This window comes from Pocillopora verrucosa, chromosome 9 (assembly GCF_036669915.1).
Source record: "Pocillopora verrucosa isolate sample1 chromosome 9, ASM3666991v2, whole genome shotgun sequence".
Taxonomy (NCBI): domain Eukaryota; kingdom Metazoa; phylum Cnidaria; class Anthozoa; order Scleractinia; family Pocilloporidae; genus Pocillopora; species Pocillopora verrucosa.
Window position 1 is genome coordinate 6,571,514 of NC_089320.1, and position 72,089 is coordinate 6,643,602.

Sequence of the window (72,089 nt, forward strand, 5' to 3'; positions counted from 1 at the left end):
CCCTTACAGTTTTGATTGGTTCCTTTTCACAGTTTCCTTTCCACTGATTGACTTTCGTAAGTACTTTAGTTGTGGTTTCGAGAGACTCGATCAAAATGCTTCCTAATTTTGTTCGTGGTAGCTAGAAATGAAAGCAGATCACGGGTACTCAAGAGGAACGCACCGCTATTTAATCAATTTCCGATATTTTCTAATTTTGTTCGTGGTAGCTAGAAATGAAAGCAGATCACGGGTACTCAAGAGGAACGCACCGCTATTTAATCAATTTCCGATAAAAATAAAGTATAGTTATTACAGACATGCACCACAGTTTATTCTTCTTATGCAATCTATCTCGGCTATCAACGACCATGTGCTCACTTTACTTATTCAACCTACCCCAGAAGCTGTTCAGAAGGCAGTGAAAATTATCATCTTAATATGCATTCTAAGGTGTGCCCTGTATGCAGTATATCTTGACTGTTAACGAATATCTGCTCACTTTGTCTCTTCTATAGTGTCCGGAAGCTGTTTGGAGGGCGGTTTAAGTTAAATCCGTTATCCATTGGGATCGAAATCACATGCAAGCAATTGCAGAACGGATAGCTTAATTTCCCTCTATGTTCACACATGCGTGCATCGATTGAACATTAAGTTAAATACACACTATGAGCACTGACTACTGCACTACACAATTTCACAGGAATTTAAACTTTCAACAGTAACCACAACAGTTTCAAAGCGTTGCGTTTTTTCAGCTTTCCCCTTGAATTAAAAATAATCTTGCGACAATCTGTTGATTTGTCTTTACGATTTTAGACCTGTGGAGTAGGCTTTGGCAAACAGACCTCTCTTGTACGTATTAATCTGGAAAACAGTTAGGAGATTTAAAATTCTAGCCTTACCTGGTTAAACTGGATTGAGCTGATGTTCAGTTCAGGATAAGTTCTTGTTTGAGCAGGCCAAAAATGATGTCACATAATCGAAACAGAAACTACTGATCGAAGCATATGCTGTTCAAGGTCATTAGTCAGTTTTGTTCAAAGCTATCACTGAAGCGCAGCTTGATAGTTCACAAAATGCTCAGGCGGAAACAAAAATATAATTATTCCGTTTACACTGTCGCGAGCAAAGGGGCGTGCAAGACTCTCAGGTTCGCGAACCATCTATGTCATAGCTTATTTAAAATCCATCGCATAATGCATCCTGCCCTGGCGTGCTAGTCTTGTCTCCCAAGAAGGTTAGCAGTGCAGCTTCACTCTGTTATGAAATTGCAGCTGGAAGCTTCCAATGAGAAAACGCACCATCGAATATACAACGCTGAAACTAAATCCCTAAATCACTCTAGGAATTTGATCCAGTAAGATGTCGTGTTCGGAACTTAGGTAATCATTTTATTCTTAGCAAGTTTTACCTATTTTGGTGGAAGAAATAGGGGAAGGGAGGTTGAGGGGCTCTTAACAGCTATTTTTTTTTAATTATTCAACTAAGCGTAATGCAACATTTTGAACATATTTTTTGGCATAAGGCCATTTTGTCAGGTGTGACACTCGAAGTAAAATTGTTAGTGTCGAGTAAATAACACGCTCTGCGAACATTCGTAGCCTACGAGACAAAGACTGATTTCAAGTTACGCACCAATAAGTGTCTGTAAATTTATTGTTCTCAGGAAGAAATCAAATAAGTTCATTTTGAATAATGATATAATGGTTTGCTTTTCACAACGGGTGACATTATCATTTTTTAAATATCTCCATCAATAACTGACCAAGCCAATTCACTTTCTTGATTAAACTTCCCGCAGCTGTAAACACAACAGCAAGGTTATAGTTTTGTAATTTCCTGACTCGTGTTGAAGCATACTGCTAAGGCTTGTGAACCAGGACGAAGAGCGTAAAAATGTTTTCGTCGCTGTTCTCCAAAAGTTCAACTTAGCTTGAAATTGTTCTTGAATGATACGCCTTTCTGAGATTCGAAGATAGCAGGACTAACTTTATCCGTACCACCATTCAGTAATTAATTAATGACAATCTTTAATGAGGAAACTTTTTCACTAAAAAGTGGTTTACAAAAAGGACCTCGAAAATTAAAAATTAAAAATTTACAATGAATAAAAATGCTAAAAGATGCTACTAAAAACTAATGTATCTTATGTGTAATACAAAACTTAAATCAATGAATTAAAAATCTGACGCTTCAAAATATTTACATTATCAGAGGCTCGTATAGTTTTGTCCAGCGAGTTAAAATCACTTGCAGCATGATAGCCAGTTCTTTGTTTGCCCCAGTTTCTTTTAACGGATGGAATTTTGAGGTTTGCTTTATTTCTTGTGTTGTAACTATGCTGTTCTTGCTGAGTGACTAATGTTAGTTCGTGATGCGTGAGACCATTAAGACATTTATATACATGTACGCATCGGCGCTGGAAGCGCCTTTTTTCTAGTGTTAACCACTTCAGTGTAGTTAACGCATCAGACGCAGAGGAATACAGTGGTCGATCTAATATTATTTTAGCCGCCTTATTTTGAAGCACTTGCAAACTAGACATTAAAGTTACATTATGTTTGTCTCCCCAAACTAAATCAGCATACTCGAATAAGGGCATAACAAAGCTTTTATAAAAAAGGATGCGCGCCTTAAACGGTAACAAATGCTTAATGCGTCTAAGTAGGCCAAGCCTTTGATTAACTTTCCCTGCCATGTATTCGACATGATTTGTCCACGAAAAATCAGACGATATTAAGATTCCAAGATATTTAAAACAAGTAACATTGTTTATACAATGATCAAAGATTGAAACAGTTAGAGCTATTTTCCTCTGTAACTTCTTGTTACTGCCTATAAGCATGCATTTGGTTTTGTCCAGATTCAGTGTTAACTTATGTTCATTCAGCCATTTCGCCACAGCCAGGAGGTCTTGGTTGAGCTTTTCAGTCAGCTCCTGAGAGGAAGACCCATAGCAGTAGATCACCGTGTCATCTGCATAAAGTGATGCTTGACAGGCATCTAGAACGCTTGGCAAATCGTTAATGTAGATGACAAATAGCAGAGGACCCAGAATACTTCCCTGAGGGACCCCATGGGTAACTGGCAATTCATCAGACAACTCATTCCCACAACATGTACGCTGTTTCCTGTCAGTAATGTAAGAGCGGAACCACTGAAGCGAGTTCTCACATAAACCAATTTTGGAGAGCTTGCGTAACAAAATCCGATGGTCCACAGTGTCGAAAGCCTTGGTTAAATCCAAAAACACGGCCCCACACAGTTTACCTTGTTCCATGTTCAATAAGACTTCATCAGCAAATGATGTCAAAGCAGATTCAGTAGAGAGCCCCTTCCTGAATCCAAACTGTTTCCTTGTGAGAAGGTTGTTAATAACCAAGTGCTGGTACAGCTGGGAATGCACGGCTTTCTCGAGAATTTTACTGAGTGTCGGTAAATTAGAGATAGGTCGATAGTTCGATGCATTTGACCGGTCGCCTGATTTAAACAAGGCTGTAATTTTTGAGCATTTCCACAATTTAGGAAATTTACCAGTAAGAATCGATCGATTCAACAGCTTAGTGATGGAGGGAGTGATTGTATTAGCAGAGCTCTTGAGTAGTCTAGCACTAATTTTGTCCAAACCAATTGCTTTATTTGTCTTCAAAGAGGTAAGCTGCTGAAGCACAAACGATTCCTCTAGTTCAGTTAACTGGAACTGAGACAACGGTTGTTCTAAAACCAAGTTGCAATTCGACCAGGTTATTTTGTCAGCTAGGCGCTTGCCTATGGATGCAAAGAAGCTATTCAAAGCAACAGCAATGGATTTGGAAGTGGTGTGCTGAATGCCATCGGAAATGATGCACTGAACCTCTTCTGAGGATGAATTACGATTGCATGCTTCGTTTACAGCTTTCCACATTTTGCCGTGATCTCCTCTGGCTTCCTCGATCATTTCGCAGTAATATTTCGACTTAGCAGATTTTACTAAGCGGTTTACTTTGTTCCTCAGTTTCCTGTAAGTGTTCCAGTGCTTTTCTGAGTTCGATTTACGTGCTTTACGATGATACCAGTCTCGATCTCTCATTGATTCGCTAATTTTGCTATTCATCCAAGGAATAGGTGTTCCCTTCACACGTCGTCGTTTGACAGGTGCATGATCGTCTGCAACTTCTGAAAACAGTTTGTTCCAAGTTAATAAAGCGTCATCGATATTGTTTTCATTGTCAACGACGTGCCAAGGAACATTCCTAAGATCTTCGTTAAATGAATTCGCATCGAAATTCTTGTAAGAGCGATACTCAAACATTCTTGGATGTGCTTTTGTGTGCACACCAGTCTTTAGAATGCAAAACACCAGGTAATGGTCGCTCAATGGAAACGGAACAACACCAGATTTAACAATGCGATGTTCATTATTGACAAAAATCAGGTCAATCAAGGTCCGTGAGGTGTCAGATATTCGAGTAGGCTCTTTTATCAGCTGTGTGAAGTCAAAAGCGCGCGAGAAGTTGAGAAGTAGTTGTTTGTCTTTCTTGGGCAATTTTGAATTAGGCATCATGTTTGCGTTTAGATCTCCTAAAATGACCACATCCGATTTTTCAAGATCAACAGCAGGCATACTATCTCGCAGAGACGAAATAAAAGTGCGGAGATCGGCATCTGGTGCTCTATAAGCGCAACATAATAACGTTGGCTTACATTTATCTCGAATTAACTCAATCCATAAACATTCCTGTCCACCAGTATTGATATCATTCCGCAAACGAAACGCCAAATCTTCTCTTACATACATAGCAACTCCGCCATATCCCTCTTTATTGCCAGTGCGATCTAACCTTATGCACACAAATCCAGGGAGTTTTATTTCAGCATCACTTGTTGAGGAATCCAGCCAAGTCTCGGACAGAGTTAGCACGTCAAAAATTTTGTTGTTAATTCCCTCAAGACGCAGAGAGTCGGTTTTGTTTGCGAGACTTCGTATATTCAAGTGAGCAATCTTGAGACCTCTAGTGGACTTGATATCAGCAAATGTCTGGTAGCCGGGATTAATCTCAATGTCACCAGCAAGAGCAATAAGAGTCAAAGCAAAACAGGCACGATGAAAAAGCTTACAAAGCATAACACTCTTCAGTCGTCCATTAGACTCTTGCCTCCGGGTCGGTTCGTTTCGATGAAATGAAGCACCAGCAACTTCAGCCCTGCAATTCATCTGGGAAACAAAATACGTCTCTCTATCGTTAAGCAAAGTGTTCTCATATGCATCTGAGAACCTGAAGAACTCCAAAGTGATGTAAATACAGAGAAACACACATAAATTTGCGGAGAGCTTGAAGCCGCGTCCGAACGCCATGATAAAAGTATCACCTCTCCAACTCCAGTAAATTCAATGATTGTTTTCAAATAAGTCCACTGTAAAATACAGGCGTAGTACTTTGCTCGCCGCAAAAGGTGACACTATTATTTGTAAGAGATCTCCTACCAGCAACTGACTGCGACCGTTTGATATCTTTTTTATGGCATGGATGCGCTTTCCTTACAACTTAAACTAAACAAAACCCCTCCGGTCAAAAACAAAGTTAAGTTGTTAAAGTTAACTTTGCATATCCAAGGACTAACCAATTTAGGCTTATTAAAGAAGCTTCTTGTTATGAATGTTTTTTAACTTGATCGTCGTAAGGACAAGTGTATACAAACGTACGTGCCTTTTTTTCCGCTTCGGTTTCGCGTTACGCGCGCTCTGTAAGCTTTGTTTGCTTTATCAAGGTCGAGAGACGTTGAATCTTTTAAGAAATAAAACAAAAATGCAAAAATTGTTGGTGCCTGAGCCATATACCTACAAACTTGGAGTTATAGCAGCTAAGTCTATTGAAAAATTGTTGATCATGAAAGAGATGATTACATGGCTATGTGTACAGGTTAAATTTTTTAATAGGCTATAAACAGTCATTCGTTTTTGGTAAGACATTATTCAAATAGACGATTTCTTTTCACTCAAAAGTAAAAATAACTGATTTAAACAGAAAAGTTGAAACATGTTGTCAGCTGGACTTCAGAATTCCATATCGATATCGATTTGATACCAGAACCAAAATGTATTGCTATAAAGATGTTTTGAACACAGTAATGGTATGTGTATGTGACCCATGCAAGATATAGATCACTCACCTTTCATAACGAACACTTATAGCTACAGACCAAGGAGTACATAGGTGACTAAGTGCTTACTATCTGGCGATTGACGAATGGCCGTGAATCAAAAAGCTGAAAGACTTAACGACGAACTTTTTCTTCACGCAATTTACTCATAACTAAAATATAGAACCTGGCAACAGTTAAAAAAGGCTAGGTAAACATTTGATAAGGTGAAAATTGGCCAAAAAAGTAATCAGAAAGATACCGTCAGAAAGTTGGACGAGTTGACACTCAGAGAGTGGCATTTCTCCAGCCTTAAAATTATTATCTTTAATCATACAAAATAGGTGGGCCCCAAAAATTCACAAATGATTTATTTCAGTATTTATGTGTGAAAAGGTCGCCTCCAAAGTTTTCTTATTCGCATCAGTTTGTTTTATTTTGTGTGGCTGTGGAAAGGCAAACTACGTGGAAAACGATATTGTATTCTCATCCGACTAAGATGTCTACCGAGTCGTATTTCAACCTCATAAACAATATTTGCTCTGTTAATACAAATAGCAGGTTCTGATGGTAGTGGTCCATGTTGGATTGCAGCGAGCTAAAGACGATTTTGACGAAAAAAGGTCTAACAAAACCATAATGTTGTTTGGCAAAAATTTTTCCTCGGGAAAACATCAGGCCCCGGTTGTTCGAAGGGTGAACAGCGCCATCCATTGGATAAATCTCTATACGGTGGATAGCTCAGTACATTTTGTTAACTCTCATCCGCTGGATAGCAATTTATCCGTTGGATAGCGTTCAGTATCCACCCTTTAACCAACTGGGCCCAGAATGATGCTGAAAGAAGCTTGCTAACATTTGACCTCTTTATTATGCTTTCTTTATATCAGTTTTCTCCTCCCAGCAATAACCTACTTCTCCCTCCTCCTAAAGAAATGTTTTTTTGTCTGTTCACTGTTTATTCAGTCTGATCCACTGCCATGCACGTGTTCAGATCTCATACGGTTTATGCACTCAGCGACTTGGCGAAGAAAACTTTCTTGTCAGAGATAGTAAAACACTTTAACTGTCGGGTCTAGAATTCAGAAAAACTTGAAAAAATAAACTGTTGTACCCAATAGATAATAGATTTCAGTTATCAAATCGGAAGTCAGAGATCAGTAATTCAAGAGAACATCACTTGATGTTCTTTTACTTATATTTATTCGAAAACCAGCTTCAGTGACACATTTAAGTTGCTTCTCTGTCTTTGTTCATTTGGAGTTGAAAAGAAAATTCTTTCATTCGGTGTCGTGGAACTATACCCGTTCAAGACCACAACAGTCAAGTTCTACACTCGTTTTCAAGCCAAAAGGCTCAGAGAATATATTTATTTTCAGACGTTAAATACTTATAAGGTTTAGGTATTGGAGACCCTCCGCCTGAAGTACTTTACATGTGATCTCAGAAATACCGTTTCCTGTTATGATGATTAACCAGTTTGAAATCTATCCTTTTTGTTTTTGGTTTTTTGAGGAGCGCATCAAAAACAGAGTTGAGCATCGACTAAGGGACCAATATTGAGGGCCAATATTGCCACGTGCGGCTCCAGCAAGCGTTTCTAACATGATGATATGGCACTCGGATCCAATTTGTATATTTTGAACAAGCGGCTTTGGAAAACTTTTAAAATACGCGTGAAATTGATCCCTAATTGCCCTTGGGCCCATACGATTATAATACGAATACATATACAAATGACCCTATTCTAAACCTCTTGACTTGGTCGTTGAGACCAAGATAATGGATCAGATTTGATTCTATTAACTGTGGAAATGGTGTGGTGTTATCCGACTTCAATTGTCGCACTAAATCTATCCATTTCCTTCTCTTTACCAACTTGATATAAAGCAATTATACCCTTCAGGACAGCCATTACTCATACACTGAATGAAGAAACTGAAGGTCCTGAAAATAGCCAGCTGTCAACTCATTTAACGTGCGAGAAGCCTACACTTTCGTTATCGATACTAGAATAGATTGTGCAACTTCGTTACTGCGCTAGCAGGTAAGACACCAAAAAGCCTGAAAAATTTTTACGCCTAATAGCTAAATGTTTTTTCCCTTTTGCGACAGATGGTTAACCCCTTTGAGACCCTCTACTTAAGCTTTCAATCAGTTTCAAAACTTAAACCATAAAAGTGTGATAAACAATTGTGAATTCAGCACAAAATCCTGTCTGTCTGCTTGGTGCATTACGTCTGACCAAACAGTGGATGATGGCAAATGGGGCAGCTGCGACTGAAAGAAAAATGAGCAGAATAAGATTAATCCTAAATAAATTTTAAGGGAATAGTGAAGCAGGCGTGGAGAATTTTAAACCAAACTATGACTCATACGTTTTTTTTATCTTTAGAACCAAGTAAAGCATTATAGTTTCTGTTTCATTGTGGTAATCTTGGACACGAAATCTAACAAAGCGGCTGGGCATCAAAAAGTGCAATTAACAATCATCTTATTCCGGTAGCAACACTTATTACTATAGATGTGTGGACTTTTTGAGTGTACTTACACGCCGTTCTGAATCATCGTAATAGCACACTCTCTGTGAACCTTGTGTGAGCATGGCAGGATCTGATAACCACTGAGCCCGTTCTGCAGTTAAGGGGAAAAGCGATTTCATTTATCATTCAGTGAACTCACACGTAATCATTACGTTGATGGAGTCATAAAAAAAAAATAAACTGTTGTTCGTAACAGTGATTGTCGTACAGACAAACGGAACGGACATCACAATCAGAAGCGATGGAACTTTTATTTATTTATTTATATTTATTTATAATAACTTCATTTGCCTAAATAATAAGATAATAATAATAATAATATAAAAAAGCAGAGATAATAATTAAAACATATTTACAGACAGATAAAAAATGAAAATAACATCGAAATGCAAAATGGCAAAAAGGGTCAAGTCAGAGAGGAACTAAATCCTCATTAACGGCAGCCCCCAGAATAAAAGCAATATGCAATAAAAATAGAGCTAAAAAAGGTAAAGGTAAAAATTATTTGAAAAAAAACTTAATTGATAAATAGATATTGGTGCAATATTATTGAACGATTAGTTCGTTGATTGACTGATCGATTGGATGATCTCCAAAAGGGAAGAAAAGGAAAATTTGAGTTTATCAATGACTGTTGACATTTAAACCGTATCATTTCAAAAAAAAGGCCCTCTTTGAGAGAGGAAATATGATGATAGGATGGCCCGTTACCCAGACAAGGAACTGTTTAATCGATTCACCATTTCTTGAAGAACTTTAAGTGTGTTAGTTATAATTTTATGGCTCGGCCATTTGATTCGATCGCTACACTTATATCTAAACCATAACCACAACGTTTTACGAAGTTATTTTGCTTTACTCAGTGATCAGCCATCTAGCCTCCAAGACGCCAGTGAAGTGACTCTCAAATACGTTTATCAATCGTGCTTTGCAGCAGTTGCTAAAATCAGGGCCTCTTATCTCAGCCATTACCTCCAAACAGATGCAACATTCATCTTGTCCTGACTGTGGAATGCATTTGGGTTTTCCTTGAAGCCATTTTTTCAGACAAACATCACATTTGGAGATGTCGTGATGCAGAGGGTGATCCATCACAATTCTACATTGAAGAAGGAGATATAGTTAGCCTTCTCGCGTATAAAAAATTCCTTTATTTTCTAACAGGTTGATTAATGAACAAACTGATTACTTAACGTTTAGCATAAGCCAGACCGAGAAGACGTATACAGCCAAATCGAGCCAAAGGCGACAAAAGAGCACACATTTTAGGTTTTTGTCGAAGCCGTTTATTCAAACAAACATGCATCGATCCCCTTTGTAAATGTTGTGATTCAGAGTGTGACCATTAAAATTCTAAACGAAGAATGAGACGTAGTGAGCCTTATCAGGGAGAAAAAATCCTTCATTTCCTAACAGGTTGATTAATGAAGAAACTGATTAATTAACATTTAGCATGAGCCAGACCGAGAAGACTTATTCATCCAAAGGAGCGCGTATATTACAGAATTCAGTCTACTTGTACTTACCTCTGTCTTCCAGAATCCTCCAATCTTAGATTCTAAAAGGAAAAAAACATACGCAACTTTCCCAGAGCGAGAACGTGGAAAGACGACTTACGGGCCAATTTAGAAGGAAAGAAATGAAATAAAAACATGTTATATAGTCACCTCAGAGGGGCGGCATGAGCACCAATGTCCAGGAACTGCCTCTTGCCATTCTCTCCATCCACTAGATCTTCTTATTTCCCTTCTCTCTCTTTCTATCATTTCTCTATTTCTTCTCATTCTAATCTCTGTTTCCCTTCTGTCCTGGTTCGTTTGAAGTTGTTCCCGCTCCAATTCACGCTGTTCTCTTTCCCGCATTCTCCTGGTCATTTGGACCGTTGCTCTGGCTACTCCTTGCTCCAATGCAAGAGGACTGTTGTTCGTGGACTCTAACGACTCAGCATTCCAAGGTCTTACAATTATGTTCAGTGGAGACAATGCTAACAAATTTGAAGCTTGAGAGTTTGTTAAGAAAACTTCGGCCGAAGGGGATCCAGTTGCAGACGAGTCCACAGCAATGTTGTTTAACCCGGCAATCTGGAGAAATTTTAAAAAAAAATTATTATATGGCTAGCTCCTCAAACGGGCGATATAGACTCATTTTACTCGCTTGGAATACTTGTTTTGATGCTTCATAAATCTATGAGCTGTTTTTGTTTTAAGTGAATAAAAATTGGCAATTTTTTTCCGCTAAGATATCGCTAAACACTAATGTGGGGTAGTCGTGATAACGAAATCAACAATGATTTTCGTAAGTTTATTTTGCAATTTTCTAAAGTATCTTTTTGCCATGTAGGGAATCAATATTTTGATTAGGTTTGAGCGATCAAATTTTCTGGATCGTTCAGTCTCATAGTTCTTTTGCAGCTTTTATTTCTTAGTCAATAAAAGCTGCGATCTCAGCTTTAATTTTAGTGATTGAGAATGACTTTTACAACGCCCTTCGTGTCCCAGCAGACCCGTTACGTAGTCCCAGAAAAGCAAAATCAGTGTCCCTCTCTTCATCTAAAAGCTATGCTGCATTAATTTTTTTTACCTCTGGCCCCATCCCTGAGCCTTGGCCATGGCGTGAGCCATTCTGATTACGAGAAAGCAGTTCCACGCGTAAGGTGGGGTCTGCAGTGTGTCTGGCCACGAAGGAGTCTGTTAAACCGTTAGCTTCGTTTTCCATGATACATGTATTTGCAACTTAAGGAAACCAATGCTGTACAAACAGAAAGCAGAGTGAGAAATATTTAAAGTGACTGGATATAGTTTTCCGGCTACATTCAGTGCACTCATGAATCAAGCTCCACCATTTGCAGTCGAACTATTTTTATACGTCGATCAAAGGATTGAAGTTTGAAAGTATGGGCGTAGTGTGTCAAATCGTCGTAAATTTGCTCAGGAAAAAATTATGCTTTGTAAACATCTATTCAGATGTCTCTGGGGTTGAATCTGGGATTAAATAATTCCTTTTATGCACAACACATTACATTATAACGGCAAGTTATCTGATATCCTTGTCTGTTGCAGTCACTGCCGTTATTCACAATTTTTGAAAAACTAGATAAGCAGTCAATGAACAGAAATATATAAATATAGATCGTCTGCTTGAAAATGTTCTTGGATGATACAAACCTTTCTGAGACTCGACGTGTTGTTCTCCAAACGTTCAACTTAGCTTGGAATTGTTCTTGAATGATACACGCTTTTCTGAGGTTCGAGGTTAGCAAGACTAACTTAATCTGTACCATTATTCAGTAAATTCATTGATTGTTTTCAAATACGTTCACTATGAAATACTGGCGTAGCACATTTCTCTCCGCAAAAGGCGACACTGATATTTGTAAAATACCTCCTAACAGCAACTGACCGTGACTGTTTAATATCTTGTTGAAAATAAACTACTTACCTTTGTTAAGTTTGAGAACTAGCCTCAGATGTATCGAGGCAGTATTCTACAAAATTGTACAAACGCTATCAATACATTTCTTATTCGTTATTATTAATCAACTGCATCAACTACTTTCTCTACAATCCAGAAGCTGTCTTCGTTAAACTGCCCGGAGCGATTGAAACAACAGCAAGGTCATAAGGCCTTTCTGCGCCAACGGACAAAACCAGAATAGTCCTAAAAACATCAAAGGACAGTTTTTTTTATCATCTTCTTTTGTTTCGCGTGTTGCACCCACGTTACCAAAGAATTCCACCTCAAATTTCAAGGATTTATTTTTAGTTAAACGTTTTAAAAAGCCATCCACACTAGTGAAGGGTTGGTGATGACAGTAAATTTGTCTAAATAACAATTTTGTCGCTAGCGCGGAAAGGCCCCATAGTTTTGCTATTTTCTGACTCATGTTGAAGCATACCGCTAACGCTTGTGAAGCAAGACGAATTAAGAGCGTAAAAATGATTTCGTCGTTGTTCTCCAGACGTTCAACTTAGTTTGAAATTGTTCTTGAATGATACACGCTTTTCTGAGGTTCGAAGTTAGCAGGACTAACTTTATCTGTACCATTATTCGGTAAATTCATTGATTGTTTTCAAATACGTCCACTATAACTAGATAAGCAGGCAATGAATAGAAATTTTCAGCTCTCTTAACTGAGAAATCGCTACATTCATTTACCTGAAAGCTACGAATGGAAAGCAAGACAAATATGGCGAACGACTTCAAGTCTCAAATTCAATACTTTAAAAGCTTAACGTAATGTTAGAGGCTGGAACGTACGAGTTCAATTCCTTGTGCCGCGCTTGATCGTTAGTCCATCGAAATCCAGATGCCAGCTACTTTCAAATGCTGATATCCGATCTCAGCAACAAATCCCAGCGAGAAACCAAAATATTAAAAGAATAACAACAACTGAATCGTGATAATCGCTTAAAATACATTTTTTTGACCCAAGAATATAAAAAATCAAAAATGAGACGACTCGGGGTAGTTTTAAAGTCAAATCATTGCTTTTTATGGAAGCTGTCTTCAATAAACTAGCCGAAGCTATTGAAACAACCGCAAGGTCATTAGGCCTTTCCACATCACTAGCGATCAAACCTAAAAAGTCGTTTCAAAAACCATCCGCACTTGTAAAATGTTGGTGATGACAGTAAATTTGTCTAAATAACAATTTTGTCGCTAGCACGGAAAGGCTCCATCGTTTTGCTATTTTCTGACTCATGTTGAAGCATACCGCTAACGCATGTGAAGCAAGACGAAGAGCGTAAAAATGATTTCGTCGTTGTTCTCCAAACGTTCAACTTAGCTTGGAATTGTTCTTGAATGATACACGCTTTTCTGAGGTTCGAAGTTAGCATGACTAACTTTATCTGTACCATTCTTCAGTTTGAGAACTAGCCTCAGATGTATCGAAGGAGTATTCGAGGCGCCGTCTACAAAACTGTACAAACGCTATCAATACTTTTCTTATTCGTTCTTATTAATCAACTGCGTCAACCACTTTCGCTACAATCCAGAAGCTGTCTTCAGTAAACTGCCCGGAGCTATTAAACCAACAGCGAGGTCATTAGGCCTTAGCTAGCAATTTATTCAAGCAAATCGTTTAAAACATCATCTGCACTTGTAAAATGTTGGTGATGACAGAAAATTTGTCTAAATAAACAATTTTGTTGCTAGTGCGGAAAGGCACCGTAGTTTTGTCATTTTCTAACTCATGTTAAAGCATATCTGGAGCTAAGCCTATGAAGTCGTTTTCAAAAACCATCCGAAAGGCCCCATAGTTTTGCTATTTTTTGACTCATGTTGAAGCATTCCGCTAACGCTTGTGAAGCAAGACGATGAGCGTAAAAATGTTTTCGCCGTTCTTCTCCAAACGTTCAACTTAGCTTGAAATTGTTCTTGAATCATACACGCTTTTCTGAGGTTCGAGGCTAGCAAGACTAACTTAATCTGTACCATTATTCAGTAAATTCATTGATTGTTTTCAAATACGTCCACTATGACATACTGCCGTATCACATTTCTCTCGGCAAAAGGCGACTTCTTTATTTGTAAAATACCTCCTACCGGTGACTGTTTAATATCTTGCTGGCAATAAACTACTTACCTTTGTTCAGTTTGAGAACTAGCCTCAGATGTATCGAAGGAGTATTCGAGGCGCCGTCTACAAAAGTGTACAAACGCTATCAATACTTTTCTTATTCGTTATTAATAATCAACTGCATCAACTACTTTCGCTACAATCCAGAAGCTGTCTTCAGTAAACTGCCCGGAGCTATTAAAGCAACAGCGAGGTCATTAGGCTTTTCCGCACTGGCAATTTATCCTAGTAAGTCGTTTTTAAAAAATCATCCGCACTTGTAAAATGTTGGTGATGACAGAAAATTTGTCTAAATAAACAATTTTGACGCTAGTGCGGAAAGGCCCCGTATAGTTTTGCTATTTCCTAACTCGTGTTGAAGCATACCGCTAACGCTTGTGAAGCAAGACGAAGAGCGTAAAAATGTTTTCGTCGTTGTTCTCCAAACTTTCAACTTACCTTGGAATTGTTCTTGAATGATACATGCTTTTCTGAGGTTCGAAGTTAGCATGACTAACTTTATCTGTACCATTATTCTGTAAATTCATTGATTGTTTTCAAATACATCCACTATGAAATACTGGCGTAGCACTTTTCTCTCCGCAAAAGGCGACACTGATATTTGTAAAAATACCCACTAACAGCAACTGACCGTGCCTGTTTAATATCTTGTTGAAAATAAACTACTTACCTTTGTTCAGTTTGAGAACTAGCCTCAGATGTATCGAAGGAGTATTCGAGGCGCCGTCTACAAAACTGTACAAACGCTATCAATACTTTTCTTATTCGTTCTTATTGATCAACTGCGTCAACCACTTTCGCTACAATCCAGAAGCTGTCTTCAGTTAACTGCCCGGAGCTATTAAACCAACAGCGAGGTCATTAGGCCTTAGCTAGCAATTTATCCAAGCAAGTCGTTTTAAAACATTCATTTCTATTAATTAACTGCATCAACTACTTTCGCTACAATCCAGAAGCTGTCTTCAGTAAACTGCCCGGAGGCATTGAAACAACAGCAAGGTCATAAGGCCTTTCTGCGCCAACGGACAAAACCAGAGTAAAAACATCAAAGGACAGTTTTTTTTATCATCTACTTTTGTTTCGCGTGTTGGAGACAATGCACCCACGTTACCAAAGAATTCCACCTCAAATTTCAAGGATTTATTTTTAGTTAAACGTTTTAAAAAGCCATCCACACTAGTAAAATGTTAGTGATGACAGTAAATTTGTCTAAATAATAATTTTGTCTCTAGCGCGGAAAGGCCCCATAGTTTTGCTATTTTCTGACTCATGTTGAAGCATACCGCTAACGCTTGTAAAGCAAGACGAAGAGCGTAAAAATGTTTTCGTCGTTGTTATCCAAACGTTCAACTTAGCTTGGAATTGTTCTTGAATGATACACGCTTTTCTGAGGTTCGAAGTTAGCATGACTAACTTTATCTGTACCATTATTCGGTAAATTCATTGATTGTTTTCAAATACGTCCACTATGAAATATTGGCGTAGCACATTTCTCTCGGCAAAGAGCGACGCTTTTATTTGTAAAATACCTCCTACCAGCAACTGACGGTGACTGTTTAATATCTTGCTGGCAATAAACTACTTACCAGTCCGGGTCATAACCATTTCTGGATACTTGATGACGTCACCAATATGGATGTCGTAGGGGGACCTAGAGAAAACTCATTCGTTACTTTATTCGAGCCCTAGCGATTTTGTTCCCTAGCCATATCCCATGAAACCTTGCAAAATTACAGAAGACAAGCAATTACACACAACATGCAAGTAATTGATGGCGGTCGCGATGACGTGACAGAAAAATTCAGATGAAAAGTCGGGTGGAGGTGCTTGTGGCGAAGGGTTCGATCGAGGAATAATCTCTCTTTAGTTGAGGTTTTCAGGTATGCAACATTTGTTTTAATTCCTAGAGAAAATCTTTTTTAAAAAACTACAATAAATTTGCTTCCAATTTGTAAAAATTCCAATCGAGTGCACGAGGTTTTTGCTTGAGTGCACGGATGTTGAAAGTCTGTTAGTGTGCAAACTACTAAGCGTATTCCTTTGTTCTGATCCATCGGAGTATCGTGTAAACCATAAATTTTAACCAGACGTTGTGGCCGGGCAATTTAAAGTAAAAGGACAATTATTTATTGGACCTTTATAATATAAGTCTACATTGTGAATTTCAGATCAGACCAATAGCACGGATGAACACATTCAATATCTCGAGACACTTTGTCGTCTTTGTAGCACAAATCTGCCGCGGACCGGGGTCAGTGCTGCAAACAAAGAATCTTTTAAATCGGAGCTCTAGATGAAATTTCGAATCAATGTCGATCTTTACAGCAGAGAGATTCATCCATCCTTAATCTGCTCGGGGTGCAAGCGATTTCTATATAGAGTTCGCGGATGCACACTAAAAATTAATTCCAGGAAATCACGGATCTTACACATAAACGTGGTTATCCAGCGAGTAAGTTCTCCTTCGGGAAAACATAAAACAAAAAGGTATTTGTTCACTGGGCTCTCACATCTTCAGGTATCGTATCCGGGAAATGTGCGATAAGAGCGGTATGAAGATGAAAATAAAGAAACCACACTGGTGGAAAGCCTTGCCGAAGTGTCTCTATTGACAGCATTCCGGAAACAAAGGTTGTGGTTTAACTACACGAACTGATGAGAGTGAAATTTTCGTCTACAACCACGAGAGACTTGACTGTAATTGCGGAACTCGTTTAAAAACACCGCACGTGCTTTCAAATTTTGCAGTGATGGACCTATGCAAAATTTCTATACATAGTGTTCAAATCAAAGAGTAAGTGTAAAAGATTTATTGCTGACTAAAAGCTATAGGAACGAATTTGTAGTGTCCTGAGACCTAGATTCTCCCGCGAATCGATCAATAGCGCGCAAAATACCTTGTATGATTCTATTGCATTGAATTCGATCATGTGTATTCGTCTTAAAATATATTGTGACTACTTGCTTTTATTTTATCCCACTCATGTGTTTATTGGCGTTTATTTTCCAGGTAACATCATTTCAAGATCAAAGTTCCACGTGGAACACCGCATGTTCTTCAAAGTGAAGACGACAACACGCATGACTGCATGCACTGGCTTGTCTTCTTCCACCAGAAATGGAACGCATTCCAGAGGCTCTACGAGAAGTCCAGACTTTCAGCAAATCGTAGAGAAAGACATACACTTTAGAAGATTTCAAAGGGCAGCAGATCGGCAGGGTTCAGCACTTCCTAAACATACCGCTGCATGGTTTGCTCCGATGTGGCAAAATAACCAGGATTGAAGGGTAAGTTACTGTTTTCTTGCTTTACTGTTCCTTTTTTGTAAAGGCTTGATGGACTGAAATTGATACATGCCTATTTAAAAATCGGAGAGAAGCAAGATGTTGTCTTTCCTCATTTCATACTGGAGAGAAATGAAATTATCCCGATTCCGCGATCTCACACCTGTCTCGTCCCTGTTGTTATCAGTGCGCGCTATTTGGTTCAACCTTATTTAATTGGTTTTCTTGTAACCCGAAATAGGGAAATCAACGGAGAACCGACAGTAACATTGAGACCAAGCTCTACTCAGAAGTTCTCTAGATACAAACAGGCTGGCGGAGGAGCTTTTATTCCTGCGTCGCTCTTGGTGGAAGGACCACAGCGTTACAAAGAATTTGTACTGGAAAGAATCTGCTGTACTCTGAGGGTCTGAATGGGGGTACTTCGATAACACTAAACACTTATTTTTTTGACTGTATAACATTGAACAGTTAATTTTCAGCCATTTTAACACTAATATTAAAAAATTCGTTGTAACATTATTTTTTTCCCATAAGCAAACAAACCACACCCTAAAAGGGGAAATATCTATGTTGGGCCTATGTTTATTGTCTCAAAGAGGTTTTTTTGGCCATTTTCCAACAATTCGGGATTATTTCAAGACTTCCGAAGAGTGAGGAAGACATCCGAAAGCTGCCGAAGATTTCCGAAAGCTGTCGAAGATGTCTGAAGGCTGCCGAAGATGTCCGAACACTGCTGAAAATGTCCAAAGATGTCCACTGAGACTGCCAAAGATGTCCACAGACTTATGACCGACGATATTTGAAGACTACGGCAGATTTGGCTTGTATAACTCATAAAAATTCTATTCTTAAAGCGCTTTTACAGCGAGGATTCACCAACCGTGACCACTTAGAGAGAATATATTAGTAACAAATAAGATTACGATATTCAAATCAAACAGCCAATGGGATAGAACATCGAAATAAACAGTAAAATTAAGCAAATTTACGGACTGCCATCCGTTGTATGAATACCTCAGTATGATTGGTTGGCTTTGTGTGATGGTCCCAGTTGGTGTATCTGCACTGTAAACAAAAAGAGATAAATACGAAAATTACAAGGAAAGTGAGAGTTAACATATATGAGTGTTTAAATTTGACTAGTAATGAATGCAATAACAGAATATTCTTTTACCAATAAGATCGGCTACAGTGCTTACAATGTATAATGGTCAACAAAAATGACAGACATGTCACTCCATCCTGGCCAAAAACATTTGATTATATTCCATACCTGAATAGTCGCGATTGTCCCAACTATTTCTAGAGATCAAGGCGGAAATGAGCGCGGGTGGTGCGACCAAATCCGCTGAACGTTATGTCTGTATCATTATCCGCATCGATCTCCGAGTCGGTGTCGAATTCATCCTGTTTCTCGGAGAGGTCTGTCACGTCACTAACTGCGACAACTCCGAGCATGCTTTCGTCAACAAAGGTGATTCTCGGTACTTCGTTTGTAGCTCGTGGAATATTTGTATCCTGGTCGACTCGTTCTTCATTGTCTTTCCCTGGATCATCTTAAACATCCTCTTGGAATATTACTCTAGTACACGATGGCGTACTGGAATATACAGCTGGTGGCAGGGCTCCCGCTTTGTCTTTTGTTGATTCGCTTCTTACCGTCCTTGACAGGTCGATACCTGTCAACCAATTCCTTCATGGCTGCCTCAATGTTGGGGTCAACGTTGTCAGCTGGAGGAGGTTTCATCAAATCTACGTCCCGTAACTCCACACTGGATTTAGGCACTGGATAATAAGACTTCTCAAGTGTGAAGTACTTCGCACCCCACTTCGTTGTTCTCTTTCAAGATTCCTTTGAAATTGTTCCAAAGTCTTGAGCATACTGAAGAGCGGTGAAAGTCTCGTTTTTGAAGTTGGAGACTGCATGAAGGTTCTCTACCTGAGTTGGTAGCAGCGTACGCAGGTCAATGTAACCAAGATAGTCCTCGTTCACATTCTTAACGTTATCTCGTAGCTGTTCCACACCTCTTTCGGGAAGCACCAATGACTCCTGTGTTTTGCTTGAAACAGTTCCTTCAGGGCCATTTATTGTTGTCGTTTCTTTCATTTTATAATGCTGCCTTACTTCAGCGACTGTGTTTTTAATATAAGCATTTACAGATGAAACATTGCACACAGCATCTTGAAGAGATAATTGGACCGCGTCGATCGTATGTGCACCAATTCCAAAACTATCATAGAGACATTCGAGGTTGCAAAGAAAGGACACTTTGCCAGTAAGCACCGAAGCTAGTTTGATTGTTTCAGCAGCTATATCGGAAACAAAAAAAATTTTCTACAAGGAACAGATTGCATGAAATTGTGTAAATAAGCAGCTTTCTTCAGTTCCATCAACGGTTCCTTCATGGCCAGTACCCAACAAGGTCTCGACTGTTGCACTTAAGGGATTAAGTGCAGCCTCCTGATTTCCTTACAAGAATCTGAAGAATTCCGCAAGAGTCGCTCAACATTGACAGAATCGAGGTTACAACCATATAACCCTCCAGCTTAGCTAGTTGCAGCCAAGTATGCTGATTGCCGCAGAACATAAAGAGATTCAACACTTGTCACGTCATTGGAGTAGTTTATCTGTCTCAGCTTACTACCGATGATAGCCACTCCATTTTACTCTAACTCCAGCTGTATTATGCTTCTCTGCTCATCATCTGCACACAAGAGGATATCTTTACTTGCCGCACAGATGGAAGTTGATTTATTTAAAGGTGGGTTAATCTGGACAATTTGTTTATTCAGTTCTCGACTTGTGCAGCTAAAGATCTCAGATGTGTCGTCAACCGCTTCTGTAGAACTGGACCTGTACCCTCAAGTGACAATCTGAAACGACTAAGCTGCGAGAGCAAATCAGCTCGCGATTTTAGGCGTCCGGGTTTGAAAAGTACTTCGCCTTTCAATTCAATGAAACGGATTGCTGATGAGCCTCTCTCTGCAACGAAGACTACGCCATTGGTAAAGCATAGGTCCCGCGCATCCTTGAATACTTCCCTCCGAACATTTACATCGACTGGTCGGTGTAAAAGCAGTTCTACGAGACTATCGAGAGTCGAAATCGTAGTCTAACGCCAGTACTTTGCCTTGGGGCCCAATTTAAAGTGCAATTGGTCTTTTGAAAACACTACATTGGTTGGATTTCCAAAAGCGATACTTTTAAGGAACTATTGTGTGGATTACCTAACGTATCCCCTTAAGTACACCCAGTACTGAGGGTCTAGTAAGGCGCATTATCGGTTCTAAGGACAAGAGCATTTCAGCTTCGGCTCACTGTTCGTGAGTGATTTTCTTGATTTTCTTGCAGAATTAAAAAGAGCAGATAAAATTTGAAAATCCTTAAAAAAAACTTTGGGGTCTCCTTTCAAACAATAAACAGTATTTTTTTCAAGAACAGTAAACATTAAAAAAATGGCCAATTTAACAGTAAACACTAAAAAATATGGACAAATAATACTAAACACTAAACCCCATTCAGACCCTCTACTCTTCCAGAATGCGAGAATGTCGAGGACATGCACTTTGAATATGTGAAATAAATGAATACTTTTAATGGTATCTTGCGTCCAGTCTTTGTCAGCGAATTTTGTTTCTGCTTACTTCCGCATTACAACATGGCCGCCACAAAAAAAAAATCAGGTTCTTCTTGCTTCTAATACCTCTCAGCCAAATTTGCTTTGTTTTGGTTTTGATCTCACCCAATCACAAAGCTCGAAACCGATATCCAGAAATGGTTATGGCCCGAACTGCTCACCTTTGTTAAGTTTGAGAACGAGCCTCAGATGTATCGAGGGAGTATTCGAGGCGCCGTCTACAAAATTTATGTGTATTATTTATGTGTATTATTTATGTGTATTATTTATGTGTATTATTTATGTGTATTATTTATGTGTAAATTTTTGACTGCTAGGCATTTATTGGTTCATTCCAGAACGTGCCCTACTGTTCAGCCGCAACCTTAAATAGATAACACGCTCTGTCTTAATTGCACGCCTGCCTTGTTGTAATCAAATATAATTTGTGAACATTTGTAGCCTACGAAACAAAGATTTATTTCAAAAGGAATGGAAAAAATTTTATTTTCGTCCCCTAGACTGAAAATCAGAAAGTTATTAAGTGATAAAATTTATTCAAGAGCAGCAGTTTCTAATACTCGTCTCGAAAATTCCTCCCACGCACTTAGACGGCGCTTTTCTAAAAACGATGACAGAAACATGGAACTTTGAAAGTTGCAATGTTTACAAGCAAGTTGTACGTGAGAAACTCTCATCTATGTTTTATGAACTGAATAATCCCTTCGTCACGCGCCATTTTTGTTAGGCGCACAACAAAGATAGCCCGTGAATTGAAGACAGACAAAAGGAGTCTTCAGTTAAAAAAAAAAACCCATCACGAGAGAAAACATAAAGTACAGGGATCTGAAGGAAAATATTCGCACCACACATGAGAAAGTCAAGTTTCAAGCGGGTCTTTCCCTTATAACGATCATCCTTGATTGAAAATTACAGAGCAATTTCAATACTTCCTGCTTTCTCGAAATTTTTTTTAAAAATATTGTATATAATCATATCTCAAGGTACCTTACTGAAAATATGATCTTGTCTAACAATTGGTTTTTCATAAGAGATGCTGAATGTTTACTTTTAGCCGACGATACCAGCATTTTTTACTAAAAACCGAAATCTTAAAACTCTTATGAATTACCTCCACGATGAAACTCGTCATTTTGCGACTTAGCTAAAAGCTAACAAGTTTTTCATTAATGTGAAAAAAAACAAAGATCATGATTTTTAGAGCTAAACAAAAAAAATTGTTAGCGACGAGCCCTCTCAAAATTGATAACGCAATTATTGAGAAAGTTTAACACATCAAATTTTTAGGTGTTTACATAGACCAGCATCTTGCGTGGAAAATGCGTATTTACTACATTTGTACAAAAATTTCTTAATCAATAGGAATATTATATGAAATAAGGTTTCATGTACCTAGAAAATCTCTTCTCTTATTGCATTATTCTCCTGTCTCTTGCCATTCTCTCCTAGATCTTCTTATTTCCCTTCTCTCTCTTTCTATCATTTCTCTATTTCTTCTCATCCTAATCTCTCTTTCCCTTCTTTCTTGGTCCCTTTGAAGTTGTTCCCGCTCCAATTCAAGCAATTCTCTTTCCCGCATTCTCCTGTTCATTTGGACCGTTGCTCTGGCTACTCCTTGCTCCAACGCAAGAGGACTATTTTTCGTGGACTCTAAAGACTCAACATTCCAAGGTCTTATGTTCAGTGCAGACAATGCAAAAAAATTTGAAGCTTGAGGGTTCATTGAGATGACTTTGGCCGAAGGGGAACCAGCTGCAGACGAGTCGGTAGCAGTGTTGTTTGACCCGGTAATCTGGAGAAATGAAACAAAATAAGATAAATTGCAAAAATGTTTATCATATGGCTAACTGTCAGAACGGGCGGTATAGAATGGAATGCTCGTTTTGATGCTTCACAAATCTGAGCTGTTCTTGTTTTTAAGTAAATAAAAATTGATAATATTTTTGTCTGTAAAGATATCGCAAAACACCCATAAGGGACAGACGTGACAGCGAAAACAACAACGATTTTCGTAAGTTTACTTTGCAATTCTCTAAAGTATCTTTTTGTCACACAGGGAATCGATTTTTTCGCTAAGCTTGTGCGATGAGATTTGCTGGATCATTCGGTCTCATAGTTTTTTCCAGTTTCTATGTCGTAGTCAATAAAAGCTGTGATCTCAGCTTCAATTTTGGTGATTGAGAATGACTTTTACAACGCCCTTCCTGCCCCAGCAGACCCGCTACGTAGTCACAGAAAAGCGATAGCAGTGTCCCTCTCCTAATCTAAAAGCTATGCTGTATTCAGTCTTTCTTACCTCTTCCCCCATCCCTGTGCCTTGGTCATGGCGTGGGCCATTTTGATTACGAGAAAGCAGTTCCAAGCGTAAGGTAGGGTCTGTAGTGTGTCTGGCCACGAAGGAGTCTATCAGACCGTTAGCTTCGTTTCCCATGATACAGGTATTTCAACTTTAGGAAACCAATGCTGTACAAACAGAAAGCAGAATAGGAAAAATTAAAAGAGACTGGGTATAGTTTTCCGGCTACATTAAGTGCACTCATGAATCAAGCTCCACCATTTGCAGTCGAACGATTTTTACACGTTGATCAAAGGATTGAAGTTTGAAACATGACAGGACGGAAAAACGCGTGGACTGTAAGTACCTCCCGTTGTCCCATACAAAGCCTTAGAAAACTTTTCTAAGGCTTTGTATGGAACAACGGGAGGTACTTACAGTGCATGCATTATCCGTCCTGTCATGCGTACGCGTAATTTCGTCGTAAATTTGCTCTCAAGAAAAATCTTCTTTGTTAACATCTTCTCAGATGTCTGTGGGGTTGAATCGAGGGTTTAATTATTTCTATTACGCACAACACATTACGTTATAACTGCAAGATATCTTAATACGATAAGGGTTAAATGCTTGTATGTCGCAGTCACTGTCGTTATTCACAATTTTCGAAAAACTGTAATAGATAAGCAGGCAATGGACAGAAATAAACATAGATCGTCTGCATCCGGTACCAAGCTCTATTGGAGCTATAACATTTGATCAATCATTTCCAAAGAAAACGCAAGTTGCGTATAAGTAATAATGAGAAGACAAGATTGAAGAAAAAAATTTACTAGATTTTTCACCCGTATGTAGACAATCATGCTAGCTTATCAGGTTTGAAGGCCTTCATGCAAATTTTTCAGCTGTCTGTACTGGGAAAACAATGGTAACTAAACAATAATAACTACATTCCCAATCATGATCATTATTGGTTATTTTCTACCAACCCAGAGTACTTTTTCTTTTTTGGCTGCAGGATTTTGGCAAAGTACCTTACAGTGGTAAATATAAAGTTAGTCCTGCTAACTTCGAATCGCAGAAAGGCGTATCGTTCAAGAACCATTCCAATCTAAGTTCAACGTTTGGAGAACAACGATGACAATATTTTTTACGCTCCTCGTCTTGGAGCAGCCCCGCAGGTAGAAAAAGAAAACAACAGAAAAATTACATCTAGTCTGTACTGAAAATGTCAAGCTTTTTGGTTAATTCTTAGGTGAAAATTATGCGATTTTGGATTTTTTTTTATTTATGGTAACTGGCCTGTTATAAGGCCCGTAACTATTACGCTATCACTTGTGTAAGCAAATAAATGAGTAGGTAAGCAAGCAAATTAAATAAGCAAGTAAGTAAATAAAAAATAATAAAAGGTGAGTAAAAAGAAATTGTGCGGCTCTTCAGAAGCTTTTGAAGCAATCTAACGAATGAGACCGAAAAATCCTCGGGAATAACTATTACCGCATCCGTCTCGCTGGATTCGAATTCTGCGCCGGTCGAGAAAAGCGGAGGGATGTTAATGAAATCTCCTTGACTCACCTCTCTAGCTTTTCCAAATTGCGTTTCTTTATCTGGTTGATGTAGGTACCAGCAGAGGAGAGTGCACTACGAATAATTTGACGAAGGATTAAAAAACGAAACTGGTTTCTCCTGTAGGGGTTTTGGCTGGGTTCACGTTTGACTGACGATTAAGTAGACATTCCTATTAACGCGGGGAAGCCCCGCGGATGTTTTCGCGGATATTACAGACAATCGCAACTTCTTCGTTAAAAACAGTTTTCATTAAAAATTTTCCGCTTATGTTTGGTGATCTCTTTTACCAACAAATAAAGTTTGATAGAGGACACACTTTGAGAAGAACTAGGCTAATTCGAATGGTTTTAAATTGTTTTGAAGTTTTCATCTCTCTGAAAACTTACGATAAACCCCCTAACAGTCTTAGAGGTCTCGAAAGATTAGACAGATCGATTGTGCCAGCAGTCTTTTACGTAACCTCTTGTAGCTCTGCCCGGTTGTAAACGAATAGAAGGCATTCCGAAAGGATTAAGTTTGTGAAACAAATGCAATCCGCAGATCTTTCATGGAGATATAGTTTCGAGATCCCTTGCCTAGTAAAGCTGGAAACTGGGTCGAGCACCTGAAGTCGAGGCTTGCATACTGGCTATTTTTACAGGAGAAATATCGTCCACTCCTGATAACTTGAACCTTCAAGGGAAATTAAAAAAAGATTCTGGGGTTGAAAACAAGGGACCGCAAATAAAAGAAAAACGGTGTTTACTATTTTCTATCATTACTGTATACATTTTCTTCAAAGCATATATTAAATGGTTGCTTCAAAATATATTAAATGGTTTGGACCGCAGTACACTATTTGTTTCGATTTGTCACGTCGTATTGGCGCGCGTGGTTTTCCGTAATTCGAGTTATCGAGGGTAAAATATAGAGAGAAATCGCCTGAAGGGCTAGGAGGAGATTTGAGTTGTGGAGGGTAAAATTTCAGTAAATGTATAACGGACATCAAGGGAAAATCATGATCAATTTTGGTTCGAGTTGGCGCGATGTCGAGTTAGGGAGGGTTCGAGTCATCGGGAGTCGACTGCAATTATAACAGTAAATAGGTTACAGATTGGACATGAAAGCAAATACAATTTTGTAGATTTAACACCAAAAATGAAACATTTGTGGTGAGATAAAATTCTCTTGATTATGACTTGAAGGAAAACCTGAGAAAATCCGAAGGTGCTTTCTTTATCAGAGACAATTTACAAATGCACGCTCTTCAGGAGACGATTGGCCTTAAAGTAGGTGAAAGAGGTTTTTGTTGAATGAACTTGGGAGAGAAGCACCTACTTTCTCTTTATCTTTCTTTCCTCTATTTTCCTCTTTTTTTCTCTCTCAGTCTCCCGACTTAAGATCAAGTAGTACATAGGTGGTTAAGTGCTTACTATCTAGCAATTGACAAATGGCCGGGAATCAAAAAGCTTCACATGCAGTAGTGTGCCTTCGACTTCAACTTTCATGCAGTCCATCGCAGTAGTTATTAAAAGCGGGTTCTGGCACATTTTGAAATTTCCAAAACAAAATAATTATGTTATAAAATGCGGTTATTTTGAATTTCACAGGACTGTTTGTGAAATTCAAATACATTTCACGAAGCTGTCACTCTGTGAAGTTCAAAGTCGTTTACGCTGGTTTTCCACATGATTGCTTCAACACGCATCATAACGCCTAAATTTCAAAACATCACCAGTGAAACTCAAAGTCTTTGCACTTGAAGCATGCTTCATGGTTTCATACAACAGGATCGGCATCAATATTTTATCTTCTTATGAAAAACCAATAGCCGGTTCGGTTCTATTTTAGCTGCATTGATTTACATTTCGCAGAAACTCGCTCTCCTTATTTGTTAGATGGAGGTATTCTTTTCACATGTCATGACTGGGGTCTGTTAAGCGCTGATGGCATCTGCCAACTTGTTTTAAGATACCAGCGGAAAACTCAGCTTTTCAATTAAGTTGTCACGACACCGTGTCAAATTATATGACTCTGGGAAAGCTCAAATTGTGATGTTAGATCGAAGTAAATCACACCTACCAAAGGTCTATTCAAAGACATCAGTACCTACTTTAACGAGTGTGACTTCTTAAGGCTACAGATTACATACTATATTTAAATACGGTCTTGCTACAGCACCAACGCTGGATCAACGGGATCTCGTCAATATCGCAGTTCCTGAGTAGTAAAAATAATCATTCCATCATCTTCATGTGACTTTCACTCTCGGAGGCAGGAAGATAACCGTAACCCTAATCCTACGCTTGTTGTTCTAAGACTTAAAACTGACTTAAGAGGGCTATAATTGTATTTTATGGGCTAACTGCAACATATACAAAGATTCTCAAGATGTCTCGCAAAGGCTGTTTGCCAGATAATGGGCAACACAATATTACGAAAGAAAAAAAGGAGTTTCATATTGCATATTATCAACTTGTGTTTGCCTTCGGGTATTTTCTCATCTAAACTAAAAATTGACAAAGTAGTCCCTGTATTTAATGCTTCAAAAATTTTTGAAAAAATTGCATATAATCACATCTCAAGGTAACTAACTGAAAATAGAATCTTGTCTAACAACCAGTTTGGGTTTCGAGAGAAACACTCTACCTCACATGCATTGATAGGCCTCATCAACAAAATAGAAAATGCAGTTGATAACATAAATTTCTTTGCAGGTGTCTTGGACTTACTAAAGCCTTTGACACAATTGATCATTTTATTCTTTTAATAAAAAATTGGAATTCTATGATTTAAAAGATATGGCATTTTACTGGGTGAAATGTTACTGGATAAATAGATTGCAAGTAGTCCAAGTCCAAGTAACTAATATCCTATTTAATTAATTTTCCAAAATACTCAATGAATTTTATAGCAAAGTTGGTAATAATAAATAATTAAGTTTTCTTGTTACTTTACACTTGTTGAATTAAGTTCTACATTCTAGTTTAAATTAAACTCTAATCTAAAGAGGGGAGCCTCACCTTTTAATATGTAATAAAGGCAAATGACAAATAAATAAAATAAATGTTTCTGGGCCTAAATAAGGATAAGATATACAATGTGTTCATAAGTTTTAAACAAATCATATTTCTCAGTCCTTCTTATGCACGCAACATGCAAAGAAGGCGCGTGAATTGTAGACAGACAAAAAGAAAACGATCATGAGAGAAACATCAAAACTTGGTGCGGGTCTTTCCCTTATTACATTCATGTGACTAAACAATGAATGAGTTGCCAGTAATCCGGCGGATCCTTGTGTTTGCGGACAGATTTCTGGGATCGCCACGGGGCAAACCTTGCAACTCACCAGAAGGAAATATGTGGCGAAAGGTTGTTCCGACGTCCGAAAAAACGATTTTAGGGAGAGGTTATCGCTTTTTCACCGCTCTTTTACCAGAAACGAATTGAAGTAATGCTGATATAAGGGAAGCATAAGTTTTTGTTTGAAAAACCACGAAATATGTAGTAAAATGTAACGATTAACTTGTCTCCATGCGCAAGGTTTATTGTGAAATTGACATCGCCTAATGGTCTTGAAATTTTTAAAAAAATAGCTATAAATCGCTAGGTAATTACTCAACAAAGGCTTTTTCATTTTTTTGGGCGTGTCAAGTCCACTTCTAGCTTTTTTCATGGCTTGGTAATACAAAAGAGTGCTACAAAAGCAACCTTGAGACAGCAGGAGATTGAAATGGCGTGCTTGAGCATTAAATATCATTGAGGAACTTGAAAGTGATAAAACACCTACACTATTTCTTTGTTGTGATCAATGAGAACGAATCAGCGTTTATAAATCTAGTTAATAATTCTAGTATTCTAATATTCTAATGCCCTAACACCCCCTCCCCCTCCCCGTTGGTAGTCAATTTCCTAGAGTCCCACCTTTATCCTCTGTTGGCGACAACTGATCCTAAAAACAACGTGATCGCCCAGAATGTTTAAGAAGCAAAAATATCAATTTTGGCACCAACTTTGCTGAATAGCGAGCACTATTACTATCGAATGACCTAGGTAGGGATTTAGACTAACAACATACATACATGCATAAATAAATACATAAACTTTATTTAAAACGAAATTTGAGTGTAGCTACAAAAGCTAATGTCGTGTTAAATATAAAAAATACAATGAAAATACAAATTCTAAAAAGAATATGCAATTTACATGCCTATCAAATAATACACTAAAAAAATATTAAATACAGTAAAATATGATGTAATATACAATAGATATAAAAATATATGCTAGTTAAATGTTAAAATTGAAAAAACTAAGAATTTTTCTCTTAAATTCATATAAATCCTCGCAAGCTTTATGGCCATCAGGTAGGGAATTTCATAGTTCAGCAGCTTAGTAATTAAAAGAATGTAGACCATACACTGTTGTTCTCGGCTTAGAAAGTAACAAGACGTGGTGACCACTTTTGTTGTAATTTGCAGGGAATGGTTCTCATATAATTCGGGTAGTTTTCTACAAACAAGTTCTTATGCAACAAATATGCTGGAGACACCTACTACTCAACGAAGTGAGGTTGACCTTGTCAAGTAGCTGTTCATAGGAAGAATTGTAATCCTTAAGTATGTATTTAAAGCCTCTAACTTGACTTTTCTGCATTATGTGCACCACAATGATGCCAAAAAGGATTAGAAGTATCTCTGTCTGTCACATCTTCTGCAGATATTGTCTCCTACAAACTGAAAAAACACGAAAAAAAAATCTATAACTAAGCAATTTCAAAAGTGGCAAGAAGTGATGATGAGCGAACTGGAGTTTAGAAATGCATGGGATTAATAGGGATTTTATTCAGTTCAACTCACTCTCATTTACGGGTTCTTTCTTTCTCATTTTTCACTTCGTATTTTTTCTTTTTCTTAATGCCGTTGTTAATCGCTTGAGTCATTTTATTCAGATAGGAAAGAACCTGCCGCAACTTTTCTCACGCAGGTGCGAGGAAAGACGACTTATATTAGTGGTCAATTTAGAAGGAAAGAAACAAAATAAAAACATGTTATATTGTCACCTCATCAAGGCGGCATAAACACCAAGGTCCAAGAACTGCCGTTTGCCATCCTCTCCATCCACTAGATCTTCTTATTTCCCTTCTCTCCCTTTCTATCATTTCTCTATTTCTTCTCATTCTAATCTCTGTTTCCCTTTTGTCCTGTTCCGTTTGGAGTTGTTGTTCCTGCTTCAATTCACGCTGTTCTCTTTCCCGCATTCTCCTGTTCATTTGGACCTTTGCTCTGGCTACTCCTTGCTCCAATGCAAGACGACTGTTGTTTGTGGACTCTAAAGACTCAGCATTGCAAGGTCTAATGTTCAGGGCAGACAATGCAAACAGATTTGAAGTTTGAGAGTTCGTTGGGAAGAGTTCGACCGAAGGGGAACCAGCTGCAGAGGAGTCGGTAGCAATGTTGTTTGACCCGACAATCTGGAGAAATGAAACAAAACAAGATAAATTTGAAAAATGTGTATCATATGGCTAGCTCTTACAGCGGGCGACTTAGACTCATTTTACCCGCCTAGAATGCTCGTTTTGATGCCTCATAAATCTAAGCTGTTTTTGTTTCAAGTAAATAAAAATTGGCAATGTTTTTTTTCTGTAAAGATATCGCAAAACACCTAAATGGGACAGCCGTGACAACGAAAACAACAACGATTTTCCTGAGTTTTTTTGTGATTCTCTGAGGTATCTTTTTGTCATATAGGGAATCGGCTTTTTTACTAAGCTTGTGCGATAAAATTCAATAAAAGCTGCGATCTCAGCTTCAATTTTGGTGATTGAGAATGACTTTTACAACGCCCTTCCTGCCCCAGTAGACCCACAAAGCATTATCAGTGTCCCTTTCCACATCTAAGATCTGTATTCAATCTTTCTTACCTCTGCCCCCATCCCTATGCCTTGGTCATGGCGTGAGCCATTTTGATTTCGAGAAAGCAGTTCCAAGCGTAAGGTATGGTCTGTAGTATGTCTGGCCACGAAGGAGTTTGTCAAACCATCAGCTATGCTTTCCATAATATATATATTTGAAAATAAAGGAAGCCAATGCTGCACAAATAGAAAGCAGAGTAAGAAAAATTAAAAGTGAATGGATATAGTTTTCAGGCTACATTCAGTGCATTCATTAATCAAGCTCCACTATTTGCAGTCGAACGATTTTTACACGTTGAGTCAAAGGTTTGAAGTTTGAAATCGTGGGCGAAGTATATCAATCGTCGCCCAAAAATACACGGCTTATGACCATTTCCAAGGAACTGGTTCATATGGCGAAAAAATACTGACCGAGTATGAACAAATTAGAACGCTCAGTCTTGCCTTAGGACTACCTTGTCATAATTGATAATAGAAATGATTTTCCCGACTTTTACTTGGTAAAACGTACTTTTATTTGCGCATACAACTGATTTGTTTCCCTTTGTCCAGGGACATAAAACACTACCTGAGACACAATAAACCCACACAAGTCCTCCAATCGCTCTGACGAAGGAGTAACGCTCGAAATGGCGGCAAATTTACGTTATCAACTCAGCATCACGTGAGTCCCTTCTACTTAATCAAGTATGACATTTTTTTTTCAGGCCACATTAGTTTAGTCTGCTATGGCTATGTCGTAATGTGCGATTTTCATGCCTCTGTGGACAAGCTAGTTATCGCTTGTTAGGAGAATCTAAGGTGGGACTTTGAATTAGCGTACTTAAACGTCCTTTTACCCTTGTTAGTTTTTCTGACAATTGTCCCTTTATGTTGGAGTAAGGTAGTTATTTGCACATAGGTGAGTATCCGTACATTCGAAGCTAGCAGGAGTAAATTATTCTCTAAACGATTCATTCAATTCATTTATAGTTTCAAAGGTGACAGTTATCTTAAAAAGATATCTCCTTATTGACTATAACTATGTAATATCTTGTTGGCCATAAAGTACTTACTTTATCAGTTTCAGGGTTAGCCTCGGCCAAGTGTATTGTCTAACTTGACAAAAATGTATCAGTGCAGTTTTTTTCAGTCATGTGTGACTTCTCAGTTTTTCTATGCAAATGTGCGAGTGCGAAATTAAGAGAGCTGATTGTTTCTAAATTCAGTCTGATGATATCAGACTGAAAAGAAATAGTATTGGTAAACAAACGATCATGAGGTAGGCAAATTTTCAAAGCAGCCCTTTTGAACGACCCATGGCTCGGTCAACTTCAACAGTTAATTGCAATCAGACATCTCGCTCGATCATGCAGCCCATTGAGAAATCTTTAATATTTCTCTTAATTCAGACTGAAGCGAGGATAAGTATTCCGCTTTCAATTTCATCTGCGCATGTGTTTCTGCGTGGTAATTTCAAACAGGAAGTCATAGGCTATGACTATGAGCAGACCGCGGAACCTCATGTACCTTCAGAACCAACGTAACCTTCGGAACACATGAATATTCTTTCATTAAACCCCTGAAGAGTGAAGCGATTCACGAAACAGGCTTGTCGGGAAATGGAGTTGCGTCCTTTTTTCCCTCTCATAATATATATATATATATATATATATATATATATATATATATATAGGATTTTTCCATGACAGTTCGCGCTCTCAAACTTAAAAAGATCTGGACTACATTTTAAACAGGAACAAACTTATCCCGCTCATGTAGCGGTTCTTTTGCATCGTGTGAATTTTTGGGGCTGATTTAGGGCAATTTAGCTCGGTTTTAGTTCATCTGCCCTGCCCTCTAAGGATACTTCTGCGAGTAACGCCGACCAAACGAATCCACTGGAAGCAAAGCGCAGTAAATTCGCTCCAGATGCCCCGATAGCCCCGGTATTCAACAAGCATCACGTGCGATGATGTTCCTTATTCCGGGGTCGCGTACATTGAATTTTAACCTAAAGATTTGCTAAGCCTTCAGATGAGGCGTTTTTCGGATTTCGCGGTCACCAAACCGTTAGAGCTTTCAAGTTATTGTTCAGTCATTAACAGTCCGGGTAGGTGACTGATGACTGCTCCTTAATAACATACCCTTGTACTAGTACCGTTAATTTCGCCACAATTTAAGTTGGACTTTAAGGAGAAATAAAACATAATTCTCTTTTAAATTGGTCTTTTTTTCTCTAGTTTACTTAACTTTATCTCGTTTAATCTTCTTTTACAAAAAAAATATGGTTTTCCCGAGGTTCTGCTGGTTCCATAAGTTTCGAGGTCCGCTGATCCGTAGCTTAGTTTCACCTAGTGTGATTATTTTCCCTGTCTGGCTGATATCTGTCTTAAAAAAACAGTCTGGCAATGGGATTCTCCCATTTTCCGCTTGGATTGTTCAAATATAATGCTATTAAATTTGCATACCGCAATGTGTGTAGTATTGTTTGTATTCGTTTTCTTCGATAAATTTTCGGAGTAAACGCTGTACGTCCTACTACAACGCTTAGAGGGCAAATGCTTAGTCAGTGACATTTTTTAAGCTAACGTAGGTGAGTTTTTCCGGGGTTTGTCGAATTTTCTCTCGTTGTTTACCATTGGCTTCGATTAATCTTAAGGCGGACGGGCCTCAACGTGTTCTGATTTTTTTTATTCTGAGGGCAACTGGTAGAATTCTTATAAAGGTAAAAAGCTGAAAAGCTGTGATAAACAAATTACTAGGATGCCAGATCTTCCTACGCTTTAGGTTTTATACGAAAATAAAACGAGTTAAAGTTGGCACAGTCCTAACTAACAATATACCTCTCTCTGATCCTCCATGGTCCGTTAGGATGTATTCCTCCGCTGGGATGATAATACTACTTCGCATACAAGGTCGTACAGCATTTTACTTTTCACGTGACGTCAATGGTTTTTTCAAATTAATATAAAGTCACGAACTCGAAATTTATTTTCGTCAAGGTTAACAGAAGGTTAAAAATTTATTTCAATGATTTAGAAAAGTTAATATTCGATCTACATCGTTCTAAAACACATTTTGGACAGGTTGTTTACTTCTTACGGGATAAGAAAATATACATCAAAGAACGCATTAACGGTATTACAAGAATTGTAATGCACACTAAAAACATTCCACATCAGTAATAATATTACTATTTGTAAATATAATTGTTGAATAACATTTATTATGTAACGTTGTTCAATGTATTTTGAGAATTGAGGGGTAACTGAAGCCAAAATTTTCCACTTTTTTTTTGGTTCCAATACATTCCTTTTAAGTTAAAGAATCCTGAATGAGCAAATAAACGATATCTTGTGCAACCAAATTTTCTACAAATTTTTTTTGACGCTTAATCGACGGCCATTTTGAAAATGTTCCGATTCAGGTCACGTGATGTGATACGTCACACGTTTGTTTGGCAGTGAAAAGCGTCATGTCAAGACCTGAAAGTAACAACTTCGTCCTCGCTGTCCAGCCGATGCCGAAATTTACGAGCGGAAAAAAAAGTAAGATTTGTTCCATTCTGATATAGGCTACCATTTAGGGACTATGAAATACGAAGTGAGAAATAAAATAACGAAGGTTGAATAATCGAAACGCGACGAATCGCATGTCTGTATTCAGAGCCACAGGTAATTTGCACGCCTATTCCCAAAATTTTTTCTTCGTAGCCATTATCGAGTCCTGTACTTAAAGTAATATTTTTCAGTCCATGCCGAAAAGTATTTGACTTAATACTTTGTCCGATGTATATTACTGTGACCTCAGGCACATCGGTTCTGAAGTGAGCGTGACTAAGCGCAAAGTGTTGTCGCGTATTATGGGAGGTCGTCATCTGGTTTCGTGAACGAAACTCTTCTTCTACATTCTGCAAATGTACAAGAATTACCCTTTTTTATCTATTTTTTTAAAGAGATTAGTAAGCAGCATAAAGGAAGACTTCTTGCTGTTGTACCTTTTTGCTTATTTCTTTCGACACGTTTCGTCTCTAGCTGAGAAATTACTACAACTAACATTGAGCAGCACATTAGTGTACCTTAGTTAAATTAACTTCCAATGGAAGTGTATAATAACAGTAACATGTTCTAAACGGATGTTGCAAGAAACGCCTTGTTATGAGCGCCACACTCACGCATTGTTTCTCATTTGCGACCGGAATGAAACCCATCTTGTCTGAAACGTTATTCGTTTCAAAAATGTATCACCGTCAGCTGAGTGAACAGTAAATTACTCACACTCGTTTATCATAAATAAAGCAAGCCGACAGCCTGAGAGAGGAAACCATTAAAGCACATATCACGGGACTGCCTAGCTTCCACTGTTTAAAACGCAGTGCTTTGGTAAAAAAACGAACCGCGCGAGTCAGCGACAAACTCGTGCTACGGAAATAACAAGAAAGTAATGTTTCTCAAATTACGACCTGGACTTGTGTTCATGCTCGAGTTATCCAAAACTGTACCACTCTTAGCCGCGTTGAATTTACAATAAGTACGGAAAACAACTGGATGTAAAACAAAGTAAACGAAAACCAGAGAAGCGCTCTGTAGTTATATATTGTGACAAAAAAATGTAGACGGAGTCAGCCTTCATCAGTTTCCTCAAACCATGGATGCTGGACAATACATCTGGCTTCTGCTTGCTACTGTTCCAGTATAACATCCTCCAAATTTTTATTTTTGACCACCTCTACTTCCCTGCAAAATATGTTTTCTTTCTCCCTCCACATTGATTGGCAGTTTCCACACCGACACCTTGTAATAAAAAAATCAGTAAAGTAGCAATTTCTTTCACTGTGTAGAGTGGAAGAAATAGAGAGCTCAATTTGTATGATTGGTTTCACCAAAAGGAACAGTTACCAGCCCTGTAACTGTCATAAACGTGAGAGATAACAGAAACTTTAGGCTCTAAACAAGGTGCAAAGACCACAAGTAAACAATAAGTTAATATTAAGATGTTCAATACTATATGTGCGAATGCTATTTTTTGCTGCATCGTGTTTTAAAGTAAAAGCCGAGAAATCTTTAATCGTTCGCCAAATTCAACGCAGGAAAACTTAAAACCGATTCAGTCGCGTGGAAACGTGTATAATCCATCCAATTCAAGTCCACAAGTGTGTATGTTTATATTTTCAGTCAGTGAAACCTTAGCCTCAGAAGGTGCGTGCGTGTAACATAAAAACAATTCGCTTCCATGGCATTCAGGAGTCTGCATATTTGGTTTTCTTTACTTGATCGGTCCTGCAAGCGTAAATTCACTCACCATTCTCGCTTTCTTGATTGGGGTGGCCGCGGCGCACAGGCTCATGATCCTCTTCTGACTCTTGTGCTCTATTTTAGGTTCGTCCTGACGGTTCAAATAGCGAGGGCCTGATTTCACCAACGGCTTCATAAACCCTATCGTTATGTTCACCTTCCATCAAAATCCAAATTATAAGACTACGAAATGGAACTGCTTTCTCTCGAACTCGAACTACTATCCGCCATGAAGATTTTTAGATATATGAAAATTCACATATTTGCACTGCGGTGGAGAGATGAAATTATAAGATCATCGCAGCTAAGAACACTACTGAAACGAGTAGTTGTAAATAGGACCTGAAAAAAAAATTCAGGCCCGTACGGGATTTGAACCCATGACCTCTGCGATACCGGTGCAGCGCTCTACCAATTGAGCTAACAAGCCAACTGGGAGCTGGTCAATGAGTTGGGTACAAATCAACATCCAAGTGAATGAAGATTTTTAGATATATGAAAATTCACATATTTGCACTGCGGTGGAGAGATGAAATTATAAGATCCTCGCAGCTAAGAACACTACTGAAACGAGTAGTTGTAAATAGGACCTGAAAAAAATTCAGGCCCGTACGGGACTTGAACCCATGACCTCTGCGATACCGGTGCAGCGCTCTACCAATTGAGCTAACAAGCCAACTGGGAGCTGGTCAATGAGTTGAGTACAAATGAACATCCAAGTGAATGAATGTACCCACTTGCGACGTATAAGGTCACTTGATCAAAATCGAAGCCTTTACGGTGGATGACTCATGAAGCTTCATTTAGGACAGTTTTTCGGGCGAAAAAAGGCACAAAGAAGCATTCGAAGCACCTTGTATCTGTTTCAATGTGTTACCTGAAGAATTCAGACAGTATTCCGAAGAAGTGACCATTTAGCCGTCGTTTACCCTTTCATTGAATCTATAGGTCAGCTATGTTTGTTTTGACGTTTGCGGCGGCATAAATGGACTTCATCGCGCGGACATCATGTGCGAATGCAGTTCCCTCTAAAAAATTTTGCCCTTCGTGTGATAAACAAGTAAAGTGCCCTCGGGCAATTAAGGATTAATTTCATGTGTATTTTCAATTAATTTCACTTGTATTTTTGCCAAAATTTCGCGACTCGGGCAATTTTGGGAAAACTTTGAAAATACAAGTGACATCAATCCTTAATTTCCCGAGGGCCCATACGATTATGTATACAAATGACCCTATTCCGAACTTCTTGGCTTGGTCATTGAGACCAAGAAAATCGATAAGATTTCTTATAACTGTTGAGCGGTGTTGTCCGACTTTAACTGTCACCCTAAATCTTTCCATTTGCTTCTCTTTACTAACTTGATATAGAGCAATTATGCCCTTCAGCCATTACACATACACTGAGTGAAGAAACTGAAGGTCCTGAGAATAGTCAGCCGTCTGTCAGCTCATTCCACGTGCGAAAAGCAGACACTTCCGGTTCGCAGAACATAACTTAGACAGACTGGAGCCAAATGTCTTTGTTATCGATACCAGAATAGATTGTGTAACTTCGTTACTGCATTAGCAGAAAGGACACTAAACAGGCCAAGATTATGACAATTTCAAAATGTTTACACCTGATAGCTAAATGTTTTGGCCCTTTTTGCGACAAATGGTTAACCCCACTGAGACACTCTAATTAAGCTTTTAAACAGTTTCAAAACGTTCTGGTTTTGAAACCAAAAATGATGATCGATTGTCATTTCAAAAAAGTATCCATTCTGTCTGCTTAATGCATTACGTCAGACCAAAGTGTTGATGACGGGAAATGGGGCAGCTGCGGCTGAAATAAAGATGAGTAGAATAAGCTAAATCCTAAATAAATTTTAAGGAGATACCGAGGCAGGCGTGGAGAAATTTAGACCAACCTATGACTCACAAGTAGCTTCTGTGTAATTGAGGCGATTTTGGACACGAAATCTAATAAAGTGGTTAGACATCAAAAAGTGCAATTGACAATCATCTTATTCTGGATAGCAACACCTATATTACTATAAACGTGAGGACTTTTTGGGTGTACTTATATGCCCTTCGCCATTCTGTATCATTGCACTAGCACACTCTTTGTGAACACTGTGTGAGCATGGCAAGATCTGATAACCACTCAGCGCGTCCTGAAGTTAAGAAGGAGAGCGATTTAGTTATCATTCAAAGTACTCAAACGTGATCATTACGTTGATGGAGTTCTGAAAAAAAGACGGTTGCTCGTAACAGCAATTGGCTCACAGACAAACAAAGTGGATGTCATCATCAGAGGCGACAGAACGATTAGTTCTTTGATTGACTGATCGATTGGATGATCTCCAAAAGCGATGAAAAGGAAAATTTGAGTTTATCAATGGCTATTGACATTTAAATTGTATCATTTGAAAACTAGTTCCTCTAAGAAAAGAAATACGATGGTATGATGGCCCGTTACTCAGAAGGAACTGTTTAATCGACCCACCTGTGCTTGAAGTACTCAAAGTGTGTTAGTAATAATTTTATGGCCCTACCATTTGATTCGATCGCTACGACTATATTTAAATCATACTCACAACGTTTTACGAGGTTATTTTGCTTTATTCAGTGATTAGTCATTTAGCCTCCAAGACGCCAATAAAGTGACTGTTATATGTGTTTATCAATCATGCTTTTCAGTAGTTGTGAAAAAATCAGGACCTTTGATCTCAGTCATTACCTCCATACAGATGCAACATTCATCTTGTCCTGACTGTGGAATGTATTTGGGTTTTCCTTGAAGCCGTTTGTTCAGACAAACATCACATTTGGAGATGTCGTGATTCAGAGGGTGATCCATTACAATTCCGAACAAAGAAGGAGATATAGTTAGCCTTGTCGCGTATAAAAATCTTCTTTATTTCCTAACAGATTAGTGAAAAAAGTGATTACAAAAGAGCGCACATTTCATGTTTTTATTGATGCCGTTTATTCAAACATCGATCCTCTTCGTGAATGTTGTGATTCAGAGGGTGATCCATTACAAGTCTAAACGAAAAAAGAGATGTAATTAGCCTTATCACGTAGAAGAAATCCTTCATTTCCGAACAGTCTGATTAATGGACAAATAATTAAAGTCTAGCCTGAGCCAGACTTAGAGGACTTATTAATTCAAAGGAAACAAAAGAGCGCGCATATTACAGAATTCAGTCTGCTTGTACTTACCTCTGTCTGTCTGCCAGATCCCTCGCCTCTTAGATTCTAAAACGTGAAAAACAGACCTGTTAGCATCGATACATTTTTGATAAGCGAATGATAGCTCTGTAAACTCTAGCATTAAATGGCATATCTTTTACACATGGAACGCTCCTAGCCACTCACGTACGGAAAATATTACATGGTGGCTATCAAAGGTGTGGATTAATTTTTGGGCAGAAGATTATCCCTAACGTCCATCGTGGTGCTTAGGGACCTGTCATTACAAATCGCCAAGGTGATGGAAGGGGAAGGGCAGGAGATTTTGGATGTGTAGAAATAAAATGTTCTTGATTCCCCTCCACCCCCAAGTCTTTCTGATTTTCTAACGATCCTCCCAACCTTCATTAGCAGTCAATTTCCTAGAATTCCGCCATTATCCTCTGTTGGCGACGACTGATCCTGAAAAACTTACCTCCACACATTGCTCAGAGCGTGCAGCAAATGACTGCCGAGGCCACATCCGGGAGCTGTCTTGCCTCTCTTCCTCTCTTCTTCCGTGCTCTTTCTGTTCGTATTTCATGATCTTTTCTTTTAATTTCCCGATCAAAATCTGCACTTCCTCTCTCCCTCGACAATCTTTCCACTAAGGCGCACGCCCCTTCCACGCTTTGTTCCAATTCAAGCAAAGTGCTGCCATAGCTTCTGTTCGTCGCTAAGCCACCAGACTGGCCAGAGCGTTGATCCAAATTTTCAACTGCATTTGTAACAACACTATTTCTTTCTCTGTTAGTGCAAGAAGAAAAAAATGACTTCTTCAGTAAAATTCACGGCTACCAGAGTTCCTTTATTAAAATCTAACCATATCATTGCTACTCGACCTTACCAGTGCCAACAGACTACTTCTTTCCTTTCCAGAATCGCAAAATCAAACTGAAACACCTTGAAAATTTCGGAAATGACATCCTAAAAACTAGGTTTAAGCAGCAACCGGCATCAACTGTTGCACCAACCTTACTGAATAGCGAGCGCTATTACTAACGAGTGAGCTGAGCAGGGAAAAAGACTTAAGAGTATCTCTCCCTGTCACATCTTCTTCATGCGGTGTCTCTTACAAACTGAAATAAGGGGGGAAAATGGTAAAACTAAGAAATTTCAAAAGGGGTTAGTATGGAAAGTAGGGGTGATAGGCAACGGGCGGAACTGCAGTAACTGGAGTTTAAAAAATGGGATCAGTAGAAGGTTTGTTTCGTTCAATTCCCTCTCATTCACGGGTTCTTTCTTTGTCATTTTTCAGTTCGTAATTTTTTCTTTTTCTAAATACCGTGGTCGCTTGAGCCACTTCATTCAGATATGAAAGAGATTGCCGCAACTTTTCTCGAGCAGGTGCGAGGAAAGATGACTTTATGGTCAAAATAGAAGGAAAGAGATAAAACAAAAGCATGTTAATGATATAGTCACGTCATCAAGGCGGCATGAGCACCAAGGTCCAGGAACTGCCTCTTACCATTCTCTCCATCCACTAGATCTTCTTATTTCCCTTCTCTCTCTTTCTATCATTTCTCCATTTCCTCTCATTCTAATCTCTGTTTCCCTTCTATCCTGGTCCCTTTGGAGTTGTTCCCGCTCCAATTCACGCTGTTTTCTTTCCTGTATTCCCCTGTCAATTTGGACTGTTGCTCTCGCTACTCATTGCACCAATGCAAGACGACTGTTGTTCGTGGAATCTAAAGACTCGACATTCCAAGGTCTTATGGTCCCCAAAGGAGAACCGGCTGCAGATGAGTCGATAGCAACGTTGTTTGACCCGGCAATCTGGAGAAATGAAACAAAATAGGATAATAAGCAAAGATGCTTGTTATATGGTTAGCTCTTCGAGTGAGCGATATAGACTTATTTTACTCGCTCAGAATGCTCGTTTTGATGCCAAATTTTGATGTCAATTCTCTAAAGAATCTTTTTGTTATACAGGGAATCAATTTTTGACTAAACTTGTGCCATAAACTTTTGTGGATCATTTGATCTCATACTTCTTTTCCTGCTTTTATCTCGTAGTAAATGAAAGCTGTGATCTCAGCTTCAATTTTGGTGAATTGCTTTTACAACGCCCAGCCTGCCTCAGTGAGCCGGCTGCGTAGTCCCAGACAAGCAATATCAGTCCCCCTCTCTATTTTTATGGCTATGCTGTATTCAATCTTTCTTACCTCTGCCCCCATCCCTGTGTCTTGGTCATGGCGTGAGCCATTTTGATTAAGAAAAAGCAGTTCCAAGCGTAAGGTAAGGTCTGTAGTGTGTCTGGCCACGAAGGAGTCTGTAAAACTGTTATCTTCGTTCTCCATAATACACGTATTTGCAATTTAAGGAAACAAATGCTGTACAAACAGTAGAGTAGGAAAAATTTAAAGAGACTGGATATAGTTCGTGTAGTGTGATCGTCCGGGGGAGTGTAGTTCTGAAAAGAACTGTTGTTGGTGACTGACGTTTCGACTACCTGTGCGATAGTCATCTTCAGAGTTAAGTGAAGAGTAGTTGTCAGTCGATGATGTTATAAAGTCTGGTCTGTTGAACGTGATTGGTCTGTTTAGCCGTGATATGATGTATTTAGCCGTGATACTGATACTCCTGGGTTCAAACCATTTACTTTAAGACTGGATATAGTTTTCCGGCTACATTCAGTGCACTCATGAATCAAATTCCACCATTTGAAGTCGAACGATTTCCACACGTTAATAAAAGGATTGAAGTTTGAAAGCGTAGACGTAGTATGTCAAATCGTCGTAAGTTTCTCACAACAAAAATCTGCTTTGAAGACATCTGTTCAGATATCTCTGGGGCTGAACGTGGGGTTTAATTATTCCTATTCCGCCACGCTAAACACAGAAACTCCATCGAACTCAGCAAGCACATCTGAACCCTCAAAGACAACAATATCGAACACTTTATTTCCTGGCACATTCTCTCATCACACTCGCCGTACAACAGCTCAAGCAAAATATGTAATCTCTGCCTCAAGGAAAAATTCCTAATCATCTGCCGACTCAAACTATCAACACTAAACAAACGTTATGAACTCGTGTCTTCCTGCCGCCACAGAAACAACTCCCTCCTACGCAGCAACTAAACTGTTAAATTTCGTGCTGCATAAATTAGATTATATTGTATATAAGCGAAGACAAGAGTAATGCAAAAATTTACTAGATTTTCCGCCCGTATGTATGCAGTTATGCTCGCTTATCAGGTTTGAAAGCCTTAATGCAAATTTTTCAGCTTTCTCAAGAAATCGCTACATTCAAGTAGCTGAAAACTATGACTGGAGAGCAAGACAATGACTTCAAGTCTCAATTTCAGTACTTTAAAAGCCTAACGTGATATCAGAGGCTGAAACGTACAAGGTCCTTGCGCCAGCGCTCGATCGTTAGCCAATTGAAACGTAACAATTTCAAAACACCATCGAGGATTCCCCAGACGCCAGCTATATACTCTTAAGTGCTGATATCATCTCTGCAACAAATCCCAGTGACAACAACTGCATCGTGACTTAAAATACCTTTTCCTGACCCAAGAATATAACAAACTAAAGCTAAGTCAACTCAGGGTGGCTTTAAAGTCAAATCATTGCTTTTTATCAAAACAACCGTCTGATATCTACATCTTTTTTATTCCTTTCTGTTCGTATTACAAAACTGTGAGATCTACTTTTCTTGGACAGTTATTTACGCACAAATAGGAAATGTAAATTTCTCGCTATTAGGACTTCGAGTCATCGGGGATCGACTGCAATTGTAACAGTAAATCGGCTACAGATTGGACATGAAAGCAGATACGATTTTGTAGATTTAACACCAGAAATGAAATTGATATGGTGAGATAAAATTTTCTTGATTAGGACTTGAGGGAGCGGAAGGAAAACAGAAAACGCTTTCTTTATCTGAGACAATTTACAAATACACTCTCTCCTGGAGACGCTCTCTAAAAATGGAATCTATGTTTATGATATATTTGGCTGTTAAAATTAACTATGCATATCCAAGGACTGAGCAATTTAGTCTTATTAAAGAAGCTTATACTGTAGTTATATATGTTTTATTTGACCTTCGTAAAGAGAAGTATATACGCACATGCGTGCCTCCTTTTTCCAGCTATGATTTCGCGTGACGCGTGTTCTGTAAGACCTGTTTGCTTTATCAAGATGGAGAGGAGAGACCGTGAATCTTTTGAGAACAAAAAAACAAAGACAAAAACTGCCCGGGCCTGAGCCATACACATTCAAAATTGGAGTTACCTCTGCCAAGTCTATTGAAAAATTTTTGATGACGAAAGAGATATTTACATGGCTATGTGTAAGTTAAATTTTTTGATAGGCTATAAACAGTCATTTGTTTGTGGAAAGACATTGAACAAATGGACGATCTCTTTTCACTAAAACGCAAAAATGACTGATTTAAACAACAATGTTGAAACATGATGTCAGCCGGACCTCAGACTTCCATGTCGATATCGATTTGATAACAGAACCAAAATATTTATTAGCATGAAGAAGTTTTTAACATAGTAATGCTACAAGTACGTGACCCATGCAAGATATAGATCACTAAACGTTCATAACGATCACCCATAGCTACAGATCACATTATGTTACTCAAAGTGAAACATTTGATTAGCATGTATTTCTCGCTAAGGACAAAGGGAATAGATTTGAATCAAGAATATTAAACTGCCCCTTCTGTACCAGGCTCTCCGCTCAGCACGTGCAGTTGGCCTTAAAGTAGGTGAAAGAAGTCTTAGTTGAATGGACTTGGAAGAGAAACGCTTCTTTTCTTTCTATCTTTCTTTCCTCTGTTTTCTCCTTTTTTCTCTCCCAGTCCCCCGACTCATGATCAAAGAGTTCATAGGTGGCTAAGTACGTGGCTAAGTGCTTATTGACGAATCCACAATATATTCGCAAAAACATCCGTGGGGCTTCCCCGCTTTAATATGAATGAACCGAGCCCAAACCCCTACAGGAAAAACTGTGTCGGTTTCTTAATTCTTCGCCAAATTATTCGTAGCCTGCGCTGCTGGTACCTACATCAGCCAGATAAAGAAACGAAATTTCAATAGGAAGGCTAGATAGGTAAGCTAAGGATATTTCATTGACATCCCTCCGCTTTTCTCGACCGACGCAATTCAAATTTAGCGAGACAGACGCGGTAATAGTAATTCCCAGTGAATTTGCGGTCTCACTCGTTAAATTGCTTCAAAAGCATGTGAAAAGTCGCGCGCTTTCTTTTTACTTACTTTTTAACTTACTTACTTGTCTATTTGTTTGCTTGCCTACTCATTTGTTTGCTTGGTGATAGCGGGATGGTTACGGGCTTCATAAGAGGCCAGCTACCACAAATACTAAAAATCCAAAACCGTATGATTTTCACCCCAACACTAACCAACAAGTTTGATATTTCCAATACAGATGTATTTTTTTCTGTTGTTTCTTTTTCTACTTGCGGGGCTGCTTGGCTGCGTGGACGCTGATACAAGAGGAAGGTGTGTGGAAAGTTAATTCGAGCGCGAATGCGTGACAATCAAATCACCAGAGAAAAGTGAGCGAACTGAAGTCAACCAGGCCGAACCGGTGCCAAACACCGATCACATTGTATTGATAATATATTCTGAATTGCATTAAACTTGTTTATCCCTCACCTTAAGTTTTCAACACTTCATTGAGCACTGCAATTTTTTTGTTTTCACGGCTCAAGCAACCAGGACAAGAGTAAAAAAAATTATGTTGATATCAGAAAATAAAGAAATACATCAACCAATGAATCGTTGTAGTATTCTATTCTCTCTAAGTCTGAAAAAAAGTGTGATAATTTCTTATTGCTTATTTATTTTGGATAGATACGTGAAACCTTAAAGCCTTAAGGTTTTAAAAAACAATAGGGAATGAAGAACGAAATCGCAAGTTTTCAGAAATGGTTACCGAAGTAATTCTTCTATTTCTCGTCCTAACGTCGCTTTTAGCCCTCTGCTTTTCTCCACCGACGAAGAACTCGAATTTAGCGAGACAGACGCCCTAATAATAATCCCCGAGGAGTTTTTGGTCTCACTCGTTAAATTGCTTCAAAAACCTCTGAAAATTCTCGCACTTTCTTTTTACGTTAACTAACTTACTTACTCGTTTGCTTTCTTACTTACTCATTTATTTACTTACACATCACAGATGATAGCGAAACGGGCTTTATAACAGGCCACTCACCAAAAAAAATAAAAATCCAAAATCGCATGATTTTCACCCCAAAATTAACCAACAAGCTAGATATCTTTAGTATGGATGTGTTTTCTTTTTCCGTTGTTTTCTTTTTCTACCGGCGGGGCTGCTTGGGTGCGTGGGCGCTGATACAAGAGGAAGGTGCGTGGATAGTTAATTCGAGCGCGAAATGCGTGACTATCAAATCACCAGAGAAGAGTGAGCGAAATGATGGAAGTCGACAAGGCCGACGTGAAACTTGCCACACACCGATCACGTGGTATTGAAAATGTATTTCTTAACTGCATTAAACTTGTCTATCTTCCACCTTAAGTTTTCAACACTTCAGTGTGCACCGCAATTTCCTTGTTTGCACGGCTCAAGCAACCAGAAAAAGAGTCCAAAAAAAATTTATATTGATATCACAAAATAAAGATATGCATCAACCAATGAGTTGTTGCAGTATTCTATACCCTGTAAATCTTAGAAAAAAAATGACTGTAATTTCCTATTGCTCATTTATTTTGGATAGACACGTAAGAAAGGTTTTTTTTTTCGATCCAGTCACAAGCAAGGGACAAAGAAAAAATGCTGAGTCATGAAGAGTCAAACCTCAGACCCTTGCGCCCTGATGCTCTGCAACTGAACCACAGAGACTCCAAGGTGAGCTAAGTCGCTATTGCATACCGCTAGGATCGAAAATGTCGAAAGCTTCATGTGTAGAATAAGAAAATGATGAATCGTCAGCTCGGTAGTAAAATGAATAAAGATGTTTTCCGCTTTCAGTATCTCGAGCGTGGAACGAAAAGAAAAAATTGGACTCAACATCTTTCTTACACCATTAACTCGCACGAAGCTTTCGACACTGCTGATCCTTGCAGTTCGCGGGATTGTGTCATTTACGAGCTTAATAAGCGCTTGACTACGCTTACAGTAAGCTTAATGATAGAGCGTCTAAGCTTGGCCTGACTCGAAGATTTAACTCATGAGCTCTCAAATTTCTATTTCTTAACTCTCAGAGACAGTTTAGAGCTTCGAATGATTGAGACATAAATTCAGAGGTCGCACATCATAGTCCACACATTACAAGCATGACTTCTAGACTGTTCCTCTAAACGTCGTTATACTGATTCAAAACTTGAAATTTGAAGTTCACAATACTATTTCCATCTCGCACTCGTAAATGTATTTGAGATTACAGCTTTTAAACAAAATAATGAACAAGAAACTAACTAACAGCATTCAGTTTATTCTCGAAATCATTCATAATTTTAAAAACAAAGCTATTCATAAGTAATAAAGTATTTTCCTGTATAAGAGGCGTTTAATTCTACTTATCTGTGATAACTAGTCATGCGACTAGAGGCTGTTTTAGTGATATGTACATCATAGGTAAGATATTGATTAACAGATACCCCGTGATCCCCAGCAAACGAAACTGGCGAGATAGTTTTGCCTACCAAGGATGAGGAGATATGAGGTAGCCTCTTAATAAGTTGTGCTCACTGTTCAAGCGAGGTGTGGTCTGGTAACAACCATTGAACGCGAAGTTATATGAAAACTAAATGCAAAATTTTACGTTCCATTTTACAAATTAAGTCTTTTTCGTTGCCCAGGAGCCCGTTTATTGAAAGCTCCGAAAATGCTGTTTTTCCGATACGAAGGGCTTTGAAATTCACAAAATAGAAAATGTAAGAAAACAAAACAGAATGGGCTGGGTTTTGAGCAAATACCCGCTATACTATTCTTTAGATTAAAATATGACCCTTAAAGCGCCAAAATTTGCGTGAAACAAGCCCTTGGGACAAATCGAATCATTCTAGAATACATGTAGTATTGTATTGTAATACGTTTAGAATAATCGATGATATTAGCTCCTGTCGTTGTTTGTTTGTTTGTTTGTTTGTTTTTTGCAAGTCTACCGTTCATTACCAAAGAAACTCAATGTCCTGGATACATATGCCTGAGGAAATCTTATATCAGGCGTTCTTTACGCAAAGTCTAAGATCATCATCGACGAGTTGCTTATTTTTGCCTCTCCAAATTTAGGGTTGTTAGTATAAAAAAGTCGATATTTGACAACAAGCGATAATGTTTTGATAGTTTGATAATGGAGACTCACATATCACCTGCACCTAACGCACCTAAGCTTATTACATTTGTTCGAATTTGAAATGTCAAACTAATTTAAAAACGTACCGATAAATCAAACCAAAAAAGATTAGAAAGTAAATAATTTAAACTCGGAGCAAGATTTGATTGTGTATTGTGATCACCTGAGCGTGACAAGCCCTGAATTGGTAGCCCCTTCTTAACCGGACGATTAGAGAACTCCATTGAATTTAAGCAATAACGCTGTTATACAATTTATGTTAAAAGTCTACAAAATCTGAACACCTGAAAATTATCAAAATTTAAAAAGATTGTCCTTTCAGCTCCATTCCCAGGGTCCTCTCCATTTTATCAACAAGGCGAGAATAGAAGTGCCTGGGATGGACGTTGTCATTCACTCATTGCCATTTGTCTGACTGTATAGAGGATGGCGACAAATTGGGCAGCTGCGACTGCAAATGTAAAGGGAATATTTCAGGTTAATGCAACTTAAACTTGTTTTAATTCAACGCGAGAACATTCAAATCAAGATCACTGTAAAATCACGGGTAAAACCAAAAGAGACTGCAAAGCTCACAATCGACCCAGCATTGCTGTGGAATCAGAACTGTTCCAAGGCTGCATGCAAAGAGAAATTTTCTCTCGAGTGTCACGGTTAGACCAAAACCCAGCTAATTACGACAGCCAGTCAGAAGTTAACATCACAAACCAATTAGAGATTCAATTGAAACAAAGACAATTTCCTTCAAAGGAAAAAAGACGCAAAAAGCAATGATTGATTTTGACACTCCAGTTCAAGCAGCCAGAACTCGAGAGATGGACAGAGTCAGGCAACTTCCCCCTACAGCCTCCACCACAACTCCACATACAAATCCGATTCAGATTTTTAACTAGATACCGTCAAATGGAGGGGAGCACTAACGCGTTCTTCGTTATGTTAGTTAATTCATAAAAAATCGTGACTTTGTGAGCATACTTACACGCCATTCTGTATCATTGCAATGGCACACTCTCTATGAACCTTGTGTGAGCATGGCAGAATTTGACAACCGCTGAATGCGTCCTGAAAAGAAATGTTGCAAACTTCCATTAAGTAAAAGTATTAACAGGTATTATCTATCAGTTTAACTTTTACAATCATTTCTTTTTCGAATAATTCTATTAAACGCTTTCTTTTGTACTCAGAACCTAGCTAAGAAAAGTCCTGCTCTCTTAGTATGTTGCTAGATTTCACCTTCATTGTCAATGACAAGGCTATAATTACAACAAAAGGGAAAAGCTGTTGGCCAATATTTCCTCTTGCAGAGTCGATTTTGTGTGCAACCAGTGTCACGGGTGTCTCTGGACAGTTTTTTTTAAGTCTATGCTCTTACAATAGCAGAAAGGAAAACGTTCCAATGTATAAATGATACAAAGAGACATTATCTAATGGAATCTAGACTTAACAGGAGTGAAAACTGTGCAGTTGCTTTATATTAATCGAGCATAAAACATTGACCTGCAGAGCTAAATTTATAGATAGAACAAAACAAATAACGTAATGTTTCACAACGATATCAGAACACAAAGTATTAATAATACAGTACAACTGATAGCGAAATCCAAAAACACTGACAATCATTTAACAGGTAGACGCGACAAAAAAGAAACGATCTGTAACGAACAAGACAGAGAAATCCCCTTCTCTGGAAGTTTTTCAGCAACACCGTGTTAAAGCGAAAAGTAAGTCATTACTTCCAAACAGATGCAGCACTCATCATGTCCTGAATTTTCTCGACAAGAATGTCTTCCTTCTAGCCGTTTGTCCAGACAGACGTTACACACATCGCAGTGGAAGGAGCGGTCTTTAAAGATGCTGAAATGAAAACAGGAACATCACTTCGCAGGTAAATACTAGAGCAAAACTTAACATGACTCGTAAAGAAAATTAAGTTCCTTATGCAAAGTGAAAACCCTATATTTCTACTCGATTCGATCTACAGAATGGAATCCCGATGCCTATGAGGAAGCAAAAATTGATATTTGATATATCTTTTGAAAACGATTTCGCAAAGACGGAGGAGAAAACACTGGCAGTGGTAAGTTTCATGTGCGTATCGATCAGGGCTTGTCTCTCTCTTATTATAAGCGTTGCTCTCGCCCCAAGGCTAGCGCCAGAATTTTCTTTCTATTCATACGGTAACACTTGATATCGAAGCAGGCCAATTACTCCCTTATTTTTTTGGAAAACAAGAGTATCATCCAACAAACGAAAATCGAGCAATTTCGCCATGAATATCGTTTCACCTACCGGCAGATACCACATTTTGTGCAGTGGTATGGATTTTTGTCTGTGCCCGTGAAGTGTTTACACATAGAGCAGAAATATGCTGAGAACTTTGTTTTACATCTGGCACAAGTTTGGGCGTCCTGGTTGATCTTAAAAAACAACAAAGCATTAAAAGCAAATGACATATAGTCTGAATATAACTGCTCCATTTCCACATTAATGTAATTTCTAATAAATGATATGTCTAAATACCTCTTGTTGATGGCTACAAACCGAGCACTCAACATAACACGCCTCTCTTGCTTTGGAATTATCATTTGGACATCCAGAATTGTTATGACAACGATGACAAGGAAAGAACTTTCCGCAGCATGGGAACTTGACACGACAGAGCCGCCTATAATGTTCACAGAGCCATTGTCGACCCTCGGCACCAGCGGAGGTTTGCGTAGGTGTTCCTCCTCCACCACTCATGGGGTTGCTGACTTCTTCTCTGTCATTCTTGCGTTCCGTTTGTCTTGTTTCACTTGCCTCCCTTTCTCTTCTTTCACGTGCTTGTTGTTCTTTCCTGGCCCGCACTTCTTTTCTTCTTCGTTCTTTTTCCTTCATTGCCTTTTCTTTTACTTCCCTTATTTTCAAGGTTTTTTCGACAAGGGAACAGGCTTCGGTTACTCGTCGCTCTAGGTCAGCTAAGGAATCATCATTTGAGAGAGACGAAGTTTCGTTCAAGACACCCAGTGGCCCCTGGTAAGCAGTGTCCTGATCTACAGGTGTTCTTGTTTCCCATGCTAGATTTCTGTTCATGGCTGCTTGTGGTAAAGCAGAGACTTCCATTTCAGGGGAGATCAGGCCTTGTGCGATTGAAGTGGTATTAGGTAAATATGCAGGATTTCCATTCATCTTTTTAAAATCAGAGTTTCTCTCTCCTTGTACTTCAAGAACAGTACGTTCATCCTTGACTTTTCTCTGTTGTGGTAAAAGGGGTGTTAGCGCTAACGGCGAGTCATCATTGATCAAAGCATGCGGAGGTGTCACTAAAATTCGCTGGTCATCGCAGGAAAGGGTTTGGAGATGCTCCGATCCGTTGCAGGGAAGAGAAAGTATAGGACGAGCAGGCACCGGTTGACCCCAAACTGCAGGGTTAGGATCGAAGGAGCTATGAGGATTTGGACCTTGTGCGTTGGCAGATACTTTGGAACTTTCAGAATGAAACGATGGTGCTTGAAAGGAGTAAGTAACTTGATATCCTTGCTCAGTAGTGAAACAAGATGACCCTTGATGCCTTGAGAAGATGTTGGAAGACCCTCCATCAGCGTTTTCCGCTGTATTCCCCATGTCATCGATAGGAGAGGTAATACCACTGTCATCTGTGTGGCGAGCAAGGAAGCAAGGCCTTATACCAAAGAAATTTGATTCTATGGTGCTTCGCATATCATCTCGTGGTCTAACCCTCTCCGGCTTTGCGTCCTTGTCGTTCCAGTTAATAACTGATTCGAAATTCTCGTAACCGAGGCTCGTGTTTGAGAAAAATGAATCTTGTCCACCACCCTTTATGCCTAGAAATTTCCTAGGCGTTGTGTTGTGACTTCTTCCTGATAGATGCTCTTTACTCTTGTTTTTGCCCTCTTGAGAAATCTTCAGTGACTTAGAATCGACTTTACGTTCTCTATTTCTTCGGTTTTCATCCGTGACATCATTGCACCAGCTGGTTGAGGTAGCGGCACCACCATGACGCTCCACCTGGTCAGTAACTCGTGAAAGGTTGTCGGATAGACCACCTTCCCCTTGAAAAGGTGGTTCAGCAGATCCAGTTGAGGAATAACAAGGATGATAATTTGGGATTGCAGAACTACCGCACGAAGCATTTTTTATGGCTCCATCAACTTCATCATCCATAGAATGCCCTAGCCAATCATTTGTTTGAATAAACTTCTCAAAGTTTTCTTTACTCTCACGTAATTTGCCTTCCGTTTGAACCCTCAAGGTTAATGGCGGAATGAGTGGTGGTTGATTTATCTGTCCTTCCTCTGCACCGTTGCTAATATCGTTGAACTTTGAAACACTGAGATAAGCCATGCTAGATGTTTCTTCCTCCGAATTTTCGCGTTTTGGAACTTCTTTTTCTCGTTTTTCAAGTTCTAAACCACACGAATGGACGGAATTCACTGATAATTTACTTTTCTCTGCCGGCCCTGACCTTGACCTTCTGGAGACCTCAACTGTACCTTCTTCACCGGAGGATGACGATGATGAAGATGGAGATGATGATGACGATGACGATGACGTTTGAGGTAATGATGATGATATACTTAATTCACTGGATGATGATGTGGGCTCCACCAGATTTCCAGACTCATCAGAGTCACTGAGCTCTGTTTGAGTACTAAGATCACATGTTGAGGGAATACTCAAGGAATCTGTTTGAGTCGATGACTCCGACAGGAGGCACTGTCTAGAAAGCAAGGTTGGGAGAGGAGAAATACGGCCTTGGCGTTCGGCTTTAAGCTGCATTTCTAGCGGCTGGTGAACCTAGGAAAACAACGAATCAAAAACTATAACAATAGCCAAAAATTAACTTCTAATCCTTCTATGGGGTTTAAGGCAACAAGAAGTCGTTCTTAAATTTGAAAGACGACAAAATTTTAGATTTCTTCAATGTAATGCATAAATCCCTGAAGTTAGCTTAAAAGGCGGTAAGAAACATTCTCCCTCTGACTTGGTCATATTTTTTATTTTGTTATATTGGTAAGCTGGATTTTACATTTAGTAGATGAATCGTTGCATAACAAGGATTCATCATCATGGTTGAAAAACAAGTTTCATGCCTACAGTGATGAATACAACATTCAAAACACTTACTCTCATTGAAATATCCCTTGCGTCTCCAGTCAGATGTGAGGCAGTACACCAGGCATTATCACTTTTTGTCTCAAAATGAATGCCAAAACTGCGAGCACATTTTTCCATTTTGTCAGCAATGACCATCTCAATAAGAGAGCAATTGCATAGTGGGACTTCTTCTCGGACAATCTCAACTTTTGTAAGGCTTTGAGAATGGTGAATCAAGTGGGTTTTCACTTTGATGGTGTCTTCATGGCACTGAATTACTATTTGCATTATGGGTGGACCTTGGATTTTCAACACGAGTTGGCTGTCTTTGATAACCACGTTCACAACCTCACCAAGCTCGTCTTCATTGGTTAGAATTTGCTTTAAAAGCTTTCCGAATAGAAAATTCGCAAAAACTTTGTCTTGGAAAATAAATGCTAGGCTTCCTTCACAAGTGTTCTCTAGGTTGACGAGAACCGGAGATTTCGTTTCAGATTCTGAACCATCCTTAGCTGCCAATAGCACGAGTGGCAAAAGGGAAAAATCACCAGAAATCGAAGAAAGAGCGCTTTCCGCAGAGGCTAGGAGTTCCAATTCTAGGAAATATTGTGTTGCCAATTCTATGTTCTGATGGCTACATGAGATCAAGTGAGGCAGACTGTCTTCTACTGCATTTACACTCCACACATTTATTTTATTTAGTACTGAAATGTCAACTCCACGAGATATTGGACACTCCACAAGAAATCTGAAAGATCCTTTCCACTGAGTATTATCAGTTTTGAGTGCCAGAGTTTTGAAAATTTGCCTCGATTTCCTTTCTCCAAAGTTGTCATCTTTATGTAAAGATTTTGTAATCTCCATACTTTGAGAGTTGCAGGGAGTATCTGCATCGTTTTCGTCTGAGATTTTTCGATTGTTCATCTCAAGAGGCGTCGAAAAGATCAGGTCATGCATAACTTGTTTGCCAAGACATTGTATGTTTGAACTAAAAAACGCAAACCGAAGCTCTTCAACGAGAACTACGTGAGTTACCTGCGGAGACTGTTGGTTTGACAGGAAAGAAAATAAACTATGCACATCAGCTATCATCTCGAACATTTCCATTTCTACAAACGACTGAAGGATTACTGCCAGAGCAATCATCAAGTTTGTATTTTCGTCAAAAAATATAGTTTTGCTTTCCGGTTTATCAAATCTCTTCGCTTTGTCCTCAATGAAGTTCTTCAACCGTCCGAATTCATTTTTTAATCTCTCTTGAGCTTTCGGGAAGGTTTGACACGTCTTAGATTTGAGATGACACACAACAAAAATCACTTTCAGTAAAATGACTTCAGAACAATCAAAATGATCGTAAAACAATCTTGCATATGAACACGAGAGAAAGAGAAAGGCGACACTTTGATCCACTCCAAGGTTAAACAAACAAAGACCAAATTTGAACCAGTTAAAGCTCAGCTTTGCACATAATTCCTTGCAGATGAAGGAAACCACAGCATTATCACTTTCTGATAGTGTCCCTGGACAATGTCCGAGATCAGTCGGTTGATGCTGGTTGAGAACCCTTGTTATTTCTATACCAAACTCAGAAACCAGAGTTTCGAGTTTTAGTTGTTCTTCATGATCGACACGAGGAGATGGTGTTCTTCCGCTTTGTGAAAACAATTCAATGAATTTTGGCTTCAATTGACACTCAAATGAGACTTGGCAAATCCTTTCCACATTTTCCAGAACTGTCCGACTGTGCGTTAAAGATTTTTCTTCACATCCATCGAGCCATTCTAGCCTAGAAAGACCTGCATTGCATTTGAGAACATCGGGGTGAATAGCACCAAAAGCTCCGGTGAAAATCTCTAATGCATCGGTAAAGCATTGCCTAGAACATGCGAAGTTTTCCAAGTGGAGGAAAATAAGTCCTTGTTTTGACAGAATGGAAGCAACTGTTGTGTGATCAGCACCACATCTTTCACGAACAACCGGTACAAGATAGGAGAAATAGCTACAGACAAGGTCAAGATTACCTTGATAAAGGTGAATGTCGGCCACCGTCTCCACAATTGTGACTAAGAAGTCTAACGAAAAGTTTGTACTAATATCAACAAGTTCCTTCAGCCCTTGAAAGGTCGAAATCTTAGTATCAATAAATGTCGTGGTCCCACTAGAGGATTGAAGCTTCAAACAAACTAAACGGATTTTTAACAAAATGCAGGTTAACAGTCCCTTGTTTTGGTGTAATTTTGTTTCACAAAATGCTTTTAAAGTCTCAAGTTCGTCCAAAGCTTTTCTAAGATTTCTGTTATCCAGAGAGGTTAGGGCTAAATTGTAATCAACAACTGCAGTGATTCTTGGTTGTATGGCGAAGCGGCTTACGTTAGAAAGGAGATCGTTTTGTAATTGCATGTCAGCTACATGGCTCCTCTGAGCCTGATGCACCAGTCGTAAGTTATTTGTTATTGTTGCTATATTCTCCTTGACAGTGACACACTCTTTTCCTGTTTTGACTACCTCAAACATCGCAAGAGCTCTTTGAAGACTAACTTTTGCGTTTTGAAAACTTCCTTTGTTAATATACACGCAACCTAAGTTATTAAGGGCAACTCCAAGGCTAATAACTGATTCTTCGTCTACAACATTCTCAATGTACTCTTTTAACTGCGCAAATACTTTCTCAGCTATATCAACACAAATCGTGATTAAAGCAACAGCACCAACTACATTGGCGAAGCGAACAAAGAAGCTGTTCTTTGCAGACGTCTGGGGCATCAAAATTACTCCAGTTCGAAGACTCCACGCCACATTCTCTATCGATATTTTCTCTGCCTTGTTTACTATCTCTATCTCCTGTAAAGTGGGTTTTGACAACTCACTTGGCGACAAGTCTTGAAAATACTGGTGATTCTTTCGTAATGATTCTTTCGCTTGAACTAAGTTCCCCTGTTCCAGATAGTTAACCGTTAACATAAGGAATTCGATTCTGTCTGGGGGATCCATTTTCTTTGTTTCTAGGATAGAGAAAACAGCTGGTTCATTTGGAGTAAGTTCCTTTAACCTAAATGACGGTGATGATGATATTGATGGTTGTAAAGTTTATCTACAGATTACTTTGCTCCACCATAATATAACATTCATTTTAATTTAAAACAGTTGGACAAAAATTAAAACATGAAGTAAACCGATCCTTGACAGAGTCCGCTATTTTTTTTCTTTATATGTATTAAGGGAATAGTCATTGAGATAGTCATGATAAATATTGAGAGGTCCTTAAACGGACGTTTCACAAATCCACGACTTCACAATAACATTTCGCGTGACCTTTTGTCAAGTTGTCTCTCCCGTTAAATGAAAAACAAACAAAAAAAGGCCTGAAGGAGAAATACTTTTCTGTTGAAGCCGCCAGGAAAACGATATATTTTTACCAAAGAGTTAGAGTTGACTGAACTCGTATTTGACGAACAAACACAAGGGCAAGTTTCTTTGTTCGAGCCCGTCCACGATTTGACTCCTACTAGTCAGTTGTTACGTGACGTTGGTAAAGAGCCCGTTGGTTGTAGAAGTGAAATGGATATAGATGTCTGAGCAACATTAATACTTTTATGTACATTCCGTCACCCCATGTCACTCAACACTCCTGAGTTTGTTTACATTTGGATTAGTTGACAGGACATAACCTACAAAAACTAGATACCAAGCGAAAAGCTTTCAGATGCTCTTGTTTGAGAAGGAAAGAGAACCCCTCACAGAGTACTATAAAGTTAAAGAACATAAGCTCGCTGATTCCTACTTAGATCGGACGCAATTAGGCGATTTACTATATATAATATATTTAATCAAGTCACTGAGGCTGATCAAGGGGCTGTGGATCGTGAACAATTATTACGCTAATCAATCATTTTATGATTTAATCTATGCCTCCACAGCATAGGTAAAATATAGACTGGATCATTGGACCCTTGGACTGATGGACTATTTCTTGGGCTATTTTTTGGACAATCGTACAAAGCATCTTCTTTAATTCATTTTCAGTGATACACAGTTTCCCCCTGTCAAATACACTCAAGTCACGCTAAAAGTTGAGTGTCATGTCACGCATTTCACTCCGTAAATTGACGATTAAAACAGCACAGCTTCAGCGCTGGATCATTTTCTAGTAACATGTTTGCATTTTATCGCTTAAATGCGCAATTTTTCTTTCACTTAGCCAATGCATTGATTATATTCATTAAATCCACACAAGTGCAAATTACAGAATTACTTTACACCACAACGTTCACAAGCGGACATAAAACTGAAAATGATCACTCGCTTGTGAAACACTTATAAGTTAGCTTTCCCATAACACGTTTTACGAAAGCAATCACGGAAACATATGCAGAATTGTAAGTCAGAAAAAATTACTAAACACTATTGTAAGTGTCTGTTGCAGACTTTTAAAAGTCTATTACCTCGTTTGTCCGCTTTCTCAGAACTCATCAGCAGCTTCCGGCTCAGTACAGTTACATCTCACTAATTAAGAAAGATCGCACAGAAAAAGTTTGATAACAAGTCTACAGCACATATTCCAATGTAAAAGCAAGGGTAAATTGGCGCCAAATGTGTTGCACTCCTATACATGTAAGCATGTGTTTGAAGATGTAATTTGTGAAATATCAACGCAAATAAGCTACAGATTTTACAAATACAAAGCTTTAGAAATTATCATTGATATCTACCATAGAGAAATCATCAGCTAAGCAGAGGTAGCCATCGTACGATATGCTGGCGCGGAATCCAGAACCTGTAATGTATTAGGACAAGGTAACGACTTTCGCGCTCAAATTTGAAATTCATTGCGTGATGTACTAAAAATAGTAGCTTGTAGCTAGCTACGTAAGTAGTTAACATTCCCTGGGCATCCAGCCAAATACTTAGGTTTCTATTCACAAGAGAAGCCAAATGTTAACTATTTGGTAATTGACGAATGGCCGGGAATCAAAAAGCTGAACGAGTTTATAACGCATTTGAGTCCACATGTCTCTTTACAAAATGGTTTTTCCGCTATGACCCATGAATTTTTCGAGGATCGCGAGCTTTATTAATCTTTTAAAAATTAATTCGAGCTTACCTATTCAAAATTGCCCTCGAGATAAGATTATTGCCTGGAAAACTTCACATACAGTAGTGTGCCTTAAACTCACACCATACACATCTGTTTCATGCAGTCCGCTGATCTCATGCAGAAAGGAAAGAGGAAATGAGCCTTTGCGCAACGTTTCGTGGAATGGCCCTGACAAACAATCTTTCTGTTACATTCCAAGTGCGTTGCTGAAAGTTCTTCATTCATGGTAATTAAAATAGTTTTGCAATAACTCACCATAATTGCGAATTTCAAAGAAAACGATAAATGATACCTCACTTTCATGATACGAGAATGCGTACATTGGATTTTTGTACTTTGCATGTTTGTACTTTTGACTTGCAAATCATGTTTGATTTAATCAATTATCTCCCAAGACTTCCAGTTTCGGTTTCTGAGGTCTCGCCGAATCATTCATTTTTCTGTTTCATTCTGCTCAGTATAAATACTCAGGCTGGGATAAAAACTTGAAAGATCATACATTTTGCTCAACACGGTAACTTAACTTAATTTTTCGTACAGAACAGTATTTAAAACAAAAAGAACAATAGGATCACAATTGAACACCCCTGCTAAGAACATAAAAGTTATAAGAGCCGGTTCAATCTGGTTACCGGAATAACACAAACATAACCTTTTTAAGCTGTGCTGTGTCTGGTTGTCTACCGGTCGTGATAATCGCATCGCTTTACATTTCGGAGAAACTCGCTCTCCCTATTAGCCAGATGGAGGTATTTTTTTTTCATATGTTATGACTGGGGTCTGTTAAGCGCGTATGACTTCTGCCGACTTGTTTTAAGATACCAGCGGAAAACTCAGCTTTTAAATCAAGTTTTCATATCACCGTATCAAATCATATGACTCTGGAAAAGCGGAAATCGTGATGTTATATCGAAGTAGATAACCCTACCCAAAGTATAAAATCTACTCAAAGACATCAGTACCTAATTTAATGCCGTTTGACTTCTTAGGGCTACAGATTACATACCTTATTTAAATACGGTCTTGCTACTGCATATTGCTGGATCTACGGGACCTCGTCAATATCGAAGTTCCTGAGTTGGAAGAATAATTAGTCCATCGTTTACATGTGACTTTCACTCTCGGAAGCAGATTCCAAAACCCGTCTTACGGTCAATGTGCAAAGACCAACTAACAGGTATTATATAGGCTAACTGCAACGTAAGCAAAGATTCTCGAGATGTTTCGCACAAGCTGTTTGCCAGATAAAGGGCCACACAATATTAAGAAAAAAAGGAATTTCAGAGTTTAAACGAAAAGTTCAAAAATCATTTTACCATTTATTCTTCACTTACCATGGCACAATGATCGGTACAACAGTTTAAAAGGCTTTTCTAACTGTTATGATAGTAACCACTGTGTTCACCAGGTAACCAAACAAATATCCGATACTTAAAGATAACTAGCGCAAAAATGAAGAGATTTCCAAAAAATAATTCTAATGACGTAGGACTTCGCAAAAAGAATTAGCGCGAAACAAGGCGAAATAACACGCTTATAAGTTCTTAGAAACAATAAAATTCAAGATTCAAATTCAATCTGGCCATTAACAATTTGCTGCAAAAACTTTCTTATTAGCTCTTTCCTTCCTTCTGTCGGGTGTTTCGGACTGGTTTTTCCATCTTATCTACATCTTTTCTTTTACTGTTGTTTTCGCTCGAAATACCACCAGTTTTTTTTTGTTGATAACGTACACTTGACGATACTTTACGCAATCCCGAATATTCTCGAAATCTTAAAAACAAAAATAAAACTGCACTTGAAAGAAGGGGAATCCCCAAATTCAATTTCTTTTATTTATCAGCCCATGTTACCGGATCAGGCTAATTGACCATGACGTCCAAAGATTGACCTCCTCTCAACCCGTCAAAATGAAGACACAATCGATGCAATCTAAGGGGCTTGCCGTTCTAGAAATGATGATACTTTCAAAACCGAGAAGGCCCTTGGATGCAACGACTTCGGGGGCCAAACCATTCAATTATTTTTCCCACAACTGGAAAAAAAGATCCAGTCACAGGGAAGTTCTAACGATTCAGTCTTAATGGACTCGCTCCAGAGGATTCAAATAGACCTTTCTCACAAGTGCTAATTTTAATTTGTGTTACCCGTGGTCAAGCAAATCAAGGGGTGTCAGCAGTTCAAAAGAAAGAACTGGCTTAAGTTATGGTAAAAACCAGTTCTGCTTTTGGAGCATAAGCCTGCTTTTCATTAGTGCGCAAGCTCTAGCGCTAGGTAATTACACCGACTGAAAACGAACGTCGACAAGCACAGATACAAGCCCAACGAAAAGGACGCATTTTGATTCTTGCGTTTGTGTTCATGCTTGCATCGGGCCTTTTTCACGGTGAAATAAGCGTTGTGATGCTTTCGTTTGTGCTTGCGTCGCTAGAGAAAATCAGGCTCAACAAAAAGTAATGATTCTCGCAACAGGGAGTTTGAGATCAATAACGTTTCAGGGGTTTTAACTTTCCGAGGTCATACGTAAATTAATAAGTCCTGTAAAAAACTGATCACTTGTTATGCTGAGGGAAGCAAGCCGGCATCCGCTTTGGAAATTGCCGAGGGGATCATGTTGGGCGCCGAGACAAAATCCAATTTCAAGTCAAGTCTGAAAGGAGTTATCAACAAAAGAACCTTGATTTCAGCGCCACAAAGATGGGAACCCGCCAACAGTCTATAAATAAAATCACTGAGAGAAGAAAAGTGACTCCTCAAGTTTCCTTAGCGCTTAAGTCTTTATAAAGGGATAATAAAAGCAATGTCATTCTACAGTGGAATTATGAGTTCTCGGTGTGACTGATAAATTTGGTATAGCAGCTGTGTCGTGGTTGACGATGCTAAGGCATTTGTCTGCCTTGTCAGAGTGGCTACGTGTTAGGGAATGCTTTCTAGGTTTTAATTTGTTTTGAAGTCCTTGTTTCTTACCGTGATTCGGATTATAGAGGGTAAAAATCTAAAGAGAATTACCTGAAGGGGCAGCAGGAGATTTGAGCCATCGAGGATAAAATTGCGGTTAATGTATGACGGACATTAAAGGGTAATCATGATCACTTTCGGTTCGAGTTGGCGCGATGTCAAGTTAGGGAAGGTTCGAGTCATCGGGAGTCGACTGCAACTGTAAAAGTAAATCGGTTACAGATTGCACATGAAAGCAGATACAATTTTGTAGATTTAACACCAAAAATGAAGCTGATGTGGTGAGATAAAATCCTCTTAATTATGACTTGAGGGAAAACGGAAGAAAAACCGAAAGCGCTTTCTGTGTGCGAGACAATTTACAAATACACTCTCTTCAGGAGACGGTCTCTAAAAATAGAGTCTATGTCTACGATACATTAATATTTGGCTGTTAAAATTAATTATACATACCAAGGACTGAGCAATTCAGTAAGCTTTGTTTGCTTTATCAAGGTAAAGAGACGATGAATCTTTTAAGAAGTAAAACAAAAAGGCGAAAAGTGTTTGTGCCTGAGCCATATACATACAAACTTGGAGTTACATCTGCTAAGTCTAGGTAAACAAGCAATGCGGAGAGTGGGCTACGAATAATTTGACGAAGAATTGAAAAACTCACTGGGTTTTTCTTGCAGGGGATTGGGTTCGGTTTATGTTGACGCCACGATTAATTAGTCATTCACATTTTAAGTGGGAATGCCCGCGGATGTTTTTGCGGGTATTACAGAGCGGAAGACCTAATTCTTCCATTAAATTTTTTAGGTGTTTACATAGACCAGCATCTTGCGGGAAAATTTATATTAACTACATTTGTAAAAAAATTTGTAAAGCAATAAGAATGTTGTATAAAACAAGGTTTCTTGTACCTAGTAAATCCCTCCTCTTATTGCATTATTCTTTTGCCTCTTGCCATTCTCTCCATCCACTAGAACTTCTTCTTCTTTTCTCTCTCTTTCTATCATATCTCTATTTCTTCTCATTCTAATCTCTGTTTCCCTTCTGTCCTGGTCCGTTTGAAGTTCTTCCCGCTCCAATTCACGCTGTTGTCTTTCCCTCATTCTCCTGTTCATTTGTGCCTTTGCTCTGGCTACTCCTTGTTCCAATGCAAGAGGACTGTTGATCGTGGACTCTAAAGACTCAATATTCCAAGGTCTTATGTTCAGTGCAGACAATGCAAACAGAGTTGAAGCTTGAGTGTTCGTTGGGAAGAATTTGGCCGAAGGGAAACCGGTTGCAGACGAGTCGATAGCAGTGTTGTTTGACCCGACAATCTAAAGAAACGAAACAAAATAGGATAATTTGCAAAAATGTTTATTATATGGCAAACTCTGCGAGCAGGCGATTTAGAATCATTTTACTCGCATGGAATGCTCGTTTTGATGCCTTATAAATCTATGAGATGTTTTTGTTTTAATTAAATAAAAACTGACAATATTTTTTTTGTAAAGATATCGCAAAGTACCTCCAAGGGACAGTCGCAACCGGGAAACAATAACGATTTTCGTGAGATTATTTTGTAATTTTCCGAATCAATTTTTGACTAAGCCTCTGCGATCAAAGTTTCTGGATCATTCGGCCTCATAGCTCCAGTTTTTGTGTCGCAGTAAATAAAAGCTGTGATCTCAGGTTCAATTTTGGTGAATTGCTTTTACAACGCCCTCCTTCCCCTAGTCGGCCGGCTACGTAGTCTAAGACAGGCACCATCAGTTCCCCTCTCTTTATTTTTAAGGCTATACTATATTCAATGTTTCTTACCTCTGCCCCCATCCCTGTGCCTTGGTCATGGCGTGAGCCATTTTGATTACGAGAAATTAGTTCCAAGCGTAAGGTACGGTCTCTACTGTGTCTGGCCACGGAGGAGTCTGTCAAACCGTTAGCTTCGTTTTCCATGATACATGTATTTGCAATTGAAGGAAACCAATGCTGTGCAAACAGAAAGTAGAGTAGGAAAAATTAAAAGTGGCTGGATGTAGATTTCCGGCTACATTCACTACGCTCATCAGCCAAGTTCCACCATTTGGAGTCGAACGATTTTCACTTCTGCATTGTACGTGTCATACGTGAGATTCAATCATTTACGAGGGTCCCCAATGGATTCTTCAATCCCGCGATCCAAACTAAAATTTTTCACAATTCCGTAATCCCGACGGTTTATACCAGCCAATCCCGATCCCGAAGATTTCATAAAATTTTTCTTAGTCCACATTCAGACAATCGTCACGTTATGTATGAGTAAAGTAGTAATTTGCACATCAGTGAGTATCCGTGGATTTGAAGCTGGTGGGACTGAATTATTCTCAGAACGATTGAATCAATTCATTTATAGTTTTGAAATATTTACATTGTAAATACTGGCGCACTGCTTTACTCTCCCCAAAGGCCACATATGTTAAAAAAATATGTCCTAACTGACGGTACCTGTTTAATACCTTGTTGGTTGTAAAGTACTTACTTGATCAGTTTCGGGATTAGTCTCCGATGTTTCGATCCAGTATATTGTCTAACTCGACAACTTGACTTCTCTGTTCTACACCAATATTGACATCAGTTCTACAAAAACATTGTTTTTAAATTCATCGATCAGCCAATGATCCATGACAAAAGATATATTTTTCTTAAAAATTCTCTTAAAGCCATAAAAAAAACCACAAGGAGACGCTTTTTTGTTTTCAATTGACTTAAAAAAAATTTAAAGAAAATGAAGGTTATCATCAACAATAGGCAACATTATATTTATTTTTGACGTCGGTGCACTTTCAATGAATGTCTGAATGTCTGGCTGTCTAAACGTGGAAGTTTATTCGAGCGCCAACGACAATCAATCACCACTGAATCATTTGAAGCCTAACGCAAAATTTGCCACGCATCGATTATATGGTATTGTAATTTTTTGTTTACAACATGCGACCTGTTCTTCTCATACCAAAATAACTCAACATTTCTATCCGCAATGCAAATTCTATGGGGTCAGACCTCTTGCTGTTACATCACATTACCCGATCCATTAATTTCTGATTTCATAAACAGCAAATTTTTTTCTTGATACCGCAAGTAAGCTTATTGGTTCTGTATTAATCGATAAGCCAATGACACGTGCAGGCATATTTAGAATTACTCTGGTCAGTGATATTTTTTTTTATTTTTACGTGCCCTGCGGGCTCGTCAAAACACCCAGCGATACTACACACCAAATCGTCTAATAAGATATATTTGTGGCTAGAGGGAAGTTTGGTTTCTCAACCGAACGTATGCGGTGGATCTTCGGGAAAACTGGTCATTTTTTTCGCTATCAAAGAAGTATACACAAAGAGTTTCTTTTTGCTGATCGCTTTGGTGGAGAACCTGAATGCAAATAATATGAATCTGCTCGCAGCTGCCGCGGATATTGACGTTATGACTTGTAGAAACAAGGAATGGAGCTTCGAGCTCTTCAGAACCCAGAACACGAGTATATAAGGATTTTGGAGGTCTCCACTTGTATCGCTGAATTACAATCAGTTTATCAAGATGAGTTATTCTTCAAAGTTAAAAAAAATCATCGGATTATCTTTTTTTAACTTTGATTCTTTTGGTTTTTCATTATTTGCATTCAGGTTCTCTACCAAAGCGCTCGGCAAAAATATTATTTTTGTGTGCTTCTCTAATAGCGAAAGAAAATGACTAGTTTCCCCGGAAAATACGCCGCATACGCTTTCGAGTGTTTTCTACGGAGACTTCATATTCACTTTAGTTACCATTTTCCCCAGTTACAGTTCACTTCATTCAAGGATACATGGCCTTGCAGTTTTAAAAAATAATTAGGGAATGAAGAACGAAATCAAAAGTTTACAGAAATGGTCACAGCAGTGTGCACCGCAATTTCTTTGTTTGCACGGTTAAAGCAACCAGAAAAAGAATACCAAAAAAAAAACCATCGATGAGATGTCGCACATTCAAATTCACTAATTATTTCAAATAGGAGAACTTGGTGACCTCAGGGGTACTGGATTCATCAATTTGACTTTCCAACTGTCCCCAAAAACGCAGCCACTCTTGTGGTGTCCGTCAAAGTTGATCCCCACGTTTTAAAATTTACGACTTGATCACATGAAACAATGTTTCTTTTTAAATTAGCATATGTCGCATCATGGGTATCAAACTACTATCTAATTTTATACAATAATTTTAGCACTAATTTTTATTACATATACATCCTCCACCGCCGAATCTTTATTATCTTATTAACTATTTATTTTTTATCAATGACTAATAGTTAGCATATCCAGATTGTTCTTCCTGATAACTTTTTACAAAATCTGTAGATCATGCACAAAGCCACCTTAATTTTTTTTATAACTAAAGGCTAAGAGGCTCTGAACCATATAAATTTATTTTTTTGTGCTTAAGTGGAGAGTACCGAACTCCTTAGATACTTGTGTTGCCCTTCCTCAGAAGATCCATTCCTGATCAGTGGAAATCTTATGTTGTTTATTTATTTTGGATAAACACATGAAGAAAGTTTTTTTTTTCTTTGATTCGGTCAAAACTATTGGACAAAGAAAAAATGCTGAGTCATAAAGAGTCGAGGCTCAGAACTTCGCGCCCTGCATGATGCTCTGCAAAGCGAACCACAGAGACTCCAAGATGAGCTAAGTCATTTCTGCATACTGCTAAGATCAACAATGTTGAAAGCATCATGTGCAGAATAAGAAAAATGATGAATCTTCAGCTCGGTAGGAAAATGAAGAAATATTTTTTTCCGCCTCCAGTGTTACGAGCGTGGAACGAAGAAAAAAAATAGGACTCACCGTCTTTCTTACAACATTAACTCACACAGCTTTTGTCACTGCCGATCCTAGCAGTTTGCGGGATGTGTCACATGTGAGCTTAGTAGGAGCTGACTAAGCTTACAGTCTCTGTGGCCCAGTGATAGAGCGTCTGAGCGTGGCCTGACCCAAAGATTTAACTCATGAGCTCTCTAATTTCTATTTGTTAACCCTCAGAGACAGTTTAGAGCTTCGAATGATTGAGATATAAATTCCGAGGAGTTTATAGTCCTACATTACAAGCACGGCTTCTTGAAAGTTTCTCTAAACATCGTCATACTGATCCAAACGTTGAAATTTCAAGCCCACGATACTATTTCTATTTTACGACGACCATGTGACTGAAAGGTTCAATTTGAGAATACGGTGGAACTTTAAATTCTTTAACTTCAAATTTATTTGAGATTACGCCTTTTTAAGGAAAATAATAAACAAGAAACTTACTAAAAAGCATGCTGTATTCTTCATAAAGCTAATTCACTAAATCATTCGTTATTCATAATTTTGTACTATATATGATGATTTGATTCAGCACTCAACCCACAGTAGGCGACGTATTTACGCAGTGTTTCATTCATACATACATACATACATACATACATACATACATACATACATACATACATACATACATACATACATACATACATACATACTTTATTGAGACTCCCTTCAACAGGGCTTTTCAGTCACAGTGTCAACTATTACATAATCCTGGTAATTAACTATTACATAATACTGATAATTAAGGACACTTTTTTACATTAACTCAATCAAATTCAAAATTTATCAAGAGTAACTCAAAATATATCCAAAATTACTTCGTATGAAACATATTATTAAAAATTATATGCTTAAAACTATGTATTTCTTTGGTGCTCTTAGTATTGTCGGCAAGCCCATTCCATTCCCCTGGACAACGAAAGTAAAATGTCCTTTGTCCTATTGACAATCTACTTCAAGGTACCACAAAATTGTTACCTCCCCTTGTGTTCTTGTTGTGAACTGCTGAACGTTTAACAAAATATTTGCCTAAATAATCTGGAGCTAAGCCATTTACACATTTGAATTCTAAGACTATGCCATTTACACATTTGAATTTTAAAACTAAGTCATTGAATAGCCATGTAAGAGATCTCTGTACCTGAGAGATATGGTCGAACTACCCTAAACCTGATTCAACTCTTGAAGCAAAATTTTGTACCAATTTCAGTTTGAGTAGATAACGTTTAGATGTGTTTCCCCACACTGAGGGAAAATAAAAATAGTTTACTAAAAACATAGCTATTTATAAGTAATAAAAGTACTTTCTTGTCTAAAAGGTGTTTAATTCTACTTATCTGTACTAACTGTTCATGCAACTAGAGGCTGTTTTAGTGATATGTACATCATTGGTAAGATATTGAGTAATATATACCCCGAGATTATTGGCAAATGAAACTGGTGATATAGTTTTGCCTAACAGGGATAAGGAGATATGAGGTAGCCTCTTAATAAGTTGTGCTCACCGTTCGAGCGGAGTGTGGTCTGGTAACAACCAATGAACGAGAAGTTATACGAAAAGTAAATGCAAAATTTTACGTTCCATTTTATACATTTAGTCTTTTTGGTTGCCCAGGAGCCTGTTTATTGAAAGTTCCGGTAATCATTGGTCCGAAAACGCTGTTTTTCAGATATCAATGGCTTTGAAATTCAAATTATGGAAAATCTAGGAAAACGAAACAGAACGGGCTGCGTTTTGAGTGAATACCCGCTATACTATTCCTTAGATTAAGATTTAAGAATATGACTCGAGAAGTTGCCAAAATCTGCAAGAAAAGAGCCCCTGGGATAAGTCGATTCATTATAGAATACATGCTGTGTTGTATAGTAATACGTTTAGAATAATCGATGATATTAGTTCAGTTTTTTCCTTGTTTGTTTGCTTTTTTTTTTCGCCAGAGTATCGGTAAAAACGTACCGATCAATCAAACTGAAAAAGGTAATACAATATATAATTTAAACTCGGAGCAAGATTTGATTGTGTAGTTTGATCGTCTGGGCCTGAGAAGTCCTGAGTAGGTAGTGCCTTCGTACCCGGACGATCAGACAACTCCCACATTGAATTTAAGTACCAAAGCTGTTAAAGAGTTTGTGCTTAAAGTCTAAAAAATCTGAACACCTAACAATTATCAAAAGGATATTAAAAAAATCATCCTTTCAGCTCCATTCCCAGGGTCCTCTCCATATTATCAACGAGGCGGGAAGAGAAAAGCCTGAGATGGACGTTGTCATTCACTCATTGCCATTTGTCTGACTGTATAGAGGATGGCGACAAATTGGGCAGCTGCGACTGCAAATTTAAAGGAAACATTTCAGGTGAATGCAACTTAAACTTGTTTGAATTAAACGCGAGAATATTCAAGTCAAGATCACCGTCAAATCACGGGTAAAAGTAAAGGAGACTGCAAAGCTCACAATCGATTCAGCATTGCTGTGGATTCAGAACCTTTCCAAGGCTGCATGCAAAGAGAGCTTTTCTCTCGAGTGTCGTTAGACCAAAACCCAGCTAATTACAACTGCCAATCAGAAGTAAACATCACAAACTAGTGAGAGATTCAGTTGAAACAAAGACAAGTTCCTTCAAAGGAGAAAAGACGCAAAAAGCAATGATTGATTTTGACACTCCAGTTCACGAAGCCAGACGTCGAGAGTCAGGCAACTGACTCCTACAAAAAAGCCCTCGCCACAACTCCATATACAAATCCGATTTAGAATTTTAACTAGATACCGTGAAATGGAGGGGAACACTAACGCGTTCTTCGTTATGTTGATTGACTCATATAAAATTATGATTTGTAAGCGCTTACACGCCATTCTGTATCATTGCGATAGCACACTCTCTATGAACCTTGTGTGAGCATGGCAGGATTTGACAACCGCTGAATGCGTCCTGAAAATAAATGTTCCAAACGTCCATTAAGTAAAAGTATTTACAGGTATTATCTATCGGTTTAACTTTTACGATTATTTCTTTTTGGAATAGTTCTATAAAAACGCTTTCTTTTGTACTCAGAACCTAACAAAGAAAAGCGCCAGCGCTCTCTTAGTCTATTGCTAGATTTATGACGCAAACATTGCACTTACCAAATTTCACTTTCATTGTCGAGAACAAGGCTATAATTACAACAAAAGGAAAAAAGCTATTGGCCAATATTTCCTCTTGCAAAGCTGATTTAGTGTGCAACCAGTGTCACGGGTGTCTTTAGACAGATTTTTTGAAACCCATACTCCTACACTCGCAGAAAGGAAACGTTCCAATGTATAAATGATACGAAGAGACATTTACCTTATTGGAATCCAGACTTAACCGCAATGAAAACAGTGCAGTTGCTTTACATTAATCGGGGATAAATATTTACCTACAAAGCTAAATTTATAGGTAGAACACAAAAAATAACCTAATGTTTCACAACTATATGAGAACACAAAATGTTAATTATACAGTACAGAGGATGACAAAATCCACAAACACGGACAATCATCTAACAAATAGACGCGACAAACAAGAAACGATGTGAAACGAACAAGGCAGAGAAATTCCCCTCTCTGGGAGTTTTGCAGCAACACAGTGTTAGCACGAAGAGTAAGCCATTACCTCCAAACAGATGCAGCACTCATCATGTCCTGAATTTTCTCGACAAGAATGTCTTCCCTCCAGCCGTTTGTCCAGACAGACGTTACACACATCACAGTGGAAGGAGCGGTCTTTGAAGATGCTGAAACGAAAACAGGAACTTCACTTCGCAGGTAAATACTCGATGAAAACTTAACGTGACTCGTAAAGAAAATAAATTTCTAATGCAAAGTGAAAACCCTATATTTCAACTTGATTCGATCTAATGAAAGGAAACCTGATGCCTAGGAGGAAACAAAAACTAGCATTCAGTACTGCTCAATATTTTCTTATTACGATTTTGCAATGAAGGATGAGAAAACACAGGAAGTGGTGAGTTTCATGTGCGTATCGATCAGGGCGTCCCTCTCTCCTATTAAGCTGCTCTCACCCTGAGGCTAGCGCCAGAATTTTCTCTCCATTCATACGGTAACACTCGGCATTGAAGTAGGCCAATTACTTCCTTACTTTTTGAAAAACAGGAATATCATGAAACATACAAAAAAACGAGGAATTTAGTCATAAATATCGTTTCACCTACCGGCAGATACCACATTTTAGGCAGTGATATGGATTTTTGTCTGTGCCCGTGAAGTGTTTACACATAGAGCAGAAATATGCTGAGAACTTTGTTTTACATCTAGCACAGGTTTGGGCGTCCTGGTTGATCTTAAAGAGGAAGAAAGCATTAAAGGAAATCGCATGTAGTCTAAATGTAACTTGTCTATTTCCACATTTATGAGATTTTGAATAAATGATATGACTAAATACCTCTTGTTGATGGCTACAAACCGAGCACTCAACATAACACGCCTCTCTTGCTTTGGAATTATCATTTAGACACCCAGAGTTGTTATGACAACGATGACAGGGAAAGAACTTTCCACAGCATGGGAACTTGACACGGCAGAGCCGCTTATAATGTTCACAGAGCCATTGTCGATCCTCAGCACCAGCTGAGGTTTGCGTAGGTGTTTCTCCTCCACCGCTCGTGGGGTTGCTGACTTCTTCTCTGTCATTCCTGCGTTCCGTTTGTCTTGTCACACTTGCCTCCTTATCTCTTCTTTCACGTGCTCGTTGTTCTTTCCTGGTCCGCTCTTCTTTTTTCCTTCGCTCTTTTTCCTTCATTGCCTTTTCTTTTTCTTCCCTTTTTTTCAAGGTTTTTTCGACAAGGGAACAAGTTTCGGCCACTCGTCGCTCTAGGTCAGCTAACGAATCACAATTTGAGAGAGACGGTAGCCCTTGGTTAGCCGTGTCCTGATCCGCAAGTATTCTTGTTTCCCATGTCAGATTTCTGTTCATGGCTGCTCTAGGCAGAGCGGAGATTTCCATTTCAGGGGAGACCAGGCCTTGTGCAATTGAAGTGGTATTAGATAAAAATGCAGGATTTCCATTCATCACTTTAAAATCAGAGTTTCTCTCCCGTTGTACTTCAGGATCAGTACGTTGATCCTCGACTTTTCTCTGCTGTGGTAAAAGGGGTGTTTGCTTCAACGGCGTGTCACCATTGATCAAAGCATGCGAAGGTATCACTACAATTTGCGGGTCATCGCAGGAAAGGGTTTGAAGATGCTCCGAACCGGTGCAGGGAAGAGAAAGTAGAGGACGAGCAGTCACCGGTAGACCCCAAACTGCAGGGTTAGGATCGAAGGTGTCATAGGGGTTTGGACCTTGTGCGTTAGCAGATACTTTTGAACTTTCACAATGAAACGATGGGGCTTGAAAGTAGTAATTAGCTTGATAGCCTTGCTCATTAGTGAAACAAGATGACCTTTGATGCCTTGAAAAAGTGTTGGAAGACCCTTCATTGGTGTTTTCCGCTGTATTCCCCATGTCATCGATAGGAGTGGTAATGCTACTATCATCTGAGTGACGAGCAAGGAAGCAAGGCCTTATACCAAAGAAATTTGATTCTTTTTTATCTATGGTGTTTCGCATATCATCTCGTGGTCTAAACTTCTCAGGCTTTGCGTCCTTGTCGTCCCAGTAAGTAACCGATTTACGATTCCCGTAACCTCGGCCCCTATTAAAGAAAGATGGATCTTGTCCTCCACCCTTTAAGCCTAGAAATTCCCCAGGCCTTGTGTTGTGACTTCTTCCTGATAAATACTCTTTATTCTTGTTTTTCCTCTCTTGAGAAACTTTCAGTGACTTCGAATCGACTTCACGTTCCATATTTCTCTGGTTTTCATTCGTGGCATCATTGCACCAACTGGTTGCGGCAGCGGCACCACCATGTCCCTCCATCTGGTCTGTAATTCGTGGAAGGTTGTCAGTAACACCACCTTTCCCTTGAAAAGGTGGTTCAGCAGATCTTGTATATGTATTGAGGGACTAGAGATTGGGGGATTAGTCATTGGGGGATTAGTCATTAGGGGACTATTCATTGGGGGATTAGTCATTGCAGAGAGAGTATAAAGGGGGACTATAGAAAATTGACTGCCGATCAAGCAACCCCTCCCCCCTCCCCCCCTCCAGTGATAAATATTGACAGGTTCTTAATCGAGCCTTCTAAAAATCCACGACTTCACCATTACATTTCGCGTGACCTTTTATCAAGTTATCTCATACATACCGTTTCGTCACCCCATGTCGTCCAACACTCTTGAGTTTGTTTACATTTGGATCAGTAGACAGAACATAACCTACAAACACGAGAAACAGGGCGAAAGCTTTAAGATGCTCTTATTTGAGAAGGAAAGAGAACCCCTAACAGAGTACTATACACTTTAAGAAGATTAGCTCGCTGATTCCTGTTTGGA

The 72,089-nt window shown here is 38.7% G+C and overlaps 4 protein-coding genes and 1 pseudogene across 8 annotated transcripts in view; all 5 read right to left on the reverse strand.

Annotated features, from left to right (window-relative positions):
• Nucleotides 1-3,291: 3,291 nt before the first annotated feature.
• On the reverse strand, nt 3,292-5,317 carry LOC136283331 (uncharacterized). The gene is made up of 2 exons (XM_066171937.1): nt 3,517-5,317; nt 3,292-3,338 (listed from the first exon to the last, which is right to left on the reverse strand). The coding sequence occupies exons 1-2, from the start codon at nt 5,315-5,317 to the stop codon at nt 3,292-3,294; spliced, it is 1,848 nt and encodes a 615-aa protein (XP_066028034.1).
• Nucleotides 5,318-19,096: 13,779 nt separating this feature from the next.
• On the reverse strand, nt 19,097-19,621 carry LOC131768825 (uncharacterized; annotated as a pseudogene).
• Nucleotides 19,622-46,794: 27,173 nt separating this feature from the next.
• LOC131769272 (uncharacterized) lies at nt 46,795-58,944 on the reverse strand. Its single transcript, XM_066172095.1, has 10 exons — nt 58,877-58,944; nt 57,877-57,977; nt 57,485-57,549; nt 57,218-57,278; nt 52,806-55,777; nt 50,199-52,475; nt 49,968-50,095; nt 49,412-49,532; nt 48,658-48,740; nt 46,795-48,129 (listed from the first exon to the last, which is right to left on the reverse strand). The coding sequence occupies exons 4-10, from the start codon at nt 57,243-57,245 to the stop codon at nt 48,072-48,074; spliced, it is 5,667 nt and encodes a 1,888-aa protein (XP_066028192.1). The 5' UTR covers nt 57,246-57,278; nt 57,485-57,549; nt 57,877-57,977; nt 58,877-58,944; the 3' UTR covers nt 46,795-48,071.
• Nucleotides 58,945-61,259: 2,315 nt separating this feature from the next.
• On the reverse strand, nt 61,260-62,759 carry LOC131775469 (protein enabled homolog). The gene is made up of 3 exons (XM_066172149.1): nt 62,623-62,759; nt 61,734-62,138; nt 61,260-61,340 (listed from the first exon to the last, which is right to left on the reverse strand). Exons 1-2 carry the CDS (start codon nt 62,755-62,757, stop codon nt 61,734-61,736), a joined length of 540 nt encoding a protein of 179 aa, XP_066028246.1. The 5' UTR covers nt 62,758-62,759; the 3' UTR covers nt 61,260-61,340.
• A 3,329-nt stretch (nt 62,760-66,088) lies between these two features.
• The window catches only part of LOC131775473 (uncharacterized), a 15,086-nt gene continuing 9,085 nt past the window's right edge, over nt 66,089-72,089 (reverse strand). For 3 of the 5 annotated variants that reach the window (XM_066172141.1, XM_066172140.1, XM_066172142.1), the window contains 5 exons: nt 71,903-71,972; nt 69,869-71,579; nt 69,310-69,430; nt 68,522-68,604; nt 66,089-68,004 (listed from right to left, as the gene is read on the reverse strand). In XM_066172141.1, coding sequence (XP_066028238.1) covers nt 67,947-68,004; nt 68,522-68,604; nt 69,310-69,430; nt 69,869-71,574 — 1,968 coding nt within the window. In that variant the 5' untranslated portion in view covers nt 71,575-71,579; nt 71,903-71,972 and the 3' untranslated portion in view covers nt 66,089-67,946. Of the gene's footprint in view, nt 68,005-68,517; nt 68,605-69,309; nt 69,431-69,868; nt 71,580-71,902; nt 71,973-72,089 lie in introns of those variants that run through there. The other 2 variants (XM_059091593.2, XM_066172143.1) reach the window with 2 other exon arrangements.

Bases quoted from the DNA above. Each gene is read 5' to 3' on its own strand.
- LOC136283331 (XM_066171937.1), bottom strand. From the start codon at position 5,317: ATGGCGTTCGGACGCGGCTTCAAGCTCTCCGCAAATTTATGTGTGTTT. The intron at 3,339-3,516 runs GTAAATTTCCTA...CCTTCTCACAAG, and splicing joins GAATCGATCGATTCTTACTG to GAAACAGTTTGGATTCAGGA.
- LOC131769272 (XM_066172095.1), bottom strand. From the start codon at position 57,245: ATGAGTTCTGAGAAAGCGGACAAACGAG. The intron at 55,778-57,217 runs GTAATAGACTTT...TCTCTATCCTAG, and splicing joins TGAGAAAGCGGACAAACGAG to AAACAAAGAAAATGGATCCC. The intron at 48,741-49,411 runs GTAATGACTTAC...ATTTCTTTTCAG, and splicing joins AGTGCTGCATCTGTTTGGAA to GACGCATTCAGCGGTTGTCA.
- LOC131775469 (XM_066172149.1), bottom strand. From the start codon at position 62,757: ATGGAAAACGAAGCTAACGGTTTGACAGACTCCTCCGTGGCCAGACAC. The intron at 62,139-62,622 runs GTAAGAAACATT...TCGTTTCTTTAG, and splicing joins GCACAGGGATGGGGGCAGAG to ATTGTCGGGTCAAACAACAC.